At 47.4% G+C, this 71,050-nt stretch overlaps 1 protein-coding gene across 1 annotated transcript; it reads left to right on the top strand.

The window, feature by feature from the left end:
* Window positions 1–24,084: 24,084 nt before the first annotated feature.
* Window positions 24,085–27,965, top strand: BMP4 (bone morphogenetic protein 4). The gene is made up of 3 exons (XM_050336768.1): window positions 24,085–24,208; window positions 24,800–25,176; window positions 26,145–27,965. Exons 2-3 carry the CDS (start codon window positions 24,807–24,809, stop codon window positions 26,984–26,986), a joined length of 1,212 nt encoding a protein of 403 aa, XP_050192725.1. The 5' UTR covers window positions 24,085–24,208; window positions 24,800–24,806; the 3' UTR covers window positions 26,987–27,965.
* The last annotated feature ends 43,085 nt before the right edge of the window (window positions 27,966–71,050 follow it).

Below are 71,050 nucleotides of genomic sequence, written 5' to 3'. Positions count from 1 at the left end.
TGGCTACAGGATAGTTCATCTCTCTGCACGGTAATAATTAGCAGACAGATCCTGCTGACTCGGGAAACTCATCTGAGGGTGTGTTTGTGTGTTTGTTGTTTTTATGAGAAGGCCCATATGCCTTTCAGATTTTGTTATTTTCAGAGAGCTGATGATCTGAGGAGCACAATGAAGAGTTGACATCACTGGTTGTTTTCTTGGCCCGCTGTAAATAGCAGATGTAGGTTGGTAGAAGGGCTACAGCTCGTTACTTTATACTGAGGGAACTTGATGAGTTTTATTGCAAAGGCATTAGGGCAGCTCATGACAGCACTCAACCCAGGGAGAAAAGAGAAGGCTTTGTACCTGGCAGGTACTGATCATCCACCAGTGCACCCCTTCATGAGCTGGACCATATCCAAGAGGCAATATGGGAATTTCTGTATGTAGTTAAAGTTTATGAGCCTGCCTGCCTGGATGTGTGTGTGTGTGTGTGTGTGTGTGTGTGTGCCTGTGTGGAGTGGAACGAGGATCTGCAGCACAATGCTCAGTAAAAACCCAGTTTCACCAGTGGGATAAGAGAGATCAAGCACCAACCGAATATAATCCTCAGGATCTGCCCCTGCAGCTCAGCCGTTGTGTTTATGGCATGAACAGCAACTGCTCACACACCTGGTTTATGATTTACTCTGAAACCCTGAATCTGACCTGGATTTTCCAAATCAGAACCTTGTTTGAAATCTAAAGATAACAATGCCTGGTAATTCATGTGTCTGCTGATCTCTGGGGCAGTTCTAGTTCAACGCTGGCTTTTTTCTAGGGGATGGAAATCCTGTCTAACGTGCACGATGGCTACTCTGAAGTGTGTGCTCACTCAAGGTGTTTAGGAAATGGGCAGAAGAGTCTGAGCCACAACTTTATCAGCTACTTAGCCCTAAGTGCTTGCTAAGTCCATTCCTTCTTCCAGCACTCTCCTCCTCCTGCTGAGTAACCCACATTTAGTGTTGTTTTTATCAGGTTTTTGAGATTAAGTCTCTCTCCCTTTTGCTCACTGAGCTTCCCATATAATGAGAGCAAGCAGCCTCATTTTATATCTGTTTTTAAACTAATGTGGGTGCAGCTTCAGACTTCTGGGGCTTCTCCTGGGGTCCTGTTTGGGAACCCCACTACCATGATCCTTAGAAATCTTCCCCCCTTTTTCCTGGCCGCACTTGCGACCATTGACCTTTCATTTACTCCATCCCGCTATTGTCACGATGTCTCCTGGATCCCGACCAGCCTTTGCACCTGTTTTCCACTCTTATCCCACTTAGAACTAATCTTTTTCAAATACAAACGAGCAGAGAATTCTTCAGGAAGAACCCTCAGTGCCCCACACAGCATCAACATCTGTGATAGGATGTTGCTTTAGTCCCTGACTCATCCTGTGGTTTGTAGATCATTTCCTCAGGTATGATACTCTGATCTCCCTGGTACTGATGATGGCTTTTAACTTTGTGCCTCTGGCAGTTTGGTTAGAAATAATCCCACATTCAGCAGCAGCATGGTGGAGGCAGTGTTAAATGCAGCCATCCCACAGCTGATATTGAGAATTCCTCCAGTAACCTCCCTTCAGTTCACTGGTTCTGTCAGTACAATGTGCTATCATCTCCATTTTAGACAATTTATTATCCTCCTTACATTTGTCTTATCCCAGTCTTCTCCAGTTTCACTAGAAATGTTGTGTGGCAACATATCAAGGGTTTACCCAATATTTGGATAGAGCAGCCTGGTACAAAAGCCTGACTCTGTTATATCCAGACTGAAGTTTGTGTCACAGCCCTCTTTATTCTTTACCCAATGTTTCTTCTGCACCTTTTTATAATACACTGATAATGGTGTTAGGAGTGATTAAGCTGAGTTTTTTCTCATTAAATAAAGGCACTGCATTTGCTTCTCTCTAAGGTATCACTTCTGGTGTAATAAATCTTATCAGCAGATTTCCAGTTCCATGTGCTGCTTCTTCCAGCATTCAGAGCTGGGTTGATGTTGCTCCCTCCCCACTCAAGCACATTCAGTATTTAAGTTTTACTTGGATTAGTGACGTGAATATTCCTCCTTGAGGGACCACTGCAGACTCTTTGTTCTGGGTGTTGGTCTCCTCTCCCAGGTAACAAGCGATAGGACAAGAGGAAATGGACTCTGGTTGCACCAGGGGAGGTTTAGGTTGGATGTTGGGAAAAGTTTCTTCACGGAAAGGGTTGTCCAACCCTGGCACAGCTGCCCAGGGCAGTGGTGGAGTCCCCATCCCTGGAGGGATTTAAAAGCCATGTGGATGTGGCACTTGGGGACATGTGTCAGTAGTGGGCTTGGCAGTGCTGGGGGATGGTTGGACTCGATGATCTTAGAGAGCTTTTCCAGCCTCATTGATTCTATGATTCTGTGCACCAAATGCAGCTAAAAAGATGGGATTTTAACTTTATACACACATTTCAATATTTTCAACATCTCCCTTGACTGTACAGGCTTGTTTTGGATTTGGGGTTTCCACCGTCAGGGAGCATCTCTGAGCTTGTGTGCTGTCACTGAGCTCGTGTGGTGGAGTTTCTGCTGGAACAGGCTAAGGGGTAAACAAAGTGGGCATAGAATCACAGAGTGGTTTGGGTTGGAAGGGACCTTAAAGATCATCTCATTCCATCCCCTGCCATGGGCAGGAACACCTTCCACTAGCCCAGGTTGCTCCAAGCCCCATCCAACCTAGCCTGGGACACTCCCAGGGATGTGGCAGCCACAACTTCTCTGGGCAAGCTGTGCCAGGGCCTCACCACCCTCACAGCCAAGAATTTCTTCTGTACATCTAACCTGAATTTCCCCTGTTGTTGGTTTAGTTCTTTTCAGTAAAGAAAAGCTCAAGGAGCTGGATCTGAAGGAAGCAACCTCAGCTGAAGGGGAGATGATTTTCTAGAAAGGATGACAATTTCCTCAAGTTTTACCCCTTCACTAGCATTTTCCAAGCTGATTTCTCCTGGAAGGGTGGCAGACTCCCCATGTGTCACAGGCACCAGGATTGGAGTCTCACATGATGCCTCAGGGTATTGGCACCACGTGAACCCTTCACCTCTGCCAACACTGACCTGAACTACAAACCCCAAACTTTTTGGGGGTGCTTTCTGTAAGGATTTTTTTTTTTCCTCACTGAATTTTTTTTTCCCAAACAATACTAAAAAAAGGGAAACTCTTTTAGAAATTCTCTTGGAATATAGGTTCAGGTTGGAAGTGAAATTCAAGTTTTACCATCAACTTTTTGAGCTCACTCTTTCTCCATTCAGCTGGTGAATAAGTGCAAACAGTATTTCATAAACATTTGTGTATTTGGGGGCATTTTCACGTGACAAGTGGAAAGGTTTATTCCTTATCCAGAGATCCCCTTGCTAGGAATTTTTAAGCCCTTCCTGCAAGGCATTAGGACAGCAGAACATTTCAAACCGCAGGGATTTTGTCTGAGAACCCCCTCGAGCAGTGTTTGTTCCCCTCTGAAACAGGTGAGTCATTCTGGAAGATATTAAAAATATATTAAAAAATCCTCCCCACACACAAAGCAGCCCTGAGGGCCATGGTCAGCATGAGGTATTTCACCAGCGTGGCTGCAGAAGGGCAACATTTTAAGCAAATAAAACCGTATTCTTGCCATAGGAAGTATTTAATAATCTTTATAATGGACAGTAGTGCTACCTCTACCTTTAACAAAGATTTTGTTCTGTAAAAACTTATTCACAGCCTTCCTTCTGAGAATATATTTAAGTGTTGGCAGGGCCAGTGACCCATGGAACTGTAATGCAGTGGGTTGCTATAAAACAGGGGAGAGAAATCCAAGGTTTTATTCTGGCAGCGGAGGTGAAATCAGGGAGTCTGAGAGCTGGAGCTGTGGGGATTTTGTAGGAAAAAAGCCCCCACTTGTAATTTTCCCTTTAGGAAATTTGCTGTAAAATACCTAATTTTTAAAAGATCATGAGGAAACCCCTGCTTTTCCCCCAGTCTGTTAAGGTTTTCCCTGCTTGATTTAAAAAGAGAAAAATGAGTTATTTCATGTAATTCTTTAAACTTTTTGTCCCCCTGGAAAACATTTAAAAAGTAAAGTATTACTTGTGTTACTTTCTCCGGGAGAGAGTTAAAAAGTGAAAGTTTTATATTTAAACGTGAAAAACAAAAGTTCTAAAAGCATGATTAAAGCAATTTAAAATGTTTAAGGCATTTAAAAAGCAAAGTACTCTCTCATATATGTATCTTTAAACATCACTCACTCTTGGGGAGCAGTCACTTCTTTAAAAAGAGAAAAGGAAACATTTCTAACAATTCTCATATTAAGATGCTTAAAATTTTATTTTTTACTATAAAGCCTTTCATTTTGAATTTAAGAATCCCATTTAGCTGAAAAAATTACTTTCAGATAAAAATTGCCTTCGGTAAATCCCAGATTTTCAATTAAGAAGCTTCAAAGTTTGCTTAGTTTAAGCTTTCAAGGTATAAAATACAGAGCAGTGAAATTTAGGGTGGCGAATTTGACCTCAAAAATTTGCTGGAACCTGTGGGATTTTCCTTCCAGGCTTTTTAAATACATTGCAAAAATATGAAAGCAGAAGGGCTTTTCTCAGAGAAACGTGAGTGAAATGTGAATGGTGACAGGGAGTGATGTTATAGGAGGTGCTGAACCTGCTTAATCATCTTTTGTTCGGATTTTAACAAGTTTCATGAGGCTTTATTTGTGTCTTTACCTGTTGTTTCAAGAGCAAGAGTTGGAGGTGGCCTAAATCAGGAGGGGGCAGATGTTTGCTTATCAGAGGGTTGATTTTGCAGTGCTGTGCTTTTATCTATCCTGATATCTCCCCCATATCTCTCCATCACCAGGGTCCAGATGAATGGGGGTTGCATCCCAGAGCCTCCAAGGAAAAGGTGAATGTCCATTTTGCATATCCCATTTGTGTGCTAAATGGTACCTTAAATACAACTACAGTGGCAATTAAAATAATGAGATATACATAAAGGGGCACCTGCTTTGAATAAATACAGTAATCTGCCCAAAGCTCCCTGAGTGGGCTGGGTGAGAGCCCTGAACCTGCACACAAACCTACCCTTAACAGCATAATCGTTAAAGAACAGAAACCTTCCCTTCTAATCCCCCTCACACAGGACAACATGTGGATGTTAGCATATTTGGACTGCTTTGCATTCCTTCTTGCCTGCTTTTGAGAACATACTACATTTTAAAACTTGTTGGGTTCTTTCATGTTTTATTTGACCCTATGTAATTGCATTCCTGAAGGAATAACAGGCTCCCACAGTGATTTATACCCTGTATTAAATGTCAGTTTTGAAGAGACACAGTTAGCAGTTTGGTTTAACCTCCTGCCTTCCTATGGAAGTTCAAAACTGAAGTGGAGCTCAGGATCCAAGGGGGAAAGTTTAAAAAAAAAAAAAAAAAAAGGATGAAAATGGGCTTTTGGAATGTACCTTTGGAAGCCACCGGAATGAGATTCCATAAAGCCATCTCTATTTTTAACTGTAATTTGTGTACTCCGTGGCTGCCCTTGACCACTCGGGAAGGCTGTAAATTAGCCCTGAGAAACACTCTGCTCTCTCCAGGAGGACAATCTGCAGCCTCTCCAACAACATTTTCCCTGCAAAATCAACCAAATCCGCCACCAAACCAACAACCCCCAGTGGGCCTGGCATGTGTCCCAAAAAGGAGGTCAGGGAAATAAATTGTCCTTGTAATTAAGAGCTGCTCCTTTGTTTTTATGTGTTTAACTGTGCATAAATAGCAAGGCAGGATAGGTATGTTATTACTGTTTTAAATATTTCATTCCCTTTGTAGATTCCCTTACGACACAGTTTAACAACTGCTTCATCAGACGTTATGACCTAATTATGGGGGATTCAGTTAAATAAATCTTGATGTAACAGTATATTCTTGATGCAATGGCTCCATTTATGTGCATGGGGGAATTTCAGTGTAAAAGTAAATGCAGCCCACATTAGGATCTGACACGTGACTTGAATTATCATCATCTTTAGAATCCCTGGTCAAACAAGTTACAAGGAGACTTATTTTAAGCAAGAATACTGCACATAAAACCCTATTTCCCATACCCAGGAACTGAATATCCTGGTGATCACTGTCTTTAACATACAACTGTAATGTTTCATTTCCCCATCAAGGAGATTTAGCTGGAGCTGCTGCACGGAGGGTTCTGTTTTCACACTGAAAGCGAGAGATTTGATCCATCAAACCTTCGCTCAGACTGGTTTTCCCCAAATATCTCTGACAAAGGCACACAGGCAAATGACTGTAGTTTTCAGCTGAAGTAATTCAGGGCATTTCTTTTGCCTTCTCCAGAGCCTCACTTGTCCATCAGATGAGTGATGGGTCCAGATCTGATCTGCTCTTTGCCGGGTGGGAAGGCTGACAGTGATCTTCTATTTTGAAGTGAAAAAAATAACGGAGGTGATGAGGTTTTCCTGGGGTTGGATTTATCTCCCCAAAGACAGGTGTCTTGAAGTCATGGAATAAGTTGCCCTCTGGAAATGCATATCTCTGCTGGGTGTTCAGGGAGCTAATATGACTGCCTGGGACCTGACTCTTCCCTCTCAGGTGGATAGAGTTAGGTAAGACGAATCCTACATGTGATGTATACAAGGTATTGTGTATCAGCTCCCTGCCTTCTAGATGTGCTGCCAGATCACTGTAAATGTTTGTGCCTCGGTGGGAGAGACTCTGGGATAGGTCCCCCACCAGCTGAATCTGGCTGGGAGACAAGAATTTTGTGTTAATCTGAGGGAACAAGCCCATGGGATGCAATTAATACGTGAGGAACGCAGGATGAGATTTGCCTTCCATAGCTTTAGATGGCAGAATGAGAGGTTTCCAACCCTGCAGTTGGAATGCCAGAGTGGTTTGGGTTGGAAGGGACCTTAAAGACTATCCCATTCCACCCCTGCCATGGGCAGGGACACCTTCCACTAGCCCAGGTTGCTCCAAGTCCTGTCCAACCTGGCCTTGGACACTTCCAGGGATTTTGTCATTTGTCACATTTTTAACATCAGTATAGGGAAGCAGTCCTGTTTACTGGGGTTGTTCCTGACAATTTTATCAGTCCAAAGTTAAAGGATCAAGTCTCAAATGTGAATTCCTGTGCTTCATGGTTATTGTGTGACTTTGGGTGGTGATGACATGGAGTTATACCCTGGGCATAAATCTGCTACCCTCCCTGGTGGGTTGATTCAGGCAGGAGGTTAATCAATATCAGAAAAAGAATCTTAAATCAGTGTGAGTAGGGAAAAACCAATTCCTAATCAGCATCAATATCTCAACATGATTGTACTTAATAGCACCCAACCCTACAGGCAACACTTGGTCCCAGCAGTAATAATTAGGAATAAGAGAACTGAGTGAGGAGCATCTCCTGGATTTATCAAATCTTTTTGAAAATATTAGCATTTTTCAGACATTTGAGGCACTAAAAGCTGAAACACCAGCAGATGGAGACAAACCCTGTTATCAGACCAGCCCAGTCGAGCAGGACCTGTAGGATTCCCAGTTTTTTGGTAGGAAGTTGAGCTGGAAACAAAAGGAAGCACACTTTTTGTGGAATGTTGCGTGGCATTGATGTCTGCACAGGTTTTAATAGCAAGAACTTAGGGAGAAAGGAAGTTCTCTTAAAAAAAAAATTAAAAAAGTCTCTTGGTATCATCCTAAATGTTTAATTGACCTGAAATTAAGTTTTGGTGGGTTGCATATACATGGGGATGTGTGTATGCATAAAACACATCAGAAATGCAGTTAGGCTAACAATTTAAAGAATTCATTTCAGATGAAAAATAAGAACATTTTAAAAAGATTCATACAAATATTCTTGCCCTTTTCTGATTTTTTTTTTCATTTTTTATGGAGGGTAAATTGTCATTGGGCTTGACACAAGTAAACCTTTAAGCTTGACCATTCTAAAACTGTGTTCTCTGGTGCCTGGGATAGCTACATGAAGCATTTTTATCAGACTCAATAGTGATGATTGTCCTTAAGTTAAAAAGTTCCACAGGTAAGTTAATTGTAATGTCATTTGAAAAATAAAATAATGAAGAAACTGCATCTCAAAAGCTTTATTAAGGTGTAAATGGCAGAAGATGTTGTGCCTCAGGTTGGCTAATTTTGCTCTGCAGATGACACGAGTGGATCCAGAACCATTTTACTTCTGTAAAGTTTGGTGCCTAAAGAAAATATTTCCTTGCTGTCCATAGCATCAGACCCTGTCTTGGACAGAGTGGGAATGGGGGAAGAGGGAAAGACAGATCTGAAAATTAATTACTGTCTTCTGCTTTGCAGCCTAATGGTTGACCTTTCCATGTTCTGGGACCATCCTGGTTTGCTTGAGGCATTAACATGGAGATTTCCTCCAATACTGAATAATTATATTTCTATTTTTGTCACTGGACAGAGAGGTTGGTTTTTTCACTCCGTTGTCCTTTGCACCGGAGCTGAACTGGAGGGGTTGACACAACCTGTACAAGCAGAGTTGGAGTAGAAAATCCAAACCCAATCCATGCTGTGGGGTTGAGCTTCCCACCTCAGGAGGAGAGGGATCCTGCCTGACAAGGTTACCCATCAGTGCTGGCTCTGTGAGGGTAATTCCATATTTTTCCTGGAAAACACTCATTTTGAGCAGCGTGTGGGGTGGGGTGTGTACAGTTGTGGCTGTACATGAGAACTGAGGAGCTGAGGTGGAGGAACCTCCCTCAGTCAGATGATGTCCTCACTGCTGCGTCCAGATAGGACAGGATTTACTTGTCTGGGAGTCCTGCACCTCTCACCTGGAGGAAAGCTCTTGAGCAGGGTGCTGACATATCATTTTATGGCGTGAACCGTGAGAGAAAACATGTGCAGCAGGGGGTGGATCTGTAAAAATAGTCCTTTAGTTATTTGCTTAATAGAAAGAAATGTGGATGCCTTCAAATGCACTGTAACTATAGATAAAACCAGCAGTAAAAACCTCTGGGGGGAGTTGGTTCAAGAAAGATTTCCTCTTTCCTTTCTATGGAACGAAGATATTTTTGATCGTTTTGACTGGTATAAAAACAGACGAGTAGGAAAACGGGCAGAGAGGACCTTGAGAGATGATCTATCCCTCTACCCCGAGGCAAGATTTGCCAGGTTTGAGCCATTCCTGGTGACAGGAGAGTCTGTAGCTCCTTGACTAATTTACTCCAGTTCTCACCTGTCCTTCCTCTTAGGAAAACGTGTCTAATGTTTGACCTATATCCTCCTTGCTGCAATTTAAACCCATTATTTCTTGTCTTATACCCAGTGGACACGGAGAACAATTTATTACCTTCCTATCTGCAACAACCTTTTACATAGTTGAAGGCTGTTATCATGTCTCCCCCTCAGTCTTTTCTTCTCTAGACTAAACAAACCCAATTCTTTCAATCTTTCCTCATAGGTCATGTTTTCTAGACCCCTGATCATTTTTGTTATGGAAATAAACATCCTTTAAATCAAGTTCTGTGAATCAATCTTGTGTGGAGAGGAAGGGAAACAGAGAGGTTAGAGTTAGCATTGGGAACTGGTGCTGAAAGAAGTGAATTTTCTGTGGTCTACTGAGAGTACAGCCTTCCATTCTTCTTTGGGTTTAGGAAGTATATTGAACACAATTTTCTTTCCCCAACTTTCTTGGGAAACCTTTTTACATATTTACTACCAGAAGGAAGACAGGATTTCATTTCCACAGGCTGTAGGCAAAGTGGTCTCTGGGAAAGCACTGGGAAGGTACCAGAGGGGTAATTCTAAATTGTCCTTCATGCAGGCTTTCTAAAATCAACTTTCCAGCAGTGATATCAACCCTTGTTCTCCAACAGGTGTTGTAGGTGGCCTAAAAGTGGAACATTACTCTTGGACATTTCATGCAATCAGAGACTCAGCACAGAGGATGCTGATGAGCATTTACCTTCTGTTTGGCTTGTAATATTCTCCTTCATGACATGGGCTGCTCAGAGAACATTGGAAATACCAGTGCAACTGTTTCAGCTGGAAAAACCACCCAAGGTTGTAGTCCAGCTGAAAATCCATCTTGCTCTCTCAGACTAAGGATTCACAAAGTGTTGGAGCAGGCCCTAAGCTACAGTAGTTCTGTAATCAGGACACTTTGTTTGTGCAATAGCTGATTCAGGAGGGTGCCTCATAGTTCAGGGCCAATGACTGGAAATGGATTGTTGTTGGATGGACATCCTGGGACATTTTGCTTTGGGTCTACTGTTTTGTGGTGGAGCGAAGGGGGATCTGATGCCTCTTACAAAATTTTGGTCTCTTCTGTAGGAGTCACTGTGAGCTGGGTCTTTGGCACTGAGGAGTCAAGGAGTTAAGGAGATTGCCATGTTAAAAACTGGGGCTGCAGAGGGACCTGAGAAAAGTTCCCTGGGTTTAAACTCCGTTCCATCCTTAAAACATCATGGGCTAGGCTGAAGTTGTTTTAGGTGTTTATCTAGACCCCTGATTATGGAGGACTCCAAGGCAAGCAGAGCCTGCAGTAGCCTTTTGTTCTTGGTGGTTTGGGTGGTTGATGCATTGACTCACAATTCCTCTGTTCCTCAGAGGTAAGTGTGAAGCCGTGGCAAATCGAGTTTCAGATCAAAGGCACTGCAGCCACATGACGTAAAGCATTCAAAAAATATTCCTCTGAAGGCTTTATGCAGGGTTCAGATATCACCTGTCTTTCCACGGCCTGCATAAATAGTAAAGCCAGTGGGAGCACCAGGCTGCGTGCTTTGGCTGAGCTGAGAGATGTGTTGTGTGTTAACATCTGATCCAGATCCCTCACTAATGGACACAGAAACGTGGCCTTGCTGCTCAGCCTGCAGAACAATGAACCTATAAACATGGGACAGCATAAAACTTTATAGAGAGAGCCGGAAGTCCAAGAGAATCTGAAGTTGAGTGCACTGATGCACCTTGAAAAGGAGTTCAGGAAGATGCATTAAAGGAGATGGAGGGTAGGAGCCACAGAAAGACAAGTTCCTGTCCTGGCAGAGGAGATGTTGAAAGGTGAGAGGTTTCCTGTTAGCTGGCATGTGTTTTGTGAAGAAACTTCCCAAATGTCCTCTCACCAGAGACAACACTGATTTGACCTTTCAGACAAATTAAATTCAGGCCTTGTCTGTGATCAGGATAGCTGAGAGTTCTCACGCTTTAGCAGAGGTCCAAAATAATCATGGTGTGTTGAAGAAAAATGCTTTTAGCTCTGTGCAGACTGCTGGGAATGCTCTTCCATTTTCTGTCTGAGCCAAAGGAACAGGCTCACTTATCTTCCAAGAGCCAGACTCTAGAGGATGCATGAGTGCTTCCTCCAAGCAGAGTGAAGGAGGCCAGGGACAATATTTTGGCTAACATGGGCACTTTTGCTCTTGAGGTGCCACTGAGCACATCCATTCCAAAAAGCAGTTCTGCTTTGCTCAGTTGGGTCATCCTGATGGGATGGTGTTGCAGTAATAGCCAAGGAAAGGTTCTGGTTTTAGATAGCCTCATTTTTACAAGCACCTAAGAAAGTCTACTTCCCTCAACTAGTTGTAAATGGTGTTGTAACAGAATCAATCTTAAAGGCATTAAAGACAGGCTTCCAGCTTCAAATACAATACTAAAAAGTTGCACTTCTGAGATGGTCTCCACGTAATTTCTCCCATATGGACCCTAAAATCCCAGATGCTCCAAGATCTGTGTGAGACACAGGGCCATCACTAATTAGCAAAGACCCCAAGCACGTGTTTGACTTTCAGCATGTGCTTTTCTTTCCTGGGACTCCATAGAATTAAGGACTTTGAACTGAATGGGTTTAGGGATATGCTTAAAGCTAAGCACGTGTTTAGTTGCTTTCTTGTGCTCTGGCTTTATTTGTTTTTACAGGAATAAGAGAAATGAAAGATCTTATTACAGATCAAACACAAATAAATGTCCAAACCGCAGCAGGGAGGCTTTACATCTTGGTTCGGAGCCCAGTGAAGTCAATGGAAAAACACCCCAACACCTCAGTGGACTTTGGAGCAAAGTCCTCAGAGAACTGACGATGAACCCACTGCAGAAACCTGTTGAATACCTCATGTTTCTTTGCAAGGTTCCCTTATCTTGTATCCAGATGTTGCTAACAAGGGTTTTTATTAGCTGCTGAGAAGTACGAGAGCAGCAGTTTTTCAGGTCTTAAAATCACGCATGTACAGATGAAGTAGAAGCAGTTTTCTCTGCAGTAACAATTGTGGTCTGTGGAGCTGCGAGTGTATTACAAAAGTTCCCCAGCTCTTACCATAAAATCCCAGAATGGTTTGGGTTGGAAGGGACCATAAAGCCCATCTTGTTCCACCCCCTGCCATGGGCAGGGACACCTTCCACTAGACCAGGTTGTTCCAAGCCTCGTCCAACCTGGCCTTGGACACTTCCAGGGATCCAGGGGCAGCCACGGCTTCTCTGGGCAACCTGTGCCAGGGCCTCACCACCCTCAGAGCCAAGAATTTCTTCCTAATCTCCAATCTAACCTCTCCCTCTGTCAGTTCAAAGCCATTCCCCCTGTCCTGTCACTCCAGGCCCTTGTAAAAAAACATTTCTTGGTCCCAGTGATCTCAAAGTGTTTGCTCTGTCTTTCACACAGTGCAGTGAGGTAAGTGTTGTCACACAGCTCCTCAGGAAAATGTTGCCTCTTTGTAGAGGGAAAGGTTTACACAACAGGAACAGCAGGTTCCTCTGAACAGCATTTATCTTTGCTGCCTTTAGATCTCCAGGTCTCTGCAGCAACACCTGACTTACTCATTTGGATTCTCTTTTTAGGCAGGGAAATGGCCACTGCTTGAGAGCAATCTGATCTATTTTTGATGTTCATTTCAGGATGAGACAATGCTGGAGACTTCTCTATTTGATCAGCTGAATTTCCACCCCTACACCTGGATTTTGATCCTATGGGTCAGGCTGAAGCTTTCCCTGCTTCTCCAGAGACTGCCCTAACCAAGGTCAGCAGAACTGCCTGAGCCATCAGCCGTCACCCAGTAGGGAAAATGATCATGTGGCATCTTGTCAGGCTTGTCGTGAAGGTAGGTGTCATCAAAAGGTGTTTCTGCCTCCTCCTCCTCCTCCTCCTCCTCTTCCTCCTCCTCCTTGGAAGTCATTTGGGTCACAGTACCAGAGCCATGGGACAAGCTTTGTCCCAGCTGGAGAGCAGAGTGCCCACGAGAGTCTCTGGAGAACTGGTAAGCAGTTGAGGCTTGCTAAGCTGATAGTGCTTCCTCTTCTATTATTACTCGTGTTTACCAGGTCAAATTGACATTGGTGTGCAAGGATGTGCTGTGGCCACATCAGAGCACGCATCCAGAGTCCCTGGGACATGGATTAGCTGTCAGTACGTGCTGATGTCACTGCCCTGTCTGTTACTGCTGGGTCAGAGTGACACTGATCTACAGTGATGAGTTATGGTCACACCTTCGTTTTGCTCTGTCACTCCCAGGCCTTACTTTCCCATCAGTGAAAAACTCTTGGTGGCATCCACTGACAGCAGCTCTGGGGTTTGGTACTTTGGGAAAGGGTTCTGTACCAGCTGTACCAGCTGCCAGCACGATGGAGGTGTCCTGCTCTAAGTTCAATAGAGTCACAGAGGATAAAGTGGTATTATTTGCAGTTTGGGTGCTCACGGGGTGAGCCCCACAAAATCTCATTAATGTTTTATTCGTGTTTGGTATCTTGGTCTTTAACTGATTTTAAAACTAGAGAAAAAAAAGAAAAAAAGCCCGTATTCACTAAATTCTAAAATGCAAACCCAAAATGTTGAACCTGGTCTTTCTTTTCCTTCATGGTTCAAAGATTGCAGGTAAAAGGATTTAAAGCATTTTCTTACAATAACACCAAAACAGAGCCTGGCTTTTAAGTATGTATTTCTGTTGAGTGCCAAGACCTGACCTTTTCAGTCATTTCACAGAACTGGAAGACATGAATCAGCAGGTAGATGTGCAGAACTAGTATTCTAATTATTATTTCTACTTTTCTCATGATTATGATCATAGGAAACATTTCTTACTTGTTTCCTGGAAGAATTATTTCTTCTACCTGTCTTAAATTTCTTTTGTAGCCCCCTGAACAGAATCTGCAGTCCTCAGTAGCATTTAAAAAAAACCCCAAAACCTAAACCAACCCATTGACTTGAAAGGAAAATGTTAATTTCTTCAAGGAGGGTAAAAATACTTCTGTTGCTCAAACTTAGGTAATTAGACTGAGGACTTTCTCCAAAGTAAACCCTGACAATCAAACAATCATCTTTGGCTTTTGCACTGCATGGAGTTTCTCTTACATTGTTAAATGCATTCCATGTTTCAGTAAATGACACCAGGCTCACCAGCAGTGACTGAGTGATTAGTTTATCATCCTCTTAGTGCAGCCATCTAGATCTTTAACTCTTTAAGCAGTGGCATTTAAGTCTTGAGAACACCCAGGATCATGCCTGAGGCTTTAGGCATTCTCAATTCAAGCAAATCTTGGATATCAAGTGAAAATGAAGAAAAGAAAGTAGGTGGTTGCATTCTGATAACACTTTAAACAAGTCAGGTAAGTTAAATTGCAAATAAACACCTTTTTTTTTTTTTTTTTTTTTTTTCCCCAGAGGAAACCAGTTCCTCTTTCCTGGGACCATTTAGGTCATTGGGTGTCTGAGCAGCATAAAATTACAGAGGAAATTTAACAGAATACAAAGACACCGAAAGGCAACAAATCTACATTTCCTAAGACCCAGGGATGCAGGGTAGGTTTTTTTGGCTGGATTTACAATTCATGTCTCATGAGCCAGTAAAATGAACAGTTTTGCAAAAGAATTGATTCTAAAAAAATCAGGTGAGCTGAAACAAGCTGAGCCAATGCCCTTGTGCTAAAATCTTGCTCGTGCAGGGATGTGTTAGTACATAAAACTTGGTAGCAACAAAAGTCTTTGGAGAATGAAGAGCCTCTGCTTGCTTTGGAAAAGAAAGGTACAGGAGGATTTTCAGACAGAAGGAAAAGACTTTGACCTGTGAGCTGCTGCTCAGCATCATGGATCTTCATCTATCATCTGATCCTGCTCAGTAACACGAACCAGATCACTCTGTGTGCCCTCTGCCATGGGAGACATGGAGCTGCTCACCCTGTAGAGACAAAGTGCTTTGGGAGCCCTGTTGCTGGGAAGAGTCTGAAATGTAGGAACAGAGCATTTACGTGCCTTGAGCACCAGAACAGAGCCCAGCCTTTGCTTAGTTTTTATTTTAAAAATGCCTTTTGTCCACTGGCTCTGGTTTTTGGTTTTGTTTGGGTTGTGTTGTTTTTTTCGGGCTGGACTTTATGAGTTTTGCTGGTTTGGGTGAAAGGAGTTTTTGCCCAGCAGGGTGGTCCTGTGTGGACAGGGAAGGGATGATGTGAGGTGAGATAAATTCTGTGTTCTGGAAAGGGTGGAGAGTGGATTGGGAGATATGCCCTGGGCAGCAGAGCTGTGCACCTCCTGCAAGTATAGACACATTGGTTAGGTCTCCAAGTTTCTGGAGGCTCTTGTTTAGCTCCCAGATCACAGCCTGTAGATATATTCAGGCACCTGCTTCCAATACATTTCCCCCAGCAGAAAACAAGGTGGAAGTGATGCAGTCGTGCCATTCATTTCAAGGCCCCTCCCCTGTGGTGGTCTCCTCATGGGCTCTTGGTGACTCACCAGCTGGGGAACCCTTGGAGAGGGAATGGTGGCTGTTCTGGTGGCTGCCAGTGCTGCCAAGAGAGGGAAGTGAACCACATGGCAGCTTTGAAAGTCCAAGCTGCCTCATGGAATTCCCAGAATGGTTTGGGTTGGAAGGGACCTTAAAGCCCATGTCATTCCATCCCCTTGCCATGGGCAGGGACACCTTCCATTATCCCAGACTGCTTCAACCTGGCCTTGGACCCTTCCAGGGATGGGGCAGCCACAGCTTCTCTGGGCAACCTGTGCCAGGGCCTGCCCACCCTCACAGGGAAGAATTTCTTCCTAATATCTAATCTAAATTTATCCTCCTTCAGCTTAAAGCCATTGCACCTGTCATGGCACCACACTGGGAGAGGTTCTGTCAAGCTCACCTTTCATGGCTGCAAATTGGTGCTTTGGACCTGGGGTTTGTCTCCACTATCCCTGACCCAGGTCAATACTCATGAACTCCAAGTCCTCTCTGACCTGCTCATTTTATCCCCTGCTCCTCAGACATCTGCCTTAATCCGCTTCATTTTTATCTTGCAGTCCCTTAAGCCCCAACCCCCCTCATCTTCTCTTCTGCTCTTCCCATGCTCAGCGTGGTCTGGAGTGGATGGGCAGCAGGATTTCCTGCCCCACTTTGCCTCTGCACCCGAGTGTTATGTAGGGAAGGAGTGATGGGATATGAGGTGATTTACTGAGGGCTCCTGGAGGCAGGACAGGTGACTTTTTGGCAACCATGGAGTTACCTCAGTGTTGGGTCTTTGTGAGGAACGTTTGTAAGCCGATGCCAGTTTTGTAAATGACGTTGCACATTTGCTTTTTGCAATATTTCTTCGAATTGGGGTGTGGTGGTGCACACAATACCTGGTTCTGAGGCTTGTTGCTCTATCAGGTATGTGTACAGAGGGTGGGAAAAGGCAGCAGAGTCAGCAGGACAGAGGTGGAACAGGCAGGAATGCAGGGTGCAACCAGGGGAACAAACAGGTCCTCAGGGAAATAGCTCTGACTTAGTTCTGCTCTCCCTGACTCAAAGTGTAACATCAGTGTGTGACTCCAGTGTGCCCAGAGGGCTGGGACTGGGAGATACCAGCACTATGCTGAGCCCAGATCCTGCTCAAGTAGGAACTGCTGGTTTAGACCCTCCATCCTGAGACTTTCCTTCAGAAATCTTGATTTGAGGCTGTTTCTCTTCACGTCTGGGGGATGCTGTGCATCCCTGCCGGGTGTGTCATTCTGGGTTGTCACTGCAGACCGGTGCGAGCCTGTCATGACACCTTGGTGCTTCTGGCTTCGGTCCTGTTTTCTAGAATTGCACTTGGCCTTGCCTTGGCCCTTTGCCCAGACCGAATTTGCCTTCTTGGTTTTCACTTCTTTCCCGTATCGATTTTCTCCCCTGCTCTGCCTTCCTGCTGATCCTCCGGGGTCTGTAAACCCTCTGCCCAGGTGGAGCTCTGTGGGGCTGAGCATCCCCTCACTTCTGAGGTCCCCCATATGTAAGAGAGAGTGAGATATGGGATGTCTCCAGACTCGCTCCCTTTTTGCCATTTCAATTTTTTCCCCCTTCAAACTGACTTTTAGATATTCCTTTGCTAAAAGTCCCTCTTTTTTTTTTTTTTTAAATGAGCCAGTCCCTCAGTGTTATCCCTCCATGAGGTATTTGGTGACTGGTATTTTAAGAAATAAAAGAGGTGTAGATCCTTAAAAGCGCCCTTTAATAGAAAGGCTGGTTTGCCTGTGGGGTTAGACACGCACGGAACACACGTACAGCGCTGGTTTGCCCACATCGTTTGGATAAGGTATCAGGGAGGACAGACTGTCTTTGCATTGAAACCTGCAGGTCAAGGGCTGCCAGCCAGTAATGTAAAGCCCTGATGGCTATTTCTGGAAAATGCTGGAAACTACAATGTGTTTAATCCCCAGGTTCCAGGCATGTTCTTCTTCCCTTCTTCTTCTACCACAGATGAGAGATGGATCACCGAGTGCCTCTCTGTGATGGACAGGGTGGTACAACCTCTTTTCCAAGGAGGGATCATATGGAGTCTCCTTGTCATGTTACTCTTCCAATATGTTCCTGGGGCCTGGAGTCCTGCTGAAATGGTTCAAAAGCCTTTTGTTTGTCGGGTTGGAATTTGGGGACCTGTTTAGAACTAATGCTTATTTTTTATTAATTTCGGAGAATGGTGCAAAATGCTCTTGTTCTTCCAGAATGGATGCTCTGACATGCCTTTAATTCTAATTGCCTCCATGTTTTTTAATTACTCTTCACTGTTTAGCATATGCTTGGATAAAGTAGGTTCCTGGTGATTCAGCCACTGCCACAGAAGCACAAAGCTGAACCTAGACCTTCTGAAGTCCAAATTAACTCCTTCATCATTAGGCCAAACTTCCTTTAGGCATCCCAGTACTTGCAGCACTGCACCAAATCTGTGGCCTTTGAACTTCCCAGGTAGCTGAAGTCCCCCTTTGGGCTGCTGAGTCAGTGTCTGTGTATGATGGAAGCAGTGAAGGGGAAAACAAATAATTGTTTATTTAGAAAAGAGACAGAAATTAAATCAGGTTTTGCTGCTGCTGACACAAACTGTGCCCTTGCTCAGGTGCTTCTGGGTCGTAGGTGTTTGAGAGGGGAGATGGGCTTTGATCCTGCTTACAGTGGTTTTTCTTTGTCCCAGAAGGAAGCAGAGCAGGTAACAGTAAGTAAAAATGTCTCTACCTTGAAAATAAACCCAGCTAACACCTCACTCGTTAGCTTGCTTTATCAATTATAGAACAGAGAGCCTTGATGTGCTGTCGTTAAGTAGGTCCTGCTAGAAAGTTTGTCAGGAAGGACTGAAGCTGTGTCAGGGGAGGTTTAGGTTGGATCTCAGGGAAAGGTTCTTCCCCCAGAGGGTGGTTGGGCATGGAACAGGCTCCCCAGGGCAGTGGGCACAGCCCCAGGGCTGCCAGAGCTCCAGGAGGGTTTGGACAACGCTCTGAGGGACAGGGTGGGAGTGTTGGGGTGTCTGTGCAGGGCCAGGAGCTGGACTGGATGATCCTTGTGGGTTGCTTCCAACTTAGGATATTGTATGTATGCTGATTGTATGAGCAGGAGCCTTTCCTTCAGAAACCATCCTTTTTTGTGTCACGTGTCTGTGGAAGGCTCATGCTCTGCTCATCCACACCCACTGTGTAAGTTTAATCAGTGAGCACTTTCTAAGAATGATGATTAATTGTGAGTATGCACCTTGTCACCAGGCAACTGGTACAAACAAGCCCCACCAGTTTATTATTGCTGGAGACGGAGGCCACAGGGCATATCCATGTTTCCCAACAGGGAGCCCATGGCAGAATCCTTCCTCTCTGCTTTGAGGTGAGGATGTTCACATTAACAAATTCAAAATCCGTCCATGTGCTGAGATTTCCCAGCACTTACAATAACACCTGCCTGTAAAGTCCCTTGCTATTGCTGAAAGTCTAATAGCGTGAACTGTTTCTGCAGCAGATGTCCTGCTCTGCTTATTTATACCTTGGAGTAGTGTTTGAGATCGTTGAAGCTTCTACTGATGGCAGATCTCGAGCTGCAATTAAAGGACAAAGACAAATGTCGTCACCCTGCGGTTGTGTGGAAATATCAGAGTCGCAGCAGCACTCAGACAGAGCCACACATCGGTACTAGAGACACACTGGAGTGGTTTGCAAGGCCAGGGAGCTGCCAGCACTTGTGGTATTCTCCAGAAGTATTCATGACTCATCAGATCCAAACCCAATCTGCTTATCTGCCATGGCCATATGGCCGGATGGTGCTCGTCAGAGGAATGAGGGTCTTTGTTAGGACCAGCCACGGTTTCAGAGCAGGAGGAATGTGCTCTTCACCTTCTGGAGGTCCCCCTTGCTTCTCATGGAGTGGGGAGTAATACAGAGAATGTGGGCTAAAGGTAAGGATTCTTTCCAAAAGCTGCATGAGATCAGTGCGTGTTATTCTTGTAACGTCGACTGAGGAAACCAGTGGAAGTGTAGATGATTTTAAATCAGGTGTGTTTCTAACACACTTCAGGAAAACGTTAAAAACAGACCATTAAAATGGCTCTACCTTCATTTCATGAGTTGTGTTGCTGAAGCAATTCCCTAATCACAGAACTATGGAATCATCAAGGCTGGAAAAGAGCTCCAAGATCATCAGGTCCAACCTTTGACCCATCACTACCTTGTCAACCAAGTAATTTCTTGAACACCTCCAGGGATGGTGATGCCATCACCTCCATGGGCAGCCCATTCCAATGCCTAACCACCCTTTCCATGAAGGAATTCTTCCTGGTGTCCAACCTGAAAGAGCCTCCAACCTGAAAGGAACCTCCTAGTTTTGAGGCACTAGCATCTCTAAAGGAACAACATTTATCAGCAGAGACCTCAGAGTCTCATAGCAGAAGACAGACACTGCCTGTGTGAACATTTCTAGCCTTTCTCAGTCTTGGGGATCTTTGAATAGTGACAAAGAAACAGCAATTTAAGATTCTCCCTGGGTGGGACACTGAACCTTTTAATAGCATTCTCAAAACAATAAAAATCATCCTTAAAAACTTAAAAATAGGAAAGAGCAGACAATCCTACTGTTTCGACTGCCATGTATCTGATTACCAAAGACTGCCTTTTTAGAACTGCATGATTTTAATGTTCCCACACAGTGTTTTTGTAGGGATTTGTAAAAAAAAGAAGCAAAAAACCTGTTTGGAATAAAACAGCAATGCTGAACCTGATTCTCCTCTTAGCTCAGGAGTGGTTCTAGACATGGTCCTGACACCTCAGCAGAGACACTTTAATGTAAAGCAGAAATAGAGTCCAAGCCTGGTGCAGTGCTGTGTTTTAGGAGAAGTATGAATTTATTTATTCAAGAGGAGGCAGAAAATGCTGGTAGAACGGGCCAGCTCTGAAGCACTCAGAGAAGTCATGAAAATCTCAGAGTGGTTGTAAAAAATGTTCCTTTCACCATTCAAGCAGCTGCACTTGTTTTTACCAGTTGTAGTCCAGCTCTTTAGTGAAGAGCTACTTTGGAAAATGTAATCCCTTGGAGTTGTTTGCTCAGTTCCCTTTGTTTTAATTGACAAGCTTAGGCAGTTGAAAGGAAAGGGTAGGAGGGAATTGATCTGAGCACACTTACGGGCATCTCCTCCTGTAATTCATGTCATTAAAAGCCTCTGACATATGCCTTTATTTATTTATTTATGGTTTTAGGCTTGTTTCTGCTCAAGCACAAATCTGGTGAGACAAGTTCTTTTATTTTTTTTTTTTCTCAAGGCGGGTTGTTTGCAAACTTTAGAGCCCAAAAAAGGTGCAGCTGCTCTAAAAATAACATAGGATGCAAGAACTGGTTTGGGAAGGTCCGAGACCAGAGGCATCTCCTGAAATGCTGCCATTAGAGGAGAAGTTTTCCTTGTAAACAGAGCTGGCCTAATTTCTAGAGGTGCTGAACATGGACCTGCAGTGCTTGTTGGTAGGTCCTGAGCACGCAAAACCTGGAAACGGGTCAGGTGTGTGCGTGGCTGGGATTTTATCAGGGACTCGTCCGGGCAAATCCACGATTACCAGGCTGAAACAAAGGAGAACAAATAGTTGCCCCTCAGCTGGTGACCTCTGTGAGCAGAGCTGGGCACTGGGGCTCTGGGAGACCTGCTGGTCCCTGGGCTCCTTGCTGCCACCGGCCAAGTCTTCTGTCACAGCCAAGGCCTGCGGGTGATGAATCACCTCTTTGTCTGGCCGTTCTTCGCGGGGTGAGGTCCCCAATGACCCGGTTCTTTGCTTCCAGAGGAGACCAACGGCCTTGCTGTCCAGGTGCAGAGATTCCCAGAAGGTTTTTCACAGAGGACAGAGAGGAAAAACCCGGCAGCAGAACCCCGAGTAGGGCTGGGACTGGGTCACGGGCAAGAACCCCCCTGACCCCCCCTTCACCCCTGTAATCAGAGGGAGGTGAGCCTTGCCCTGAACACAGACACAATGTTTTTATTTTTGATGTCCCGGGTCTTTAAAGTCGCATCTACCGCTGAATTAAGCAGTGTTTGCTTTTCAAACCTTCCACATTTGTATTTTTAGCTCCGTTTTGGCATCCCTTTTTTTTGGTTGGAATATATAACACACTGGGTTGTTTAGTGTGCCTGGACTGAGTTCAGCCGATGTGTAACTCCCCGGGCTGGAGCAGAAGCTCCGTTCAAGGTGAATTACACTCCACGGGGCTGAGGAAATACAGCTTCTGTAGAAAAAGGCAGCTCGGCTCCCTCTCTAAATGCTACACTATTTCCATCCCTGGTTATTCCTTTGTGGTTTGGGTTATGTATTTACATTTTACGGAATAAATACTACAGCTTTCCCCATGACTAACACTTCTTAGTAACCAAGGAGCTACTCAAATACGCTCTTGCCTCCTACGAGAGCCCAAACCACACCGCTCTGCCCTGGCTCTCTGGCCCCAGCTGGCCACCTCCTCGCAGGGCACAGTTAGCCAGGGTTACATAAGCCATTTTTGGGATTGGGGTGGCTTAGGAGAGAGCAGGCACTGGGTGCCGTGGGACTGAATTCCTCAGGGAGAAACGTTTCGAGCACGGCCGCTCTCTGATCCCAACAAAACCCGGGCGAGGTGTTCAGACAAAGAGCGTAACTGCTCCCACAAAGAGGGAGCCCGAAGCTTTTCCCAGTCCAGAGGTCTGTTTTAGAGCTATACAGGCCCTCGTGTAAACTTTGTTTATAGACTGGAGTATTTTCAATGAAAATGTTATTTAACTTTAAAAAGTTGCACAGCAGCTACTCCCAAAATTGTTTTCACTTGTTAAGAATAACACACAGTGTGATACATTTGAAATGGCGATAGCAATATTTCACAAATTTTGATGGATTCATAGTCCAAATACCTTGCTAACAGATGTTTCTTTTAAACTCGGAGTGGTATAGGAATAACTCAGAGATATTACAGTGTCAGCACTGCCTTTTATCTGTGCGTGTCCTTTCGGTGACATCCCTGGGCTTTTCTAATGCATGGGGCAGGTCTGAGCTAAAAAAAAAAAAAAAAAAAAAAAGTGAAATATGGAAAGGAGGCGTCTGTGATGGGATGGTGTGTGAGCTCTGGGGCAGCGCTGGAAGGACGCCGAGGTGCTGGTGTGGGCTCGCTGCACACTTGGGCACGGCAGCCCGGTGGTTTGTGGCCACGTGGCTGGTTCACAGTCATCGTTTCTGAGCTGGTTTTTGGTTGTGGTTAATTGATGAGCTTCGGAGTTCCCATGGCCACTGCACGACCGCATCTTTTGGCCTCGTGAATTAACCAGCTGCTCTTGCCGTGGGTGACAGTTTGCCCAAAACAAAGGGGTACCCCAGCAGGGCAAAGGGGCAATGTTCTGATGCCCTGGTGGAGTTGGCTTCATTTATTGCAGGGTCATTCAGTCTACTCCATGTCCCCAAAGTATGTGGCATCCATCACTTTTCGTTAGGGTGTCCTCCCCTGGAGCTGCCTTCTCCACGCCTTGTTGGTACATCAACCCCAGTGTGCCCAGCTGATGTGCCCTACTGGGAGACCAGTGTGTCCCCAGACTCCACCTGGGAACAGTCTCAAGGCTTGGGATGTCTGGCTCTTAGTCTCAGCCCCAAAGCTGGCCCAGGGCAATGCTGGGATTGAACTGTGGGGCAGGGAGCATCCTTCCTCCAGGAGATCCCTGTCCATACCCCTCTGGAGCAGCCAGCTGTGGCCATACACAACCCTTGGAAAGGTACCTGCTGCACATCCAGGTGGGGGTCTGGGAACCCAGCCTGGTGGGAGAGGGGAGAGAGCTCTGCAGGCAGCCAGGGAGGGAAGGGGCAGGAGAAGGATGAGAAAACCTGGAGGGCAGGTGGGAACCGAGGGCTGGGAGCAGGGATAACCCCCAGGGCCTGGTAGTGGGCTCCCAACCCCGGGGAGGGGACTCTCGGGCGGTGGGGGCACAGGAGGGACCCACTCTCTGCCGCCGTCCCTTTCCCCATGCAGCTTCTCCTCGTTCCCAAGCGCTCCCTCCCTACTCGTCGAGGCAGAGCCGCTTCCCGAGCCCCCCCTTCCCAGACCGGTCCCTCGGGGAGCCCCGCGGTGCCCGGACCTCCCTGGGGACAGCGGGGCCGGGGCGGTGCGGGAGCGTCCCGCGGGGATGCACCTGAGCGGGGCGGGGGATGCGCGGGGGTCGCACCGCGCCCGTCCCGCGGCCCCGCCGGGGGGGTCCCCGCTTCTCTGGCGGGCCGCGGGCGGGGCGGTGCGGGGCCGTCCCCCGCGGGGCCGGGCCGGGCCGGGGGCGGGCCGGGGCGGCGGGCCGGGCCGGGCCGGGCCGGGCTGGCGGCGAGAGCGGCTCCACGTGACTGCGGGGCCGGCAGAAAACCGGGGCCGGCGGCGGCGGCGGCCGCACTGCGCCGGGCGGCGATCGCGGGAGGCGCTCGGCAGCCGCTGCCCCGGGGCTTTCGGCGCGCTGGGTCCGGGCTGGCTCTCCAGAATCATGGACTGTGCTGATATGCCTTGCTTGCTGTCAGTGAGTACAGCCCTCTTCTTCCTCCGCCTTCGCTCCTCGCTTTTGGTTTTCAGCGCGGGGCTTTTATTTTACTTTTTTTTTTTTTAATTTTTATTTTATTTTAAAGAACTTTGTGTTGTTCTTATCCTGTTTTCCCCCCTTCCCCGGGGTCCGGCGGCGGGATTTGAACTCTCATAGCGCCGAGCCGCGCTCCCCTTCTCTCCCCGCCGGGAGCCGCCGCCGCTTCTCCCGGTCCCGTCCCGTCCCGGCGGGGCTGCGGGGCCGGGATGCGCCGGGGACCCGCCTGGGACCCGCCTGCCCGAGGGGGCTGCGGGACCGGGATGCACTGGGGACCGCTTCCCGAGGGAGCTGCGGGACAGCGGGACGGGATGAGCTGGGGACCCGCTTCCCGAGGGGGCTGCGGGCAGCCCGGGTGCGGGGGCTGGTCACTGCCCCGGCAGCCGCTCGAATGGGGGCTGCTCCCCATGTCCTTTTGCCATTTGTTATTCTTATTATTACTTATTAATTTTTTAAAGTTTATTCGGAAGAAGAGGGGGCTTTGCTTCTCATCCTGACTTTTCTTGTTTGTTGTCGCGTTTTTTTGCACCCCAGAGACACCATGATTCCTGGTAACCGAATGCTGATGGTCATCCTACTATGCCAAGTCCTTCTAGGAGGTACTAACCATGCTAGCCTGATCCCCGAGACCGGCAGGAAGAAAGTGGCAGAGCTTCAGGGACAAGCCGGATCCGGACGCCGCTCTGCCCAAAGCCATGAACTCTTGCGGGGTTTCGAAACAACTCTGCTGCAGATGTTTGGGCTGCGAAGGCGGCCTCAGCCCAGCAAGTCAGCCGTCATTCCTAGTTACATGCTGGATCTCTATCGACTCCAGTCCGGAGAAGAGGAGGAAAGCCTCCAGGAAATTAGCCTGCAGTACCCTGAGCGATCGACCAGCCGGGCAAACACCGTGAGGAGTTTCCACCATGAAGGTCAGTGATGGGAGGCTGTAAATTCCCAGCCCCGGTAGCGATCGGGATTTCCTTGCGTTTGGAAGCTCACAAATGCCTTTAGAAGCAGGACGTGCCCGGCCCTAAATTTATGGGAGGAAAACCACCCCCAGCCTGCCGTGTGTGGGTGACAGGCGTGCTGCGCTGTATTTTTTCCAGCATCCTGTGCTTAACCCGAGATTGACCATATTTTGAAGTGCTTTTGCTTCTGTTGACAACAGCGAGTTTCGTTCGGTGCCTCTGCCTCGGGGTCACTCCCTGGGCTCGCGTGGATTTAATGGCTCTGGATCGGATGCGGGAGTAAAGCGAGGGCGGGATCTCGCCCCTGGAGTGTTTCTTTTGAACTATCAAAGCGATTGCTGCCTGCTTTTACTCTTAAAAAAAAAAAAAAATTCCCCCAAACCCCGACTCAAATTTAATACTTACAGCTGTGTGTTTATATGGTTTATTCAATAGACCCTTGTAATCTGATCCAAATGTTTCCTAGCGGATGTTTCTTTTCCAAAGTAAATCTGAATTATTAATCCAGCCGCATCATTACTGCGTTGGAATTTGCTTCTCTTTCTCCCCCTGCCCCCCTGTAACAAGGCACCTCTGTGCTTCCCGGCGCCGCATCTCGCCCGGGGGGGGATGATTTTGGAGCGACTGGGGGGGGTAAAAGGCGAAAGGGGAAAAAACCTCTCTGAAATGGGAAGCGAGATGGGAAGGGATGTCCCGTCCCGGTCGGGGCGCAGGCGGGCGAGCGGTGCCGGGGCAGGAGCTGCTCCGGCTGCAGCCGGGAGGGATGCGCGGGGGAGCGGAGCGGAGCCGGTGGCCCCGGGCAGGTGAATCGCGGGGTGTGGGTGTGCTGTGGCCGCGCCGGGGGCCGCGGCTGGGTGCCCCCCAAACCTGACGTGCTCTTGTTTGCTTGTCTTCCCGCTTGCCTTCCCCCGTCCCTGCTCCCCCTCCAGAGCACCTGGAGACCGTCCCGGGTCCCAGCGAGGCGCCCCGGATCCGCTTCGTCTTCAACCTCAGCAGCGTGCCGGAAAACGAGGTGATCTCCTCGGCGGAGCTGCGGCTGTACCGGGAGCAGGTGGAGGAGCCGAGCGAGGCGTGGGAGGGGGGCTTCCACCGGATAAACATTTACGAAGTGATGAAGCCGCTGTCGGAGCGCGCTCAGGCCATTACGCGCCTGCTGGACACGCGTCTGGTGCACCACAACGTGACGCGCTGGGAGACCTTTGATGTGAGCCCGGCTGTGATCCGGTGGACCAAGGACAAGCAGCCGAACCACGGGCTGGTGATCGAGGTGACCCACCTCCACCACGCACAGACTCATCAGGGCAAACACGTCAGGATTAGCCGATCTTTACCTCAAGGGCGCGGGGACTGGGCTCAGCTCAGGCCGCTCCTGGTCACTTTTGGGCACGACGGGCGAGGCCACGCGCTGACCCGCAGAGCCCGGCGGAGCCCCAAGCACCAGCGTTCCCGCAAGAACAAAAAAAACTGCCGCCGCCATGCCCTCTATGTGGATTTCAGCGACGTGGGCTGGAACGACTGGATCGTGGCGCCCCCGGGGTACCAGGCGTTTTACTGCCACGGGGACTGCCCCTTCCCTCTGGCCGACCACCTCAACTCCACGAACCACGCCATCGTGCAGACGCTGGTGAACTCCGTGAACTCCAGCATTCCCAAGGCCTGCTGCGTGCCCACGGAGCTGAGCGCCATCTCCATGCTCTACCTGGATGAGTATGACAAGGTGGTCCTGAAAAACTACCAGGAGATGGTGGTGGAGGGGTGCGGGTGCCGCTGACCCCATTCCCCGCCGCCCTCTCCTCCCCTTCTCTCTCCCTCCCGTCCCACCCCAGAACTGCTTGCTATAGCTGGACTCTTCTCTAAACTAAACGTTCACCTTGACCTTATTTATGACTTTATGTGCAAATGTTTTTGACAATAATGATCATATATTTTGACAAAATATATTTATAACTACATATTAAAAGAAAAAAATAAAATGAGTCATTATTTTAAAGGTAAACGCATTTTGTGTCTCGCCTCTCAGGGTGCTGCTGAGGCTGTGCTGGCTGGGAGTGCAGCCGGGAATTTATCTTCTCTCCTTGTCTTTTCCACCCTCCACTCCTCCTTTTTTACTCCCCCCCCCCCTCCTCCTTTTCCACTTAAAGGCTTTGCAAATTTTAGTCTTTCTATTTCTCGCCGAGGTTCCGCGGATCCCCCAGTGCCGGGGCTGCGCCACGTGGGAGATGAGGGTCCCTGGAGATTAAGAGCCGCTGGGAAATAGAGCCGACCTTGCTAACCTGGCCCGAGCCTTTGCAAAGCAACCCACCAAAAATGCATTTGAAAAGAAGGTGAAGATTTACCTGAGGGCTTTATGCTAAACCCACTGGGTTTTATACCCTTTCTCCGACTTCAGGATTCCCCAGGTTTTAAAACTATTAACATTTCCCCTCCCCTCCTCCTCCCCACTGGAGATGGGGAAGCTTCAAAGGTTTCCACGGGTCCTTTGAAGATCAAATCACTCCATTACAATGCCAAAAAAAAAAAAAAAAAAAAGATATCTGGAGCAGTTAAATATGTGTTAGCTAATAGCTACCTGTGCTGTGTCCTTTCTAAATTGCTTCCGAGCAGGAAGGTGATCAGAGCCGAGCAGGTACAGTTGGAGGTATCCAGGGCCTTGAAAACTCTGGCTCAAATGCACTAGAAGGGCTGTGTTTGGCTTGGAAAATAGGGAGCTGTGCCTGGGCTGGGTGATGTGGGGTTGGTGTCCTCAGCCATCCTGGGAGTGGGAAGGGGCAGCAGGGCGAGGGTGCAGGATGCTTTTTTAAAAATTATTATTTATTCTTTTTTCTTTTCCTTTAATGATTTGAAGCTTTCCAACCCTCCAAAAGGGGCAGCTCAGTTGAAACCAATAAAAACTGCAGTGGAAAGCTTGCCAAAAGCCTTGGCTCCCTGAAGAGTGCAGGTGGAGAGAGGAGATGGGAGCTGTGGGGGGAGGCGAGCGTAGCCCTGTGTTTCTCTTGGAAGCAAAAAAAAAAACCCAGCCCTCAACCTCCTCTGTGCCAGGGAGGCTTTTCCACCCCTCCATCCCAGCGGTGTGCAGGCCCACAGAGTCCCAGTTTGCTGCTGGAGAGCCTATGGATGTCTCTGGGTGCTGGGGGGGTCCTCAAGTCTTTCCAGGAACCCTCGAAGGAGTGATGGGTGTTGGTCTCCAGGGCCCCCTCGGCCGGGAGCTGACACTCCCATTCCTGCTTTTAGAAGGGAAATGCGTGGCCTGGGGCATCGGCGACCTGCTGCCTCCCCTTTGATGCCTGCATATCAGACATAGCCATGCCAAAGAAAGAATTTCATTTTGAAGTGGCATCAGCTAAAGGCGAGCGCCTTTCAGCTGCCTGACAGGGCAATTACACACATCTCCATCGATAACCCCGGCTGCTGCGGGGTCGCTCCGGGAAAGGGGGTCCCGGGGCCCCCCTCCTGGCAGCCCTGGGCGTGGGGCAGCCGCTGCAGGAGGGTGCCTTGCGGGAAGGGGGTGGGGGGTGGAATTAAACCCGAAAAAATCGCAGTGACTTTATTAAAAGAAAGAGTTTTCTCCCAGGTTCGCTTCCTTCTTTGTTGGTGCATCCCGGGTTGTCCTGGAGGCTGCCAGGGTGTTGTGGAGCTGAGCAGCATCTGCACAAATGCCTCTTGGATTTAGGTCATTCTCGCTGGAGAAGCCTCCAACTGCTTCGCTGCGTCCCCGCTGCTTTATGGAGCTGTTTATTTTGGTGCTTCTTTTTGCATTGAGTTGCAGTGATGAAACCAAAGCCTCGGCCCCGCGGAGGCAGCAGGCACTTGCTTTTCTGTAGGTGCTGCTCTTGTCCTGATGCCTACGTGGCCCCTGGGAGATCTTCCTTTGCTTGGTGAGATCCTACACGGGGGGTTCTGTTCAGAAACTGTAGGAAAAAAGTTTCTTAAAAAAAAAAAAAAAAAAATCAACCAAACCCTGAAGCATTACATTTAATTATGTAAATTTTATGGGAATCTAAACTGTGGCTATAAACCTGCTGATGGTAAAAGTGATCTCTGTGACAAAATACTCATGGATGTATTAAGGAATTGACTCTTAACTTGTGCATCTTACACAGAGCACAGGGGCTGAGGGTTTCCCTCCCTGTGTATGTGTGTGTGTCCCTGTCACGTGTGGGTGTCAAACTGCTGCATGACCTCGTGTGACTGGGGAGGCATTAAGCAAAATTTTCAACCTGCTAAATTGTTTAAAAATAAGAAAATAGAACAAAATTGTAGGGAGACCGGAATTAGCCCATTTCTAGTTTCCAGCTGACAACCAGTGGTGTCTTTTCCCACCATTTAAATTTATTCTGGGTTTTACTGGTGTTGATTCAAACTCTCTTCACTATCCTGGCAAGGAGGAGAGGGGTTGCAGGGAGACCCTGGAATTCCACACAGCACTTCTGGCCGTTGCTTTGTGCATTTCTTGCAGTTGTGGGGTTTAATCCTGTGTGCTGGAATTAATGTGATGACCGATCCTGTTTGCCGAGTGCTCCTTGCCATAGACGTGCCAGTTTGGTTTCAGCAGAGAAGAGTTGGAGTGGTGGTTTAATCTCAGGCAGCCGGTGGTTATCTTTGCTTAAAAATACAACAAATTTATCTGCTTTCTAAGTGCCATCATCCCTCTGGCCGTGGAAGGTATTATTTGCAAGTGTTACTCATTTCAGAGAGAGCACTTTGTGTCAGCTGGTGCAGGATTCCCTGGAAGGTCTGAGATAAGGGATATCAGTTTAATCCCCACCCCCTTACTCAATCCAAGCTGTGAAGGGAAGGGGAACAGGTTGAAGGTGGGTGTGCAGATACTTCCCACCACCTGGTGTCCTCCTGGCAGCTCAAGGACCAGCATCCCAAGAGGGATGAGCTGGATGGGAGATGATGCTCTGTGGCTCACCGTGATGGGAATTCATCTCTGTGCCCTCCCCAGGAAGGCTGTGGCTTCGGATACCTAAAAAATACCACCTGTGTGGCTTATGGATATGGGAAATGGGGAGAAGATCTCAGTAGAGTTTACTAACCCTCCGTGGCTCCAGCTGAATCGATCCCAGTGGTGCTGGTGAGGGCCACTGGCAATGCCATTATTGCTGAGCTCAGGTGAGAGTGTGGGGTCAGGCGGCTGGAAAACGGGGTCCCAGGCTCTGCCGTGTGTCAGGAGCTCCCCCCAGAGACCTCTGCTTACAACAATCCCATCCCCAACCCCTCCTCTCTTGCCCTGTAGGATCCCAAGAGTCTTCTGGCAGGATTTTCTTCTCCCAGGTAAAAATCCCCCCCCTCCCAAGCGGGAGGTCACAGCGTCACGTTGAGAAGAGCCTGGAGGTGCCGTGGCTGAGGAGGCTGCACAGACAGCTGGGCTTTGCTTGCAGCCACAGGGGCCGAGGCTTTGCAAATTAGTTTCTAAAAATTCAGATGGGTTTGGAAGAGAAGCACCGAGGTTTGCACAGTTGCTATTCTGGGAGGAGCACGAGGCTTTGCTCCGGAGCCAGCAGAGGAAGACGGGGGCCCTTCTCTGACTGCAGTGCTTGGACACCTCTGGCAAACTTCTCACTGACCACGATAACAATTAGCACAGTCAGGCTGTGATGACCTGAAAAATGTTTGAATCTTGGCACTGACAGAGGCTTTGTTCTCCTCATCCTGGGGTTTCACAGCATGGTAGCAGGTCTGAAGGTCCTCTACTGTGCACAGTCCCTGTCTGAAGTCACAGGACCTAAACAGGTAAGAGGAGATGCTACTGCCCTCCTGTAGATAAGGATCTTGGGCACAGTCATGGAGAGAGAGCAGGCAGAGCTAGAGGATGTATTTGAGCCCCTCAGTACCTGTCTTGTGGTCTAAACACAAAACTTTGCTCTGGTCTTCAGTCTTACCTTCTGAAGATCCATCTCTTAACCTCAAAGCACTGGTGGACTCCTGCATAACGTAATGAAGAGGGAGCTACAAGGTCCAGGTTGTTTTCTAGGCAGGAGTGATAATGACAGGGAGCATCAGAAATGACCCAGACACTAGTTTTCCCTTCATGGATCCTACATTCAACTTTGGAAGTGTAAAATAGGATTTTCAATATGTTATTTTAACCTGGCTTCTTGAAGAAGTACCTCAAACTTGCTTCTTAGTTGACAGCAGAGCATCCACTGGGACAAAAGCAGTGGAGGGAAAGATCCATCAGTCCCTTGCACCTTAACAGATCCCAAGAAGGAATGAAGCCATGGGGGACTCTGGCTCTCTTGGATCAGCCATGAGTCAGTTATTCCACTCAGCAGTGGAACACGTGTTTTGGGACTTCGGTTCTGAGTGGTCCATTTCAGAATTTAACCCGAGCTGGAGCTGTTTTTCACACTGGCAGCATTTTTCGTGCGCTGCCTCCTGCTGGTGCCTTGATTCTGTATTTCACATGAGAATATCAGGGTCCCATTGGCCCCTTGTGTTCTCCCAGAGCTCTGGCTTGGCTTTGCAAAGAGCTGCCCTGAGCCCATTTGCTGAGCAGTGGCAGTGGAGTTCATGGGAGAGCTCCCAGCATCCGTGCCCATGAGAGGCCTCCTGGAATCACAGAATATTTTGTGATGGAAGGGACTCTTATGGGGCACAAAGTCCAACCCCCCCTGCCATGGGCAGGGACACCTTCCACTATCCCAGGTTGCTCCAACTTGGCCTTGGACACTTCCCGGGATGGGTCATCACTCCCAGCCCCAGGTGTGCTACAGACTACGAGGGCTGCCTGGACCTTTTGCTCAACCAAAAGCCATCACCAGTAGGATTTCATCCTAGAAAGGACCTGTGATGAGCTGTCCCTTCTGTAACATCATGGAGAGCCAAGGAAAGCTTTATCCAAACCTTGTGCTTTGGATCTGTCCAATATGCTGCAGGTGGGTCTGCATGTCGAGATGCTCACCTGCCTTTGGGCCTCTGTAGCTGGCTGGATGTATTTACAACATCAGCATTTCTGCCAGTCTTCTTTTCATTCAGGTGCTGGCACAGGGTGTATTTATAAATGCAGATTTTCCTTTCCACTTTCGGTCTGATTCACCCTTTTCCTGGAGATCACAGATGTGCAAATCTAGGGAGACCACACACTTCCCAGAGGAGAAGTTGGCTCCCAGTTCCAGCAGACTCTGCATGGAAAATGTTGAAGTTAGTCTATATTCACAGAAAAAAAAAATAGGGGGAAAAAAGTCTGTGCTAATTCTCTCCAGAGGTCTGTCTACCTGCTGCTGTAGGAGAAGGCAGGAGCACCCATCAGCCTCCAGCTATTTACAACTCAGAGCTTCCAGAGGCAACATCAGGGTCACAGTATTTAATAGACCAGTGTGGATTTTACTTCCAGAAATTTATAAGATTACTTTATAAATCTTATAATTATTTTTTTTTTCAGATCTGTGTAATCCTGTGCCAGTGATTTCCACGCTTTGCCTATGCCTTCCTTTTGAACTGCTGCCTTTTGCTGGTTTTGAAACCAACACCTAGAAGTTCATCCTGCTGCCCCAGAGCTCTTGTACTCCTGGACTCAGTGAGTCTCTGCTTCCTATCTCCCTCCTCTGCACCAGATATCACATCTCTTCTGCTCTGCCAACTCAGTCATCTTTGGGCCCTAACTGAGCTGAAGGGACCTGCAGGTCTTCCTGTGTGGAAGCTGGTCCTCAGCCAGTTTGGGATGGGCAGGGGGTCCTTTCCTCTCCAGTCAGCTATGGAAGATGGAGGGGATGCTGTTGGGTGGGTTCTGGCAGGAGCAGGACTTTCTGCAATTCCTTTGTGTTGCTCCTATGGCAGGGATTTCAAGCCCTTCTGAGCTCCTGCAACCTGGTCTAGTGGAGGGTGTGCCTGCCCATGGCAGGGGGGTTGGAACCAGATGTTCTTTAAGGCCCCTTCTGACCCAAACTGTTCTGTGACTCTGTGTCTCAGCTCTGCCCATTTCTGATTAGATAATGTCACACCTCCTGAACCTGTTCTGGTGACAGGAATTCATTCCTTCATGCTTGAATGGAGGCTTCTTGTCGCTGCAAACTGAAGGCTTGACTCAGCCTGGAGTCCCACAGGCAAAGAGCAAGTGGTTTTCCTCCCGTTCCACGCCTTTTCCTTCAGTAAAATGAGATTATGTGCTATGAGGTAATCACCCCATATGGACTGTGCTCTTTTGCATGTCAGATTCTACGGAAGACAGTGACAATCTGCATTGCTGTTACTGGGTTTGCTTGTTTTTTCTGTGCTGTAAATGTACTGAAATGGGCAAAATCCTTCATGCCAAGATTGGCTACAGTGATTATACACCTCGCTGGGGGAGCCCTGGGCAGGATGTCCATGCTGAAGAGAGTTTAATAGGGAATTAAATAAATAGAAGCAAACACTCTGCTTGAATGCCATGCTAAGCAGTTATGTCCAAAGCAGGAGGACTGAGGGGCTCAGTGAAGAGCCCCCCATGTCCTTTTTTCCCCATCTTTTGGAGTTTATGCCTTAAAACTCCTTCCATGCTGAATATGTGGCGACACAATAATACTGTATGTGATACATATAATATATATATAATGTAAATATGCTGCTCGAGTGCCAAGTGCTTTGAGTGGTGCAGAGAACTCTTCCTGCTGGTCACTGAGGTGATGGAGCTGGGGCAGAAGCTTGTCCCTTTGGTGTGGGTGTCCTCACAGCTGCTGGGCCCTGCACAGCACAGCTAGGGCAGCCATATAGAACCCACCAACCACAACAGCACTGTCCACAGCAGCTTTGAGCTTGACTGCACTGGTGGAGCTACTGCTTTCAGTCTGAGGGACCTGTGAAGAGACTCTGCAGCCCTCATGATGGGTAAGAAGTAAGCAAAGGTTGCCCAGAGAAGCTGTGGCTGCCCCTGGATCCCTGGAAGTGTCCAAGGCCAGGTTGGATGGGGCTTGGAGCAACCTGGGATAGTGGAAGATGTCCCTGCCCATGGCAGGGGCTTGGAAGCAGGTGTGCTTTAAGGTCCCTTCCAACCCAAAACATTCTGTGACTCTATGAAAATGCTTCCTGGGGCTGGAAAAGCTGTTGGGGCAGTAGGGGGGGACTGGCTGAAGCTGTGGGTGAGGTGTGGTGCTGGTGGAAGCAGCACAGCCCTGTCAGTGCTTCACTGGTTGCTCAGGGAGTTGGGTTTTGGGGGCTGTGCTCTGGAACTGCTTTGAGGGGAACCCATGCTGATGGGTTGACCCTGGAGGAGAGTTTCTTGCTGTTGGTTTGCATCCAAAAGGAAAAACAGGACTGTAGGACATGCCCTTATTCCACTGGTGAGTTGGGAGTCGGCTCCTACTTGGATGTCTGGGTAGAAGGGCTCCAATCCCACCGTGCTCCTGTTCCTCACCACAGAAACCCTTATCCTTCAAGCCATGAACGTGTCTGGAAGAGGCACTGAGCAAGACATCCTGTGGAACATGCTGATCCTTCCTCCTCCTGCACTTGGAGCACCAGAAACAGGTATTTCTAGGTGTCACTTGAAGAGAGTTAATATATACAGCCTGAGTAGCCTCTATTTATTTTGGTGTTTTAAAAGTATTAAAAATAATCACTGCAGTGTTCCTTGAAAGGCAGTTTGTAGAGCTGGACAGCTTCCCAGTAAGAGGCAGTCCCCAAGGATCGTTTGCAAAGATAATATTTTTAATTTGATTAACCAATGGTAGCGCTGAGAGGGACTCACATGTGCCTCAGTAGCAAGACGGAATTTGGGAGCAAGATTTGATGGTACAAGCAGGAAAGTGCAGTGGGAAGGGTTGCACGGAGAGATGAGCAGTTCTTCTCTTGGACATGGAAGACAACAAAGACCTGGGGGCTTTGCTGATCACAAAACAACTGCAGAGAGCCCAAGTTACAACACCTGGGATGGAGGAAGTGAGGATTTTCCCCTAGGGCTGCCAAAGTCAGCTCTAAATACTGAGTGGGTTTCTGATCCCTGCATTCATGGTGAGTCGTTTCAGACCTTACTGGACTGGTATCAGGATTAAACAATCTTAGAGGACAGCCTGGCCTTGTTCTACCAGGAAAATTGGAGGCTGGAGGGGAATTATGTGCGTGTGTTGGGGTAAATCCCAATGAGAGGGAAGGGCTGATTGTCTCTGAGTAGGAAAAAAAGTCCAGTTATCACAAGTGAGATGTCAGACCATTTCAACAGGACTATCCAGGTCAAAAATCTGTCCTTGTTTGAAGGTGACTCCTTTTTACCAATGGGAAAGATCCTCAGGGCAGCAGAGAGCAGCTCTGCTCTCCTGGGGGTCTCTGCAGCGCTGGGTGCGGGATGTCAGGTGAAAAACCATTACCCAGAGTAAGGGAGGACCTACAATCCCAGGTGTTACCATGGATGTCAACACAGAAGCAACCTCAGGCAAAATTATTTCTCGTCATCAGAATAGGGAGAGAAATGTCCTTTTCTGGACTTTGATGGGTAGGGGGTGGGACATGGAAAGGGGCAGTTTCTGTCAGCAGCCAGCCAGAGAGATTTGGAGGTGGCCCATGGAGGGAGACAAAGGGTGGGGTGCCCTGCCACAGCTCCCTTGGGTGCTGGAAATAGCATTATATGGCACTGCTCACAAATTGCTATTCCTGTGGGTTGAATAATGGCTTGTAATGACAACATGGCTTGTGTGGCCTTGGGGCAGCACAGCCGCCGGATGGGAGAGAGGAGGGCTGGATTTTCTTCCCACCTCCATCTGTGTGGTCCAGGGTGGGTCAGTAAATGGCCCCGTGCCTCAGTTTCCCCCCTTGCAGGCCAGCAATGCGCTCATCCTGCTGACAGGTACGGCCGTAAATAATATCTCACAAGCAGCTGCTATTTAAAAGATCTTTTATTGCTTCCCGTTAAGCTGATGACTGTTAATGAGGAGAATTAAATTCACCGCCCTGTTGCCATTAGACAAATATGTGCTCCATCCCCATCCGAAAACCCCATTGTAAATAGCTGTGGGGGAGTGGGATAAACATCGTCCTTCCCGGGGCAGGGCCGGGCAGCGGGAATGAGCAAACACAGGTGTGGAAGATTTGTAAGCTTTAAGGGAGATTGGGGATATTTGGGAACGAAATCTGGTTTTGGTTATAGGAGCATCTTCTGTGGGAAAAAAGTCCCAAACCACCAGCGAAAGACCCCACAGATGGGGCGATGACGGCTGTCTGCAGCTGGGGCCGTGGCAGCATCCCAACATCCTGGTGACAAGCGGGGTGCAGTGGTCCTGACACTGTTCCCACGTCCCCTCCTTCTGCCACTTGGCATCCCCAGGTCCCTGCTGGATCCGAAACCCTGAGCAGAAAGCCCCTTCTGCACCAGGTCAGCTCCTCTCGGGTCGGGGTGTTGGGCGTGTAACTGGGGCTAAGCCGCTTGCTTTATGTGACAGCATTTCCTTTCCGTTTCTCCCCTTCCCCTTCTGAAGGTGAAGGTTTTATGTGGCTGAAATGTGTTAACGCTCCCATAAAAGTGAGGGAAATACAAGCGGACCTTTTCTTTTTCTGGGCGCAGATGTGGTTGGTTTGGGCCTGATCCAGAGGCCACGCGAGTGATGATTAGCAGGGCTGAGGGGAAGGGCTGGGAAGTGTTTTCTGCAGGAAAGTGGAGCACCAAGTGACATCTAGGAGGGCCAACTGCGTTACCTGTGCTTTGGGGGGCCAGTTCCTCCCCTCCCTTATCCCAGCCCTGCTCTGACACCGTGGCAGGAGCGTTGACTCTACTGCAGTTAATTTTTCCTAAGGATCCTTGATACCAAGCTCAGCCCATCCAGCAGTAAAGGCTGCTCAAATGAGATTGCAGGGTAGAGAGTTTTCACATCCTAAAAGAGGTCCCCTGATACAGATGTGGAGATGGGACATCTGCCCAGTGTCCGCCCTGATGAGCTGGGTTTGTCCCTGTTACTTCACAGTTCAGGGGACAACAGGATGTTTTGCACGGAGCCCATGGCATCCTGCACACATCCGCTGCTCATGGTTCCTTATCTTGTCCTGAACAACTCGTTTCAGACTCAGCAAAACCAGGAGCAGGGATGGAATAAGTGTTTCCTGACCTTGTTCTTGCACGGTGACACGGGGCTCCTCCCTTCGCTCCCTGGAAAGGGCACAGCCAGGCAAAGCAGGGCAGGAATCTGATACAAAAATGCTTCTGAACTTTATTCCATCCCCACCTGGAGGAATCAGGACTTGGTGGACAAATTGGCCATGAAAAGCTGGTGGGACCCCGCCGTTCCCCATGTTCCCTGAGGCTGGGTGATGCCAGGACCACATTCCCCATCTGTTTGGAGCTCACGGTGAGAAACATCTCCAGATGTTGGGTCTTCTGCCCAGCTTTACAGTCCACCATCTCTGTGGCAGGCAGAGAAGAGGGAGGCCAAGGAAAGGATGTTCCACAGCGCTGCTGGTGCACAGGACTCCAAGGAGGCTGATGGCTCCTGACAGCACTCAGCACAGCCTTGTCCAGCTGAGCCAAGTGAACCAAGTCCCTTTGGGCAACCAAAATGATGATCACTATTCCTACAAGTTGGTATGAAGCCAGAATTTATGCTGAGATGAGGCAGCATTACCTGACAGTTCCCTGTTGCTGCTCTGGATGTCCTTTGGGGTAGAATAGAATTAACTAATTTCAGTTGGAAGGGACCTCCAGTGATCATCTGGTCCCACTGCCAGACCACTTCAGGGCTGACCAAAAGTTAAAGAACATAATTAAGGGCTTTGCCTGAATGACTTTTAAATACTGACAGGCTTGGAGATGTTTCCCCATCTCTGGGAAGAGCTGAGCAAGCTCTGCAACCCCTGAATTCTTGGTGGTTAGAGCACAGAAGGGATTTCTTCAGCCTGTGGTGGTGTTTTGGAGATTGATTAGGCCTTGAAGCACCATTCCATGGAGTGAATGTGACAGATGTGTGCCTGGCATGCTCTCCAGTATTTTCCACACCCTTCTGAAACATGGGAAAAACATGACAGTGAGATGCAGACTCACTGAATAACCTTTCCCTTGCACTGAATTCATGCAAAGCTCCAGAATTCCCAGCAGCAGATGGTTTAGCTGTTGGGATAATTAGGATTACTCATACAGAAGCCTGTCTTGAAGGCACTGCCATCCTGATCTTCACAAATCTCCTCCAACAGAGGAACTTCATTTGCAGATGCCCCAAATCTGGGATTTAGGATGGCAGAGCAGCGGTTTGGCTTTTGTAGAGGAACTGTCCCATTCAGCTGTTCTGTGTCCATGTGTGTGAGCTGGGCCCTGTCTCCAGGGCTGTGTGTGTGAAACCTGTCCCTTGATATCCCAGCCTCCAAACCACCTGCCCTCCTGACAGGGGAGGTGTTGCCTCATGAGCACGAAAGAAGTGGATGGCCTCGTGTCACCACAGCCTCACAAAGCTCCAGTGGTGCCCAGGGCACCAAGCCAAGCTGCCCTGTTTTCAGCCTGGAGCTGGACACCTCTCCAAAAACATCAGCAAGGGTCTCCATCCACAGCTCCTGCACCTGCAGATGAAAAGGCCGTGTCCCCTCAGAGCTGGAACGGCTTTGAAAATCCCTGCTGTGGCTCCTGGGATCACGTAACGCTTTGGCTCAGGTGACCCAAGGGGAGTGTGTCTGGCTGGGAGGAGATTGCCCAGGTCAGTGGCGGGGCTGCTTCCCGTGGGGAACACCTGCACATCTTGGCAAAACGGGCCCTGCGGCCTGGCAGAACTTCCTGATGAATATTTTGGCTGGATCTGTGAACTTGTGCGGCTTTTGTGGCGTGGAAACTGCCTGTAATTTATGCTGAAAGCAGCCCCGTGTGTTATGTTGACAATCCCAGAACGTTATAACATCATTTGGTCCTCTAGAAAGAATTTCGACCCACAGGGTAATTGTTTAATGATCAGAAGACGAGTCCTGCATTAGGCCCCAAATTAAAGACAAAATATCCAAAAGACACCCCCAACCTGCAGCAACCTGAAACTCAAGACCTGTCTCCTGTTGCACCAGTGGCTTGAAATTCCAGAGGAATCAATGACTCCTGGGGAAGCTGCAGCGTGGGGTCCCAGCATCCCAACCCAGGTGAGTGTGTGGCCAAGGCTGCCCAGCCTGTGATGAAGTTGGGTGCAAGTTGAGGAAGATGCACTTAGAGAAGAGATTTAGGGGTGAAGAGCCTGCATGGGTTCAGCTGCCTCATCCCCTCCCTTCACCCTGTGCTGGGAGGAATACCCATGTGGCATTCCCCCCACCCCTGTGCCCAAAACCACTCTTAAGTGTCTGCAAACGTTGTTAGTGTAGCAGCAGCCTAAGGATGCCCCAGGAACCAACAGAGATCCAGCTTTTTCTCTCTGAGCCCTCTTGAATGGCACTTTTTCCCCAGGGGAGGAAGATCCAGTTCTTCAGTGGTGCAAAATCAGTGGAACACCACTGATGCCAATGGCAGTGCAATGATTTATATCTGCTGAGGGAGTGGTTGAAAATCCTTCCTTTGAATCAGCACTTTGTTAATAGAAGAGACGTAGAAGAGAAGTCTATCTCATGAAGGTCCTCCTGGGGTTTCCATCCTCCAAGATGCTGTGGATGGGGCTCATTTGCATCTTAGCAGAGAAATTAGGCAGTTTCCTAAGCAAATTTCCTATGCATCCAAGCAAGGAGAAGTCCCAGGTGCTTGGATAACCCTAGGGATTTCATGGATATGCACTTATTTGGCAGGGGTAGCTTTATGCTACTTGAGAACTTCTCTTTGAGAGACCTGGTTTCGGTTTTGGGCCTCTCATGACAAGAAGGACATTGAGGGGCTGGAACATGTCCAGAGAAGGGAATGGAGCTGGGAAGGGGCTGGAGCAGCATGGAGTGGCTGAGGGAGCTGGGGGGGCTCAGCCTGGAGAAAAGGAGGCTCAAGGGGGGGACCTTCTGGCTCTGCAATCCCTGACAGGAGGGGGAGCCGGGGGGGTCGGGCTCTGCTCCCTAGGAATAAGTGACAGAACAAGAGGAAATGGCCTCAAGTTACACCAGGGGAAGTTTAGATGGGATATTGTGAAAAATTTCTTCACAGAAAACTTGTCCAACCCTGGAACAGCTGCCCAGGGCAGTGGTGGAGTCCCCATGCCTGGAAGGATTTAAAAGCTGTGTAGATGTGGCACTTGGGGACATGGGTCAGTTGTGACTTTGGCAGTGCTGGGGGAATGGTTGGACTTGATAATCTGAAAGGTCCTTTCCAACATAAATGATTCTGTATCCTCCCCAGAGGGCTGAGCCATGCCTAAACTCTCAGCATCCCAATGGGTGTCATCTCCCCCATGTGCTTTGTTTTCTTGCCCTTCTCGAGGACCAGCTGCAGGTTGTGCTTTTCCTCCCATGTTTTGATCTGTGCTGGTTTTGATCTGTGCTGGTAGCAGCGATCCCCACCCCGCAGGATTTATTTACACTGAAGGGTAAGTGGGAGGCTGTAATTGGGATGGGATTTGGAGAGGTCAGAGGGAGCCTGTGCGGGGAAAACTGTAAATGAGGGAGGGCTGGGAGTTCGCTCAGTCGTTACGCACAGATCATTCCAGCTTCCACTCAGTGCCATTAGCTGGGGGTAAACGTGCTGTCCAGGGACATATGTATATACATTAATGGGGTTTTTTAAACAGACCATCAGTAATGAGCTGTTAATGTTTTCCAAGCGGTCTTTCAGCCCCGTGCTCTGATTTCCTTCGGCTGCACGGCGCGTTGGAGAATTTCGGATCTCTCCCTCCCCGTGCAGGGATGCAGATCCCTTTCCATGCACCGGGTTCCTGCTCATTCTCAGCCTCTCCATGTTCTGTCCATGCCCCATCTCATGGCAAATCCTGGCTCAGCGTGGCAAGCACGTGGGTTTGCCATGCAGTGGGGTTAGTGTGGCCGGTGACAGCTCGGCTGGGAGGAAGGGGTAGGATGAAAGTACGAGGAATTGCCTTTCCAGGAAACCTGGTTAAATCACAGTCTGAAAACCCAGGGCTTGTGGCCTCAGGCGCACTCAGGAAAACAAGAGCTAAGTTCCTACACCCCCTTTCCTCCCACCCCCAGCTCATCTCCGGGGTACCCTGGGGAGGTCACTTGAAGAATCGCACCAGTGATAGAATCAGTAATTGAGGAAACTGATGCAAACGTGATCTCCCAAAAGGTTGTGTGGGAAGCATATTTGGGAGGGATGCTCAGATAAGTGGAATTTTTTGCTTTTGTGCCTTTCTTGAGCAATACCATCAGACCTAAGGGTTTCCTGTTTATTTATCCAGCGCTGAACCCTGTATTACACACAGAGGAAAGCACAAAAACTCATTGTGTTCTGAGGACAGGTGAGGTGGAAATAAAGGCTGCTATTAAGGCTGGGGCACGTTGGCTGGTGCTGAGCATCTTGTCTCGTGACTGTTCTCATGCATCAGCGAAGTGAGCACAAACACACCCTGCAAACATCTGGAAGGAAGGTGCCTCAGCTGTGCCGAACAGGAGCAGCAACAACAATAACACAGAGCAGCCCACAAGCTGCTCTGTCTGCTCCAGGCCAGGTAGCAGAGAGGCCCCCGTGCTGGGCTCTGGGGTGAGCTGTGGCAGAAGGCAGATGCAGAAATGGCTTTATACCACCCCTGGAACGGCTGTAGTAAAGCTTGGGGGCTGGAGTGGACGGTGCTGTGTGAAAACCAACGAGATAGCAACATGTCATCCGCATCTGTTCCCCCCGGGGAGCTTTGCATCCAACTGTTCTCCCAAGCCAGCCCACCACGCAGCCTCCTCTTGCTGCAAAAATGTGCTCAGATGACTTAATGGCTCTGCTGGATTGAACAGTTTCCAGTAGCTCAGTCATGTGTTTGGAGAAGGAAGAGCTTTCAAAAGGAAGCTGCTTGCCCGCCTAACCCAAACAAGTTTCCAGCGCTGGTGGGGAGAGAGGGAAGTCTGAGCGCCCCGTGCAGGGTACCCATGACTTCATTCCTACTGTGCTTGGCAAGGGGAGCACCCATCAGGCAGCAAAATCCTTAAATTCAAGTCTTCCCCACGTTTCTGGGCTATGGGCAACCAGCTGTGGGAATCTGCTGTGAGGCAAGATGGGCTTGCAGTAAGAGGGCTTTGAAGAGCCAGGGGGCTGTTTTTACCCAGCAATACCAACAGGGCTCCCAATATATGGGACTTCTTCCCTTTTTTGGGAGTAACTGGATTCTTCTGCCTCTCCCTGGTGGATCATAAATAGGGATGCTTGGTAGGACAAGGGATAATGGTTTTAAACTAGGATTCAGACTACATATAAGGAAGAAATTTTTTATGATGAGGGTGGCAAGGCCCTGGCACAGGTTGCCCAGGGAAGCTGTGGATGCCCCACTCCTGGAAATGTTCCAGGCCATGTTGGACAGGGCTTGGAGTGACCTGGGATAGTGGAAGGTGTCCCTGACCATGGCAGAGGTTGGAATGAGATGGTCTTTTAGGTCCCTTTTGATACAAACCATCCTATGAGTCTATGGTTTGTTTGAGGAAATAAGGAATAGACTGGTCCAGTATCCTGGCACTGGGGAGGGAGAAATCCTTTAGGATCTAAAAATATGTAACTACAAATGCTGCTTCATCTTCATGTAATTGCTGTGAGCTCCATGGGACTGTGGACAAGGGTACTGTTTCACCTTTGCTCAGGTGGGGCCCAAAATCAGTTTAACAGATTCACTTGCAGTTTTTGTAACTGTATTTTCTGCAGCCAAATATGGGATTTAGTCAGAGATAAAGGGTAAAAAAAAAATAATTCTGCAGTTACAAAAAGTCTGATTTGGTTCCAGTGCAAAATTAGAAGTTTTAGTGTCATTTAACTGAAATTTGTTTTCATTTAATTTTATTATATTAATTTAGTCTTATTAATTTAGTTTCATTTTAGTTGCATTTAACTGTGGTTATAGAAGTTCCCCCAACCTTTTCATTTTACATCCTTTGCGATATTTTATAATTTTCTTTATTTTAACCAAATATTTTAACAGGGGGTATGATATTGAAGTCCTCCAGGTGATTGTGATTCTGACTTGGGATGTTCAACTCCACCTGATCCCTTGAGTCCTTTCAAAAACTCAGCAAGTGGGACAACGTAAAAACAGGTAAAACCAGACATATTAGTTGCTCCTTTTGACCTTTTCTTCAGATCAAAACTTCAAGACCACTTAATACAAAAGAAAAATTTAACATGGGAAGGGTTTTCCGCTTCTTTTTAGTCTTCTTTGTCTTGCCATAGGATCTACTTTGTAAGAACTAATTATAACTAATAATAATAATAATAATAATAATAATATTGACAGCAACAATAGCAATAATAATCGTAAAAGAAAATAAAAATACCCCCCCACAGCTGATGTGTGGAAGAACCAGTTATTTTTACTTTTGGCATAGTCTTGTCTAGAGTATTTTGTTCTGTTTTTTGAGTTGTTTTATCTTATTGCTACGTGGGGCTCCAAGTCCCAGCAGTGGTGCAGGTTCCAATCACTGCAGGGTAGCCAGGCTCCGCTGGAAGGGTCATCCTAGGCAATCCCATCTCTTTCCTCATGGGATGAAGCTCACTGTTGTCTGCCCAGGTACAGGTGAGTTGCTGTGCACCTCCTTTTCAAGCTAAACTTGGCCTTACAGCAGCTCTTTTCATTCCCATGACACTGGGAGTGATGATGCCAGGTCCATACCTGGACCTGGGCACTTTGGAAAGAATAAATGGCACATGCATTTTTGAAATCCATGATCTCTAAGGGCCTTTTCCAACCTAAAAGATTCCACTACTCAGCAGCTCCCTTGTGCCCACAGAGCATCTCATGGTGAGGGCTCAGCAGATGTTCAGCCAGCAACATGATGGGTAATTTCTGCTGGAAAACATTCCCAGCTCGAGCTGGATCTTGGTGTTGCTTCTGAACCCACTGAGCTCAGGAGGAGCCTTTCCCCAGACTTGCATAGGTCTCCCATCTGTCTCTGGGCAAATGGTGAGAAAACCATGGAATGGTTTAGGTTGGAAGGGACATTAAAGACCATCTCATTCCAACCCCCTGAAGGGACACCTTCCACTATCCCAGGTTGCTCCAAGCCCCATCCAACCTGGCCTTGAACACTTCCAGGGATGGAGCATCCACAGCTTCTCTGGGAATACAGGTGCCCAGGTACTGACCTTCCCTGCATCCCAGCCTTGGCATCTCCCCATTTAATATGCTCAAGGATCTCCCTGTCACCAGCAAGGACTGAAATCCTGGAATGCACAGGAAATCCGTGCCCCTGAAATCCTGGAGTGCCCCAGGCACAGCTTCGTGGCAGAAGCACTGCTGACCAGCACATTGCAGTTGTCATCTCACAGGCTTGATGTGCTGGAAAGAAACAGAGAAAGGAAAAAAAAACCAAACAAAAAACCACCATGACACCACGATGCAGCAGTTATTTCATCTCACAGGGGGGTTGAATGAGGCCTCGTAATTGCCAGAAGATTTATGAGACTGGAATTATGCTCGGCAGTTGATCCAGAGCTACACTAGTGCCTGGGAAAGCATCATGGCATCCATTTGGTTCAGAAAATGCATCTTTGCCCTGGAGACCTCACTGCCAGGCTGCAGCGGGCTGTGCATGGATCCCATGGCTCAGGTGCAATCTCATTGTCACTGGATGCATTTACCCCATCAAGGCCTAACGGTGCCCTTTAATATTTTAATGCCAAAAGCAGCCCTGTAAGAGAAAGGATGCTGTGCTGTGCCCTCACCCATATGCTCTATATTGTGTATTTACACCCCATACTTAACCATCTTTACCTGACCACCAGCCTTCAGCACTCACCAGATTTAAGAACTGTGTCTTTTGGTTTTACACTGGGCTTTTCTAAACCCCCTCTTCCATGTTTTTTTCCCCCCTCAGCTTTGTGCAGCTCTACCTAAGAGCCAGTGGAGGCAAGTGACACCTGACCCATGCTGTGCACAGAGAGGGATGCTCATCACTCCTTGCAAACCTTTCCTTGACTCTCCTGTGTTCTCTTCTGCTGCATCCGACTGCTGCCTTCGATTTGGTACTTCACAAGGTTAGAATGTTCTCTTTTTTTTGACAGCAAGGTGAAACCAATGGCTTGTAGGTATTCTAGTAAGTGTTTGTGAAACAGGGTGACTGTTTGAGTACTGGGGTGAGGGAAGTGAGCGAAAGGGTGTGAAGCTGAAAGAGCAGCCTCTGCTAGAGGCGGGTTCAGGTGGAAACCTCACCTGACACAAGGCAGCTCAGCGCTCTGAAATAACCTGCAAACCATTGCATGAGACTGGCGAGTTATACAATCACAAATGTGTTTAGGCCATAGCTGTTTCAAAAACCCGTGGTAAAAAGTCATGCTGAGCCCTCTCTCTAGGCTTGACATCCCTAAGAGCTCTCCCTTGTGCAGGCACGAGGCGCTTCCCCATCACTTACCGCTGTTCTCCTGCGTGGTTGTGGATGACCAGCCTTTGGCAGGTGCACTGTGACCTGCCCACCCCAAAGGGCTGCACGGGTCTGAGTTGGTCTGGCAGTAGCTGGGGCTGTCCTGGGGACCTGCTCGTGGGGATTGCACCCCTGAAGCATCCATCCCTGTGTCCATGGGACATAGGGTGGTTCTGGCTGTGGTTTGGTGAATCTGCCGCTGTAACAAGGACTGGGATGAAGCAAAAGCAAAGCTGATCTCTCCTCTGGTGAGCAGTGACAGGGCCTGAGGAATTGCATGAGTCTGTGTCAGGGGAGGGATGTCAGGAAAAGGTTATTCCCCCAGAGGGTGGTTGGGCACTGCACAGGCTCCCCAGGGAAGTGGTCATGGCACCGAGGCTGTTGGAGTTCAAGGAACATTTGGACAATAGTCTCAGGCACCAGGTGTGATTAATGGGTTCCTGTTCAGGGCCAGAAGTTGGACTCGATAATCATTGTGAATCCCTTCCAACTCAGGATATTCTATGATTCTGTGACAAAAGCTGAGACTCTGCACCACTGTGAGGAATATGCTGTGTTTGTTGTGTTTTTATAAATGCTTTAAAGAGCTATAGGATTTTGTTGAAGCACAGCACTCTGCAGTCCCTGGAACCCCGCTTGCAGCTAACTGAGAGTCACTGAAGTGTTTTCACATCATTCAGATGAGCTGTTCCCAGGGGAGGCAGTGCCAAGCAAGCACCTTGCTCAAGGGCAATGACATTTCAGTTCCCAGTGGCCTCTTCTTCCTTCAAACACCTACAGACCTCCCCAACCATCATCCTACCATTCCTAAATTCTCCATCAATGGACCCTTTCAAGCAAGTAATTCCCAAGCACTCCCCTGTAAGCCAAGGCAATTATAGCTGTAAATATAATATGTGTCAGGTTTGGCACCTCTGAGAAATCCAGAGGTGCAGGGGTTTTTTTCCTTTCTTTTTTTCTTTTTTTTTTTTTTTTAAGTTTTTAAAGGATTTAGCTCAAGATGTTTCAGCATGTTGACTTGACTGAGCTTCAGTGAGTAGAGAAGTGCAAGGAAGGGAGCAGGTTTCTGGTTTGGCTGGTTACCCCACAGCTTCACACCTTGTCTGGGAGATGCAGCTGCAGGCGTTTGGTTTAGGGCTGGGTGAGGATGTCAGGAATGCCTGAAATACATATTTGAGTAGATGCATAGCCTGGAGGAGGAGATGAGATAAGTTATATGGTTTTGCATAATACAGGTGGAATCTTTGTTTCCTGGAAGATGGGAGTATCCCTGCGAACCTGGGGAGATAGAGGACAACAAAACCTCGCAGCCGACCTCTCTGTATTTCTGTCTTACGAACTTTGAATTGAACTTCTGCGCCGGATCCGATCTGGATGAAATATCATATCGGGGGCTGATCCTTATCATTTAAACCTTTCCTTTGTCTCTTTGATTCTTTGGGCTTTGCCCCCTTGTTTTATTGTGAGTGGCCCAACGCTTTGATCTCGCGGTGAGCCCTGGCGGGCGGCACAAACCTTTGCTTTGGTGTGAGACACACGGGGGGACGTTGGGGTCTAAACAGACAAGAGGTTACTTCTTCTGTGGCGAAGTCCGAAGGCAAAAGGGGGTAACTTCAGAATTTATTGTCTCCCCTTACAGGATGGGAAACTGGAAATTCACACGGGTATTTCCCCAGCGGTGAAAACGCACCTGTGGGAACTCGGTTGTTGTATATCTGTTTCCAATTTTATTTACAATCCCTTTTATTTTTATAAAGAGTCTGAGCAATTTAATCTTACCTATCCTTTAATATAAAATAATTGAAACCAAAGCTCTTAAATGCTCTATAATGTCTTTTTTTTTTTCCTCTGCTTTTTACAGTCACGAGCAGAGGTTTTTATTCTTCCCAAAGTATCTAGGCTGCTAAGCTTGAATTATATTTTACCTTTTTGGGAAATTCCTTTACTAGAAACCAACAGCTGGTCTTAATCTAATCCGATGATACCTGCTGATCTATACAGTAAGAGCAAAGTGAGGCCAACCATGTTGGAAAGCATCAGGGGCTAATCTGCAAATATTCATTCATTGTTTTGGACTTTTTTTTTTTTTAAAGGAATGATGTAGAGAGGCACTTCAGACCTGCTCCCCACGTTTTCCATTAGTGGTAATTTAAAACTTTGAAAAATGTACAGTAACTTGCCTAGGTCAGCTGAGTATCAGCATGTAGCTTTTCATTCACATTTTTCATTTAATCCGGTGGCTTTGAATTCCTTGCCTTGTAAGTTCCTATATATGAAGATTAGAAACTGCTTCTGGCTACGGAGAATTACATGCTTTTAGATGAAATTTAATCCCTTGTAAAGGGTTTTGTTCGTGGTGATCTTTCCTGTTTGCAGCAATGGGCTGCCTGGCTGAGAGCAGGTGACACAGGTGAAAATATCAGCAGACAACAGGCAAAAAAAAAAAACAAAATAGAAATCAAATAATCACAGCCTGCCTTTAGGATTAAATCTTTATCAGAGGTTTTGGCGATCTGGCAGCTTAAAGACTTCTGCCTTTGATTCCAGGAAAGCAGCCCAGCAAAACGAGAGTCTGCAAAACCTATTGAGAATAAATTGGATGCATCCACACTGTCTGTGTTTTGACAGGGTTTAAAGTGGGAAGTCTTGGCTCTGGGAGGGTTTGGTGCGTGATCCAAGCACTCCACATCCCACGGTCCGGCTGGGGCTTCTGCCTCCTTCCTAGCAGGATGGAGATCCTTCCCCCAAATTCGCCCCCCAAGAATTCTCCTGGGGGAGAAGAGCCAGGGCTCACCTCCTGCCCAGGGGCAGCTGAAATGAGAGTTTCTTCTCCAAGCAACTGGTCATTTACACACCTCATGATGCAGAACTCTCCTGCCAGGTCCAGGGCTGAAGGAGGCATCACCTCTGTATTTTTTTTGCCAGTGACTCCTCAGGATGTCCAGAAAAACAAGGCAGAGGCACAGTATCTGGACTTCTGTGTCCAGCTCTGGGGCTCTCAGCATCAGAAGGACATGGAAATGCTGGAGCAAGTCCAGAGGAGGCCACAGAGATGCTCCAAGGTCTGGAGCCCCTCTGCTCTGAAGGCAGGCTGGGACAGCTGAGGGTGTTCACCTGGAGGTGAGAAGGCTCCAGGGAGACCTGAGAGTCCCTTGCAGGGCCTAAAGGGGCTCCCAGAGAGCTGGAGAGGGACTTTGGACAAGGACATGGAGTGACAAGAAAAAAAAATTTTCTATCTATCTATCTATCTATCTATCTATCTATCTGTCTATCTATCTATCTATCATCTCTCTTATGGCTGATGGATTCAGAATGGAGTTTTGATTTAGGTTTTCATGAGGGTATCACTGGGGCATGTTGAATCCTCCAGAGGAGGAAAAGAGAAAAGAGAAAAAAAAGGCAGATGACTTAGGAGATAAATTATATAAGTCAAATCATAAATGTTGCAATGAGTGCTGGTTGATGGTGAACGGCAGTCTCCTGGCTGGGATGTGCATATAACCTTTATGAAGAAGAACTGGTAAAAAAAGCCCCACTGTTTTCAGTTAATTTTTAGAAGAAGAGGGAGGAAACTCAGAGTTCTTTTAGCGACTGAGCTGTTCATTGCAAGCTGCTCACCCGGCTCCAGCAGAGTTAAGTGGCTGGCTGAAGCCAAACAAAATTCGGAAATTTCACTTCTGAATAAAGCATGTGAGCCTGGCCCAGAAGTGGGCTGCTCTCTTCCTTTTATGAATCAGTCTCCAAGATATGCTCGCATTCCTGAGGAACAAGCCTGGAATAACACGGCTGGTTTTTGGGTGTAATGCACTGATTGTGAGGAAGCAACAGTCTCCCGTGTATGAATAGCTTTTATGTTGCAATAGGTCAGCGCTATAGCATTCGGTGAAAAATGGCTTTTTAATGTGCTTTACGGGCTGTCAGGGCAGAGTGAATGTAAACCACAGACCTGGCTTCGTCAGGATGATATTTTATTTTTTTGCTTTATCGCCCAGACGCAATGAATCTCAGATCAATTAGTCTCGCTTTGAAGTTTGCTCTTGATCCAGATCTTCAATAAAAAGGAAGTTTCCAAATCACTGGTCTGTGAACACTGTTTGTGATTAATTACCCTCTTATAATCTGAGGAATTCTGGTCGTCGCTGTATTTTGAATACCTCAGACTGCATGGGGAGTTTTATTTTGGCTGGTATATTTGGAAACTGCTAATAAACACCTACTTCCTGTTTTTCTTGCTACTGTGTATAACAAATTGTTAAAAAACTTGCTTTCCCATTTCAGCCTCTTGCCTGTTCGGCCAGAACCTGAACCGTGTTATTGGTTCATCAACATCGTGTGTCTTTTGCCAGAGAATTTTCTCAGCTGTGAAAAGCAGGACGTTGACTCTGGCTGTAACAAAACAAAAAAAAAAGTGGGTGACTTGCAGAGACCTTAAATGAAGCCTCTTCTAAGGGACAAATAACGACTGATCCGGTTTTAAATTCAAAACCGAGCTTTATGCAAATCTTCCTGAAATAACAGCGTGTTTTCCTGCCCATGCCTGCATTAATTGGAGTGCGGGGATGGTCGTGGACGTGGAGGCTTTTGCCTCGTCCTGGGAAACGGTGCCGAGCCGTGCCCGCAGCGCGAACATCTGCTCGTGGCGAAGATTTTTTAAGGTTAATATTGTCTGGGGGGATGTTTGTTTAGACAGGATGAATGCTTTTGTGAAATCTAATATTAGGCTCTATCTAGGTATGTCCGGTTGGCACCGGCTCCCGCATTTTGTGCGCGAACAAATGTTAATTAGCGGGGGGGAGTGTTTGTGTGTGTGTATGTGGGGGGGGGAATAAAAAGTTCCCCACTTTGTCTCTGAAGTAATGCAGCGTAACAACAGTGGGAATAGATTAGTTCTGGCTGCTGAAAGGCCCCGTGGTTGTTGCCCTGCACAAGTGTTATCAGTGTTTGTGTGGAGATCAGGGTGTTTGTTTGCTGGCGGCCGTGGGCTGGTGCCCGCTCGGAGCGGGTGACTCACGGCTGTTTTCAGCACGTCGGCTCTATAAGTTCCTTAAATCCATCGCTTTCACGGTAATAAATGCTTCCAGAAATTTCCCCGAAATTGTGTGTTCAGGTTGTTTTGAAGTTCAAGCCTTTGTTTTTAGAGTGTGTGCTGCTTTTAGCCTTTTGTGTTTTTGAGTGTTCAGGTGTGCGCTGTTCCTTCACCTCCTTCGCCCTCTCTCTGGAGCAGCTGGCTCTGGGTGAGCAGCTTGCAGAGTCTGGGGCAGGTTGGGTGTTGGAAGGGTGGAGGGAAGGGGCATGACTTTTGTAAAGAGATGGTGGCTTCAGTGTGTGTCACCTGCGTGTTGTCAGGTCCTGCATTCCCACCACTGTGTGTGAACCACCTGGTGAGGACACCCACTCTCCAGCCTTTGGGATCTCCCTCCTGGTTCCTGCTGATGGGGCCTGGCAGCATCCCAACTGGCTGCTGGTGGGCACAGACCTACAGGGTTTTTGTCTCCTAAGTTCTCATTGCTGCAGGAGGAAATGTCTCCCCAAGCAAACTGTGGTTTGGTCATCTCTGCCCTTCGTGTGTCCCTGTGGTGGTTACAGACCTTTAAGCTCACCAAACTATCAAAGCAAAGCACAGCCCTGGGGGTGCAGGTTGATGTTTCAAACTGTATGTCTTGGTTTCTGGTGGATTTGGGTCCTTGATGCTCAAGATCACCACAGCCCCAGGCTGTTGCTGCTGTGGTGACTTTGGGGTGTCGAGGCAGCTTCAGAGGTACCAACTGACTGGCCATGCATGTCCTGGTGGGGTACCTGGTTGTGTGTGCCAGCCATCCTTGTTCTTCCAGTTCCTCATTTTCAAAAATCTTGTGTCTTTTCCATGTCAGCCTGTTTCTGTCAGCCCTCCTGCTTGTTCCCTGATTAGTTGTGTTTTTTTGAAACACCTTTAATGACATAATTTGGAAATGATGGAGCCTGAAGAGTCAGGGTGGAGTGAAAAAGTTCCAGGTGTAAGGGAGGGGAAGGCTCTCAGGTTCTCTCTGCTCCCTCACAGGTTGGAACACCTTATGGCTGCTTCACAGTCAAATATAAATGATCTGCTTTTGCCCAGGGACAGTGCCAGTTTGTTGCCACTTTGCTTTCTGACACTTCTCCTCCCAGCAATATTTCCTGCACAACATCTTAGTTGTCTGCAGCCACTGAGCCTTTAAAAAAAAACTAAAAAGAGAGGGAAGGGGGAGGAGGTGGAAATCTTCATGAGTGAGGGCTGGAAGATCCACCTGTAGTTTTGGGCCATCTCAGTGTGATCGTTTGGTTTAAACACCTTCAAACATGACTCAAACATCACTGTTTGAGTCACCTTGAAATGGGGCAGGATGTGGGAACTAAAACCAGCAGAGACCATGGAAACCTCTGAGTCAAACATGTCTCTGGAAGTGCTGGGTGGGAGTTTGGGATAGAGGAGGACTCCAGGGTGCATAACCTCTCTGAGGGAAATGGACTGGAGGGGCTGTGGATGCTCCAGGGAAATGGAGCACCCCTCCCTTGGCTCAGGTGGCCAACAGGTACCCAGTGGCCCCAGCAGCATCAGAAGTGCTGAGCTTTGCCAAAACATCCTTTGGGCTGTGCTGCTGACAGTGTTTTATTCTTGACTCATGGAATATTCAGCGGATCAGGGCAGGCTGCAGCTGTGCTGCCACCTCTCCCACGTAACCTCCCGATCTGCAGCACACCTTAACAGTCACTGTTTGCTTTCCTTCCACCTCCCATGTTTTTGTTATATTTAGAGCTTATTTTTTGGCTGAGCTTCCCCCAGTGCTGGGCCTGGCTGATGCTCTCTAGTTGGGCTTGGCTCGGGGTTTTACGCCCTGCCCTCAAACAGCAGGTCCTGCCCAGGTGGATGGAAGCAGGCCAGCTGTGTGAGCCTGGATTTTGGCACTGGGGAGGGAGAGGACAGTGGGTGGAAGTGCCTGTCCTTGCCAGCTCCCCTGTGGCAGCCTGGTGAGCTCAGATCACCCTGGGGCTGTAGAAAAAGCTGGTTTGCCCTGAAGTGTTTGAGATATACTCCCACTGGATGGAAATTAAATCCCCCGCGGAAGGAGACTTTTCAGCTTGTTCTGTTGACCCAGTGAATGGGGAGGTTAAATGAGCTACCCACAGTCAAACAAGGCTCTGGACCAGGCATTTTGCTGCTGGCCCCAGATTTCTGTATCACAGCCCCATTCCCATCTCTTTTGGCACTGTAAAATTCCATGGGAGCAGCGACAGGCTGTTGCCACAGCACTGAGCATCACGGAGGGCTTTGCAGGCATCAGAGTCCATTCCCACCCCTTTGGGGGTTTCTTTGTGCTTCTCCAGAAGGTTGTGATTAACTCCTCACTGGAGGAACAAAGCACCTCACTTGAATATGCTAAACTTTATTAATGCCCATGAAATCATAAAGGGGAAAAAAAAAAAAAAAAAAAAAAGAGAGGAGGTAATGTGAAGAATGTTTGACCACGAGCCCATTTGTGTTTTGAAATGACACAATGTGTGTGTTTTATGATAGCTGCAACCACTCTGTGTGAAGATAAGAGATTTAACATAATGTTTTTTTTTCTTTGCCGTCATTTAGGAAAAAAAGGAGCCAACATACCACTGCTGAAAAACATAAACAAAGTGGCCTTTTATATCTCTTTCTTAAAATTTAGGTGGTTCCAAATGTGTTTTTACTGAATGGCTGGTGGGCTCGTGGTTTTTTTGTGGTTTTTGTTTTTTTTTTTTTAAGTAGCAGAAACCTTGGTCAATTTTAAAACAGTTCCTTACAGCTTCCCAGGTAAATAAATTAGAAGTTAGAGCTGGTTTAGTGGCCACTTCCTGCCATGAAGGCCAAACAGGATTCATTCCCTGTTTTCTCTGTCACGCAAGGACCGGGCAGGGAGCACACAGGTTATGACTAGGAGAGTGTTTCAACCTCCTCTCTATTTAATTAGTCATATAATTAACACTTACTAAAAGGAGGTAATTTTTTCCGAACCCTTGTAAACTCCTAACCACTTCACTGAGCTGTTACTACTTTCAAAAAGGCTGCTGCAGAAAATGCTGGTGTTTTCCAGCCTCGGATACTTCTCTCCCAACCAGCACACAGGGATCACAGAGTTGTAGACAAAATCTGTACAAAAAAAAAAACCCAGTTTGTTCACTCTGTCTCTCCTGAGGCTGGGGTTGCCTTACAACAGGTGAAAGGCATTTAGTTTCATTAATAAATAGAAAAAATAGCTGGGTAAAACTGATCTAAAGGTAGCAGGGAGGAAAATATGAGTATTCTGGAAAACTTGATGTGAAACATGACTATTTGTAAGGCTTCTTATTGGCACATAAGCAGGGGATGTCCCTGCAGCTGTAACTCCATCCCCTTCCCTCCTCCAGTGCTCATACCCCAGGAGCTGGGTGTTTGCCAGGATCAGTCCAAGCCCTGCAGATCCCATGGGATGATGGAGCAGCACCAGCTGGGTGGGATGTAAGGAGAGGTGTGACCCTTGCTGGGTGAGAAACCACCTGCAGACTGGCACATGAACCACATCCCTGGGGTGAAGCAGACCTGTAAAAAGCTCTGCACTCTCCCAGTTGCTATTTTTTTTAACCTGGACCATTTCACCAAGGTGGGTGAAGTGTTCTGGGGGGAAGGGGGTCAGCCACGAGCAGCTCAGCTGATGGGAAGATCCTACCCCATCTCCCCGGCTTTGCTGGTGGACAAAAACCATTACTGGGCTACATTTGTGCTCAAACCCCACCAAAAAGTCCCTAAACTCAAGGCACCATTTTTCCCTGTCTCAGGACAGAAAGCAGGGAGCAATTTTCCCCCAGCCTACCACTAAGCAGCTCCTGCAATAACCCGAATGATTTCTCCCGGTCCCAAAATCGCTGGTGTGAGACGCAGAGCCGTGTGAGCTTCCTTCCCCTCCCAGCAGAAGGCCGGGGCAGGGGAGCAGGGACGATGGCCCTGTGGAGAGGCCGGACATGCAGCTGGATTTGATCAAAGCCTGGCAGCACTCGCTGCACCCGACAGCCCTGTTTACATTATCCGGCGGGAACGGGCTCGCATGGACTTTGCTAACCTGGTTGTTGGTTCCATCTGCCTGGGAAGCATTGCTGCCTCCAGGGAGTGGGGGGAAGGAGGGGGGACGGGAAAGGGCAGGCAGCCCCCTCCCGGAGCTGCTGGATGGAGCGGAGGGATGGGCTCCTTACATGGGTCCAGCCCCTGTGGAGTGATGGTCACTGCGTGGAGCAGATGTGCTGTCCTGGCAAAGGGGAATGCTCCCTTCACAGGGATGGGAAACTCCCTCCCTGTTGAGATTTTGGCTGTGCTGCTGTTCCTGACTCCTTCAGAGCATTCTGGTGGTGGAGTCACAGTATGAGTGTTCCTGTTCACAAGGTTTTTCCCTTTTTTGTTTCATGAAATCACAGAACCACAGAATGGTTAAGGGAAGAGACCTTTAGGATCGTCTTGTTCCTGCCATGGCCAGGGACAGCTTTCACTATCCCAGGTTGCTCCAAGCCCCTGGCCTGGAACACTTTCAGGGATCCAGGGGTAGCCACAGCTTCTCTGGGCAACCTGTGCCAGGGCCCCATCACCCTCAGCAGCCAAGAATTCCTTCCCAATATTTCATCTAACCCTGCCTTCTGTCAGTGTGAAGCCATTCTCCCTTGTCCTGTCTCTCTGGGCCCTTGTCCAAAGTCCCTGTGCAGCTCTCTTGGAGCCCCTTCAGGTACTGAAAGGCCACAGGAAGGTCATCCTGGAGCTTTCTCTTGTCCAGGCTGAACAATCTCAATTCTCTCAGCCTTTCCTCACAGGAGAAGTGCTCCATTCCTCTAATCAATTTGGTTGCCTCCTCTGGACTCATTTCTTTACTGTGTACAAGAGGTTTCAGTGTGGCACTGGGACTACCAGGGGCTTGGACCATGCATATTTGCTGAGCTTTTGGCCACCACTGGCTAACAGCAGCCTGTGGGACATAAATTCCAGCAGCACTGTCCCAAAAAAACCCACAAGCCTTTAGGACAAGGAATAAGCTGCAGTGTTTTGTTCTCTGGGCAAGAGTTTTGGGGAGATGCAGCAAGGCAGTGAGCACAGGCTGGATCTGCTGATGGAGGGGAGATCTGGTCTCTTGGAGGTGACAGAAAAATATGGGTGATGTGGGGATCCAGGTAATGGTGTGGGATTTGTGTGAGCTTTGAGGTGGTGGGGGAAGAGGTACAAGAGGGGTCTTGGGGCTGCTGTGGTGCAGCATGAGGGTGTCCAGCAGGTGTTTTGCAGGCAGACAGGAGCACACCTTTGCCTATGGTTGATGCTTTTTGGCACTTCTTTTACTTTTGCTGTAAGTTGTTAATGTTATTCTGGTTGAAAAAGGACTCCAAGGCTCTGTCAAAGCCCAAGGCCAGTTTGAAAACTCACAATGTGAAATGGCCCCTTGGTCACTCATCTTAGGGTGAAAATTATATAATGTGATGGGGATAAATTCTCTTCATTTTTAAGGAGGAAAAACTACTGCCTGTAGTTGTGGCTGGTTGGTCCTGTGTTCTGCTGGGGAGGGTCTTGAATTTGCCACGTTTAGTAAGAACCCACTCACTAGTGGGTGACAAACTGCACGTTTCCAGGGCAGGGCTGGGTGTCCCTGCACATCTCCAGCGGGGTACCTGCCATTACTCATCACTCCTGAAAACTGTCACCTCCACTTTGCAGAACGTCATCCATCGCGTTTCCTCGCACTCCTTGGAATGCACTAAGTAATCAAAGGGAGCAGCTGACAAAATAAATGAGGAAAGTGTGCTTTTTATGGGGACGTCGCCCAAAGGCCGTGACGGGCCCTCGGGATGTGCCGCTTCTGCCCTCGTGAGTGTCGGTGTTCCCGCTCGTGGGGCAGCTGGCAGAAAGGGTCACTCCCACCCTTCGTGCCCGTGGACACGATCCCTCTGTCCTTGGCTTTGCTTGGTGCTATCTGCCTGCTTTCCTAATTAGCCATAGTCCTGCTACCTCTCCTACCAGACGTGACGCAAAATAAATGACCTAAGAATTCCCCCCAGAACATGGCTCATTAGTGATGGACCAAACACGAGGAAACCCAAGAGAAGGGCTGGTCAGAGCCCGGCGTGAGGTGAGCTAAATGATCTACCAGCTTCTTTTCCTTCACAGGGTGCAGGGGCTCTGATTTGGGTCACACACCAAAGGTTCCCTGGCTCATACCCTGCATCCATGCAGCTCCGAGTGTGGTCGGGCTCTCTCTGAGTCCACACACCCTTCCCAGTTATCCCACAATCCCCATGAACATATGGCTATGTCAGTTGTCAAAAAATGTTGGACAGAGGCTTTGTGGTCAGCTTGATCTGTCCCATCTGGTCATCTGATGCCTTTGTTCTCTGGACTCCCATCCCTCCACTCGCTGTGGAGATAATTTGAGTAATGCTTCCCTTGTTTTCTTCGTTTTGCTGCGTCGTTATTTTCCCTGCTAGGAAGTGCAATCTTCTCCTTCTTGGCTTCGGGGATAAAAATGGTATGGCTTGACCCTGGCTGCCTGGAGAGATTTGTTTAGTCTTTCCTGTGTTGTGGAGCACACAGTGTGTGCAGAGCAGCAAACCTGTCCAAGTTCAGCAGGACGGTTTGCAAGGGGGAAGAGATGAGAAATGTCAGGGTCCAATCTGAAGATTTTGATTTCCATCAAGGTGAGCTGTGGCAGGAGCTCTGTACCTTGTTTTCTTCAGTCCACTCTGAGCTGTGGGTTTGTTGGAGCTTGTCTCTTCATTTCCAATGTGTCCAGCACCTTGCAGCGACTGGAGAAGGGATGAGGAATTCCTGGGGGTCATGTCCATCGCAATTCCTCTCTCTGCTTTATCAGACCTCTGTTCTTCCCGACCCAGCTTTGGCTGAGCCCCAGTGAACTTCCCCTCCATCCCCGTGCTCTTCCCCCTTCCCCGCCGGCGCGTTTGCAGCCGTGAACTTCCCGTGCCCGACCCCGGAGTGTCTCCGAGAGGTGTGATCCAAGTCGTGGCAGGAATGGCTGCAGCCGCAGGAAGGAGATCGCTGACCCACCCCTGGCTCCCTCTCAGCCTTCCTAATCAGGGCAGGAATGTCTGTGGATGCGAGTGCTCCTGGCTAAAGGCGCTGTGGCCACTTGGCTCCCCTCGGCGCGCACTGCCCTTGCGAGCCATCTGTGCGGGTCACGCCGGGCAGAGCACGCCCTGAGCCCTGATGGATCAGCGTGTTCTGCTGCACTGACGGTGTGGGAGAGGGCTGGGAGGAAGAGCAGGATGATACACAGACCGAGGAAGGCCTGCAGGCTGAGCCAGTACCACTGCTTCTCCTACCTTCGTGAGTGGAGATGGGCTTCTTCTGGTAAAGGCAATTCCTCTCTCCATGTCGAGAGTGTTCTGGGATGGTCCATCACGGCATCCAGTGCTTGTTTCTTGGTGTGAATTTGGATATTTTTGGTCGAATGGTAGCTGTTTTCCACTGGTCATTGTTGCATGATTGATCAATAAGGAGGCAAGACCAGACCTTGCAAACAGGGGTGTCCCCTGTGCACGTGAAGACACCCAGGACAAGGGGGAATGGCTTTTTGACTGGGAGGGTGCCGGTTGCCCAGAGAACCTGTGGCTTTCCGGTCTCTGAAGGTGTCCAAGGCCAGGTTGGACAGGGCTTGGAGCAAACTGGTCTAGTGAAAAGTGTCCTGGCCCATGGCAGGGGGCTGGGACAAGATGATCTTTAAAGTCCCCTCCAACCCAAACCATTCTGTGATTCTGTGATCGTCTTTCTCACTGAGATCCCCACCAAGGCCACAGCTGCTCCCAGCAAGCGAGATGCAGCCCCACAGGAGAAGGTTCAAGTGGATGTGCCCGAGTGGTGTGGCAGCAGATCCTGCCCTCGATGGCCACAAACCCAGCCTGGCTGGGGTTCATCCCCTCATCGTGGTGAGTCTTGCTGCTGTGCGTGGAGGCTCAGGTGGCTCAGGAATCCTGTAAAACCGGGGGGCAGGTCCTGGTGTCAAAGCCTGTCACCCTCCCAAAGCCACCGGTGGAGTCGACGGGGCTCCGCACTGGAATAAGGCAAACAGGATTTAACCTTTGCTACGGCGTGTCCCGGCCAAGAGCTATTGTTAACAAACTTGGACCCCGTCCACTTGGCCGGGGTGGTTGTAAGAGCGGAGAGTAAATAATCTGACATTAGAAATAAGTTAATATTTACAAACTCGGGGCCTGCTCCTCCTTCCATCGCTGTGGAGGGAAAGGGTTTTTGCCGTGGGCTTCACCCTCGGAGGAGCAGTGCCCTGCAACGGAGTGGGTTGCGAAGTGTGGCAGCACAGCTAAAACCCCTGTAAGCAGATTTTAACACCCTGCCCTGCAAATACAATGGCAGGTACTGTTTTAGAGCAGGGCCTCAAAAAAAAAGCCCCCACTGAAAAGATCCCCTTTACACCTCCACGCAGGTCTGTGGAATGTGATTTCTTTATTTGCCTTAGTATTTTCCCTAATAATTTAAGCTGACACGTCTATGGTAGCATTTTTTTTATGTTAGAAAAGGTGGCATTTTTCAAATACTAGGAAAAAAAAAGTTTTAAAAATTGGCCCCCATATTTTTCCTCCTCCTTAGAAGATTTTTACCCCCCCCTTTTATATACCCTCATCTTTCCAGTGCTTCCACTCCCACAAAGACAGGGGCACGTGCTTGACTGTAAGTATCCAGTAATCCTATTCACTCCATGGATGTTTGAATGCTTCCAGTTCAATATGGATGTAGGCTTGCCAGCCCTGGGGCCTGGGCTCTCAATAACTAACTTCATTGATGGATCAAGCCAATGCCTAGGGATAACTCCGAGCTATCACGGAAGTCGGAGCTGGAAAAGACCAGTAGGTTCTTCCAGCCTGTCTCGTTGCCAGTGCAGTGCTCTCCATTATTTCTCATCAGAAAGGAGATCCAGTTCCCTGGGTATTTGGTTTAGCTTGGACACATCTGCTAAGGTCTGCAGATTTCAGTCCAAAAAAAGAGTTATTTATTCAGTTATATTTTTCAAGTATTTTTGGGGAACTTTTTGCCAGAGTGTCCTTTATTTTTTTTTCCCCCGTGCTTCCAAGATGCCTATTTAAGCAATTTTTCATGCACCTGTAATGCAGGTCCCTGCATATTTATTTTAGGGAAAAAGGTGCAGGAGATGAATGTCTCATTAGCGCTGCTTTAATCACTTAATTTTAGAGGGAAGCTGCCAAACTCTGAGCTGGAGCATTGTGAGCAAAGTTTTCAGGGGATTTTATTTCTCCTGGAGTTTTCTTGGCAGGGACAGGTTGCAGAGAATTGGTAGCTGAGCGGGTAGTGGAATTATAATCCAAAAATTATCCACTGGAATTGCCAGGTAACCACATGCACAGATAGCAGAGCTGTTTCCACATGCAGACACAGCAAATTTCAGCTCCTCCTGCTGGGACCTGCTCCTTGCTCCTGTGGTTTGTGTGCTGGGTGCAGGTGCTGGTTTCCTCTGTGCTGCTTCTTGTGGGGTCTGAGATCCCATAAATCGGATGCAGAGGGAGAGAGAACAGCTCAGCGTAGCACGGAGAATGAGCTGTGGGGCAGCAGAGCCTCTGCTAAAACCTGGGGGATTTGGGAAAGGGCTGGGTGCTTCCTGTGCAAAGCTTTCTCCTCCTCCTCAAGAGCCTTGGAGGGGAAGTTTGGGGCAGAGTTTTCCCTCTGCAGTGGGAAAGGGTCTTTGCACCACACAGGGGGTGGAGAGGACAGAGCACAAGGAGAGGGGGGAAACCCTAAAACATTCCCAGAGAACAGCAAATAGTTCAGCTGAATGAGGAAGACCAGGTGGTGACTCCTGGGGTTCCTGGGAATGCCACATGAAAAGCATCCATGCTGAATTCCAGAGTGGTTTTGCACACATGAAGGAGGTTGGCTCAAGGGAAACCCAGGACAGGAGTTGGTGGTGTCAAAAATCGTGCCCCCAAGCCAAGACCTATAATATATTATATATAATATAATTATATATAATATAATTATATATAATATATACTTATATTTAATATATTATATACTTATATATTCTGTATATTTAATATTATATATTAATATAATATATTATATAACTTATAGTAGATAGGAAAAACCACAACATATAATTGATAACACATTCTAGATATAATTATATATCTCTAATTACATATATAAACATGGCTTAGAAATCTTTTTTAAAATTTTTAATTGGTGTTTTATAGAGTTCCAGATAATACTAAATTAATATTGCTACTCGGCCTCTTGGGTGGTGTTAGCAGGGTTAATGGATGAACTATAATCTTTAAATTAAGTACAGGTGCAAAAGCAGATTTGATAAACACCACCCAGGAGGCAGAAGATAAAGGTGAAAAACAAAAATACCTTGAATATGTTGCTTTGCCTCTGTCCAAACAAGCAGAGCAGAGGAGCAAAACACTTGAGTAGTTAAAAAGTTACAGATAAAAATTCAGATTTTATATTGTTTTGATATTTGGTCACCATGACCAATGAAGAATCATCTGGTAGTTTTAGGATGATAATTGGGTTGCCCAGAAAAACTGTGGATGCCCCATCCCTGGAAGTGTTGGAGCTGGAGCAACCTGGTCTAGTGGAAAGTGCCCCTGCCCATGGCAGGGGGTTGGAATGAGATGGTTTTTAAGGTCTCTTCCAACCCAAACCATCCTGGGATTTTGTGATTTTTTTCCAGCCTCAGATAAATTGGAGACTAATTTCAGTGGCTGATACTTCAATATGGATAAACAGAAAATTTTCCATGTTTTTAACAAAGATAAGTATAACCTGAGCTGACCACCAAGCCATTTGTATCCCAAAGTTGCTCCAAAAAAATGAAGCCTGAGGAAGGAATTAGCAGTTGGAGACATCCAAGCAGTTCAGTCCTGATTCACCAAGTGGCAATGGAGTCTCATAGGTGTGGGAAGTATTTAGGGCTAGGTCTTGTTTCCAAAAGTTTTGAAGGCACCCAGCTGCCTGCAACCAAGCCACTGGTTGTTTTTTGTGGGAGAATATAGCTGATATTTTATGTAGGAACAAAAATAGGAGGGAGAAAGTGGAGCTGCACACACTCGACCAGAAGATGTGACATCGCAGTCCACGGGAAAAGAAACAGCCAGAAGAAATGTAGGAAAGCACTCACTGAGGGAGCCTGTGCTACATCCAAGTTATGTAATGGGTGTCTCCTAAAATTAAAAATAGTGGTTGACCCAAGAGCCAGGAAACACTTTTCCAAGTTTCGGTCATTTTTCCGTATATGTGGTTTTGTGTGACCATTTCAGAGTGTGGTGTTCCAGCTCTCCTCGATGCTTTATCACAGTCCCTTCTCTTTTCTGCTGGACTCAAGCCACAAGTCCTTTGCAGAGCGGATGTTCCCCAAAAATGCTGTGTGGAAGGGTATGATGAGGGGAGAAGTTTCTTATTCTACCCCATGGCCAGGACCTGCAAGAAGTCATGCCTGGGCTTGGAGGCACATTGATCATCAGCACTTGATGTTTTTACAGTAATCAGTCAATGCCCCTGTTGCTATGGCATTGCTCCCATGGCCAGGGAAAAGCACTAATTAGTATTTTTCCTTTCTCAGGAGAGGAAAACAGAGGGGACAGAAAGATCCGTTCATGTCCCATAACTTCCCTACCTGCTACCAACTTCCTTGTCATGGATGTGAAAAGACCATCACTAGAAGATAGTTGAGATGTTCATTGTGAGAGTTGATATCTCCCCTTGCCAGGTCCTTTCTGAAAACCCCTCCAAGGTAATTTTTTTTAATTATTATTTTATTTTATTTTTTAAAATTTTTATAGCTACAGAGGCAAAGACTGAGGAAGCAGCACCAAGAGAATTAGCATCTCCATCAGCCCTAGGAACGGGACTGTAGCTCTGATGACCTGTAGATCAAAAAGAAGCAAAGCCGGAGGAAGAGGTGCTACATAAAAAAAATATTATTATTCTTTTCAAATAGTTGTAAAAAACCAGCTGAGCCTTGAGAAGACAAACCTTTCCTTGTAATCTCTCAAGTGTGATTATGAGCTTTGTCGTCTAAATGTGCAAACACCATAACGCTTTTAAATTTAACCAAAATAATTCTAAGCCTCATCTGAGATGACTGCATTTGAAAGCAGTGAAAATGTTAATGCTAACAAAGTTTTTCTTTTTTTTTTTTTGTTCTCTGAATTCCTATCTTTAATTTAATATAATACACTGCTGTTTTAAAGGGATATTAATATTCTTTTCAAAGTGTTTGGGACTTTTACATAATTTAAAAAATATTTGCAGCTGTTTTGAATGTATCTGCAAGTACTGATAGACAAAAGGCATGGATATCCATAAGAACGTTGTCATAATACATTCCATATTAACGTAAGCAAAAAAGAATGTTTGCTCAGGAATACCAAAAAAGGTGATTGGAAGACCCACTTCTGTGGCCTTAACATCTTCCTGCTAAACAAGTTACACTCCTTATTTACTTATTTACTTATTTATTTATTTATTTTTGCTGCATTCTTAATTGGTTACTTGCATCTGCCTTTTAGAATTAGCAGCTTTTTTTGCATTTGGATCATCCATAGAGCTGAGCTTGGGCCATTTGTTTTAGATTTCCAGGAATGATTTATTTGTACTGTAATGGGATGGAATCATACAGTGTTTCCCCATTTGTTTTCAGACTTAGTTCAGGCTATGGTTTAAGCTCTCACAGTATATCTGGGAGTGCTGATTCCAATCCTGTGTCCAAGGCCCACAAATCTTTTCTTCCCCACTGTTTGCACCTTCCTCTCACTGCGTAAAACTTGGGGTCCCAAAGTCAATGTTACATTAGGGGGGGAAAGGGGAGAGATTATCACAGATGCTGAAGAATTTTGCTCCTGGTTTAATCACTAAAGGATGGAGTGTGTGTATCCAAATAACACGGTAATGAGCAGGGCAAAACCCTGTTCAAATAAATTTGTTTCCCCCTCCATGCTCTGTGCTATTTTAGAAGTCCTGGCAGAGGGTGGGATCTTACTTAGCCTTTGTGCTGGACATAGACACAGTAGGAGAACCTCTTTGGGAGGGGATATCCACTGAAGTTACTTTATTTTCCTTCCTTTCCAGTCACTGGGATGCTGTATGGATCTAGAAGACAGCAGTCTTTTCCTCTAATAACTGACAACTGTGGAAACCTAGAAAAATATGGTGTATGGGATCTCATGGAGCTGCCTTGTCAACTCCTCTTCCCACAGCAGGACTGGCTATAAAAAGAGACTTCTGTTCCTTTTCATCTTCTGTTCTTCCAGCCTTCATGTTAGAAAAAAAAAAAAACAACCAAAAAACCCAGAGCAGCAAACCAACAACAAATAATATTGGGGGGGGGGGAAAAAAAAAGGGAAGCAACAATTTTTATGGCATACTCAGAGCTGCTAATGGCTGTGTTTGAGGGCAATTCTGTGTGCACGGTGCTTTATGGCAATTTTGTTGAGTTGCTGCACAGATCTGGGCTTGTAATGAATGGACTGTCGCTCTCGCCGTGATAATAGAACATGAGAGTATAAAAACTTTGAAGTGCAGGAGGCAGCTGAAAAGAAAACAATAAACTATGTATATGAGACTAGCTTGTTGCTTGGTGATTAAGAGATGAGGACCCCGTAGGTCAGCTCCCTATAGGTACAAACAGATGTTTGCACTGTTTCACAGCTGCTAAATATGATATAAATCCAAAGAATTTCTCATGTTTTTATAAAGCTAAAAAAAAAAAAAAAAAATACCCAGACAGCAAATTTTTGGTCATTCAGATACTCTTACCAAATGACATCTGGTTTCTGTACTGCTTATTTAAGCAATCCTTAAAAAAATGTTTGCCAAGGGGAATAACTCAAACCTTTTAGTTCTTCACCATATATAACTGTACAGTTTAGATTACAATGTAGCATGCAGAGTTTATTATAAGCAATGCAGTTCTTCATTTCTTAGCTAGCAAGTATTACTTTAAAGAAAATAGGATAAATATTATGTAATTAGTTCAGGGAAATTCATGTATAGTTACATTTCAGAGTACCCGAGTTTCAGATCCAAACGATGACAAAGAAAATGAATTGTTTCCATATGTTAGGAGATAGCCCGACAGTTATGAGTTAAGGCACAAAAATGCAATGGGGCTCCCATGAAATGGGAAGAAACAACTGCAGTAAGTGGAGGATTGGGGTGGGAAGGTGCTCTGAAGGCACTCACTGATGTTGAGACGAAAGGAGAAGGAGAAATGGCTGGTTTCACCAGCAGGAGATCAACAAGTCTTGTGTTTTGGTGTGAATTTCGGTTCCAGCTGTTTGAGCACTCGTGAGGTCTTTCTGGATTCTCTGAGGTCTGAGAAAGGGCTGTGTCCACACTGGTGACATTCCTTCAAGGCCTGTGCTGATGAGCCTGCCACTCCTACCTGGCCACCTACTGTCACGGAGCACGTGGGAACTAAATACCCTCAAGCCCTTTATCCCTGTGCCAAAACTGGTTGAAATTGGCCAATGGGCTCCAAAGTTATTTTCTTTGGGACTGAGAGGGGACAGACGGACTCGCTCTGAGGGAGCGTAATTGCCTGCATCTCGTGTCTGTTGGAAGCCAAGCTAAAAATCTCGGTATTAAGCTTATCGTATAAATTATATATGCATGTATTTTACAGAGGAAGATTTATTGCCTTCAATATCGAGGCATTTCATGCTTTTGAAGTAATGCATGTTTTGATCCAACAAATACTTACACTTTCAAGTCTCCCAGTGTACTGAGGGTCCAACAAGGCTGCTTTTTTTTTTTTCTTTTTTTTTTCTGGAGAAAGATAAATCCCAAAGAGCTGAAGAACCAAAACTAGCCCATGATCTATGTGTTTTCTTTATGGCCTCTTCTGCCATTACTATTTCAAAGGATTAAGGCTACAAAGGGTGTATTGCCCATAAGGACCTTTGAGTGCTGGTGATGGACCCACTCAACCGTCTCAGCTGCTGTGACTCAGTGGCTTCCACCCTTTTTGAACTGGTGGATGCGCAGCTTTTTCCAGTTGTTTTGGATCTAATGAGTATGCTTTCCTTCATTTCTTTTCACAGGCCTGTCTGTTCGTCTGCAGACGGGAATTTGCACGTCCACAGTGACCGTGACATTAAATTTATCTGCATCTGTGGTCTTTCTCGAGGTGCCTGGTAATCAACAGCTTTCTTCTCTCTCTTTGTCAAGCAATTCCAGTGCAACAATTATCATGAATCATCCATTTTTGTATATATCTCAGTGACTGGTTGGGCTTATTTTCACATGAATACACACATCCCATAGCACTGCTTGGTAGCTTGAAGCAAAATGTGGTCATATGTTGTGCAGCAATGGCATGATTGCATTTTTGTCTGCACTTTTTTGCTCTTCTTGATTTGGTCTGCTGCCACCATTGTGAGATGCACTGGACTAATTGCCCATCAGATGACAGGAGAACGTGCAAGTCCTTGAAAGTGGAAGCTTGGTTTATACAGATGAGAACTGAACAAGCAAGTGAGTTTGTTCTCCTTTGCAAGCTATATTTTAAACCATCTTTTTGGGTTGGGGCTGTTAATTTTGTTCCATGTTTGAGCAACACACTGGTATCCTCCCCCAGGGCAGAAGAGTTAAACCCTGCTGAAGTGCAAATATTGCTGCAGTTGTAATTAGTGGTAATAACAACTGTTGTGGTAGCAATCTTAAGAAATATTAATAGTGGGACTGGTTTAATTACAATGGTCCTCATGCCTGTGATGGCTTTACCCTTCCCTTTTGTGAAGCTCCTGCAGCCTGCTTTCATTTTATTGCCAGTCTTATCAGACTGGACATTGCCCAAACTGGTACATTAGAAGGGTATTTTCCTGACAAACAAACAAAATTCCCCAGTGGTAAATTTGTATTATTCCTCTCCGCTCTCTCTCTAGCCAAAACACAGATTTACTCCTCCTGCCACAGGCCCACTGTTTAGTAGGAAACTTGATTAACTTGTTGGCTCTGTCAGTCTTGAAGGTCTTGCTTTTATTAGGGAGAAAATTGTTTGTTCTGCTTGCACAAGATTTCACTGAGAAGAATTGTTCACAGTCAGGTGTTTCAGGCACAGCTTTTAACTCGAGTTAAATAGGAGCAAACTACCACGGGGACAATTCCTGGAGAAGACACGGTGCTTCAGCACTCCTTGGGTGTTACTAAGCTGAGATAAAACTCAATTTACAACTAGATGTGTTCACCTGGGGGGCACCAGGCTTGCTCTAGTTTTTATAAAGGTGTGAGCATGTTTTAATACGTGAACATTGTGTTTTGCTGGTTTTTCTTTTTTGGTCTGATTTAAATAAACAGATTAATTCTTGCAGGTGGAGAGAAATTAATCTTCTAGTTGTGTCTTGGCCTCTGCTGACCCTGTGAAACTCCAGCCAAGGGCCCAGTGGGATTTTTTTCACTCCTGCTTTTCTTTCCTGCCTGGTGTGCAGCGATGTGCTCTGGCAAGGGGCAGGGGGTACTGGCAGTGTTTGGCACAGAGGAGGAAATCAAGGGCTTCACACCTCCTGAGAGCAGGTCTGGTTCCCCAGGCTTCAGACCAGAGACCTGCATTTGATGGAGGAATTATTTTTAAGTTTTGTAGTTTTTGGGAACACTTTATCCTAAAGTCACAGTGCCATCATATAGGAAAAAGTTGGTTTTTATGTAATTCCTGGAAGGTTCTGTTCAAGGTTTTTTTTTTTTTAATCTTTTGATGTTGGTGTAAGTTCAGCTTCTGCTACAGGAAAACACAAAAGTGGGAAAGAGGACTTTTGAGGTGAGGATTATGCCCATATGTAATAAGAGACCCAGTAAGAACTTCATAAATCCTTAAAATATTATTCTTCCTGCAAGAAATGCAGTGCATTTGTGATGGTGCAACATGCTACCATGCATTCAGCTGCGTGGTCCTTGTAACTGCTGGACATCCATAGGTAAGTACCATTTCTGTGTACATTACAGGATGGCCTAAAGCTTTTTAAACAAAATCAGACAGAGGTATTAGCTTAGCAGAAAGCTTTTACATTGATTTAATGATGTTTGCAAATATTTCTGTAAGGATAAGCATCCCTGAAGAAGTCAGCTCTAAATAAATAAATGGTGCAGCAAATGAGGAATACCCTGACTGGGAGCACTCCAGCTCTTGGGGTTCACTGGGTGAAGACTAAGTGATGACAGGCATTACATAGAAAATATCTTTTCTTAATCATCATCACAGTAATCTGAAAAGGTGGAGAGGGGAACATCACAGGCTCTTCTGGGTCTAAACACAAATTAGCACGAACAGCATCAACGCTTCTCGAGAAGCGTGCGCTCACCAACGCTCCACAGCCAGGCTACCGTGCCGTGTAAACATGTAATCTGATGCAATTTGTCTGCTGGTTGCAGACTGAGTTTGACATTTTTGCTTAATTCACCATAGCCATGTGAGGGGAGCGCACGCTTCACACAAATTCCGCTGTTGTTACTGCTCTGCACTGCTGCAGAGGCAACGCTTCTAATTGGAGACCATCTCCACATTTGGCTTGGCAGCCAAAATAAACTTCTAGGAGTTGCATGCTGCATGGCTTTTATCTCCACTCTGGTGGTGGGCTCTTTCCAGCAGTGCAATTGCAAACACATATGGAGACCAAGGGCAAAAACATTTTTTGAGGGGGGAGGTGTTCAGTTACCGTCTCTCAGCATCGCTTTGGAGAGCCCCATCCAGCGAGGTTTCTCTCACACATGGCTCTCCACTAACATTGAGAGGGAAAAGGTTCCAGCCTGAGGAAAGATTGGGAGCTGGGGTGTGTAAGAGCACAAGGAAAAGGAGCATATTGGTGAGAAGCTGTGGAGAAGTGACATAGATCATATACAGATCATATATAGATCATATATAGATCTTGGGGTCTGCATCCCAAAGCGAAAGACCAGCTTGTTTCAGGACATCTCACCTCCCCTTGACCAAAATGACACCCAGCAGAGGCAGGGAGGATGCCCACATCGTTGGCCATGTCACATACCACCCATCTTCAGCCAAAGGTGGTGTTTGTACCGTGACCTGCAGGGGACAGCTGCATCTGGGATGGCTTTTCAGGCTAACTTTAAATGCAGCACTGAAATCAGGTACCAGAGTTCACCCTCTGCACCTGCCTTTATGTCGGTAACCCCTTGAGTTAGACATCAAGGGTAACACGAGTCTTCTCCAGGTGGAAAAATACGGAGTGGTAACAGAGGAAAATGTAGCTTTGGATGATAAAACCCAAGACCAACATGGTTCCCGGGCCTCCTGACTCCCTTTGGGAAGAAACAAAATCCCGAAGCAGCCCAGCATAAACAGGAATGTGCTCCTTGTGCTCTTTTTGTGCAGGGCTTCGTTGTTTCTCGGCCACCAGAACCGATTGCAGTGACACCTCTGGAGCTGGGCAGACCTCACCCCGTGCCGAATTCCTTTCCGCTGAGGCGTGCCAGCAGCCCACCCCGCGCTCCAGATGTTGCTGCTCTCTGAGAAACAAGAGCTTAATAAACCAGGCTCACCCTTCCTCCTGGGGTGAACCCAAAGACAGTCAGAGATGGAAAACTGCTGCTCAGTACCATGAACAATGTACTTGGTCAAAGAGCAGTGCCAGCACTTTGTCTTAATAGAAGGGAAAGCTGAGACGGGCAGTGCAAAAATCCGAACTGGCAGCAGCCAGGGACTTTAACATACATTGAAAACTATCCATGAAAGAGCATACTTAAACCAAGAGAAAAAGCCTGGAGGTGTATTTAGATAAACTGGAAAAGAGCAAGAACTGGGAGGGGGGGTGGTGGAGAAAGCAAAAAGATTGTGTGGCTTTAATAGGTTACATTTTTCCCAGTCTGTATTTCACTTGTGTTTCTTTTATTGGCTCTCGTAATTTGCACACACAGGACCCAGTCTTGCAGTGGCCCAGAGGTGTTGGAGCTCTGATTCTATAGAATTTTGGTCATCACTGAGGGTTTGTGCAGAGGTGGATGTTGAACAGACCCTGAATATTTATGTGCTCAACGCTGTGTGCTCACAACATCACTGCTTTGGCCGAGCTAAGTGACTCTGCCGCTGGCTTGTTGTCTTGTTCCCTGCTTTGTTTTCCTGCCTCCTCCTCCTCCCACACTTCACAAATCAGGAGGCTTTCTTCCTTGCTAGAGCCTGAAACACAACAGTCAAGAGCCAGGAAACACAACATCCTCCTTTTGCTGGGGCAAGGTGACTCAGGACTGATGTGGTAACTTACCAAAAATCACACTGGGAAAGTGCCTAGGCCAAGATGTTCACCTGGGATCTCACGTCCTGCTCTTGTACAGTCATCTTCCCAAAATTGTGAGCCCTCTCCCCACTGGGCTCCACTCTGATCAGTCCCACTTCAGGTCCCAGCAGAGCTCCAGGCACTAAAATGCTGCTCCTGGCCAGGCTGGCAAGTGCTGTTGCAACACTTCACCGTAGGGAAGTCATCTGACAGTGAAATAAATGGGCTCCTCACTGCTGGGATGGTGACCAAGACCGGAAGGGAGCGCAGGGGACATCGGTCCGGATCCAGGCATTGTGTCCTCGGGTGCGATACCCCGCAGACACGGAGTGACAACATTTCCCCATGAAGAGTCCCATCAGCTACCAGGGCTCGATCTTTCGGTGAGCTGTCGCTCGGTGGAAGGCGCTGGAATCTGGCCCGGAATAACCTTCCTCCAGTTCCTTCCTCCCTGAAGCTGCAGGAGCCTTTCTGCACCCCCGTTCTGCGTGGCCAAGCCCGGGCCCCAGGAGACCTGTCCTGTGCACATCCCCAGCTCAGCACCAGCCCATAAATCTTGCTGCTGGACCCAGACAGTGAAATATGAACAAAGGAAACCACCATGCAGAGGGGGGGTGGGTAGGGTGGGGAATCGCTCTGGCACCCTCCTTGCTCGGAAAGAAGTGAGAAAACACGGCTTTGTGTTGCTGTTGTTGTAGTTGTTGTTTTATGGTTTCTACAGATGCTTCCAATAAAAGAATTGTGAAACTATTCCCATTGGTGGCCTGTCCTCTACCCGCAGTAGTGACGGAGGAGGTTGTTGGATTTCCGTCAGCAGAACAATTTGAGTGTGGACTCCACTGCTACAAATATAAGAGAGCTCTCCATTTGCTGCCTGCCAAAGAAACAGGTGACTTTTTAAAATTTTTTTTTTTTTGGATGCTGGCAAGTGATGATGATAATCAACTGCAACTCAAATGCATGTGTCTTAATACTTCTGTTAACATGACTTTCCTTCCTGGTTTATGGTCTGCTGATTATATTTAATAATGGGTGTTAATAATTAGTGTTCTGGGGGCTTAAACCATGATCTCTGCCTGCACTAATATTTGTAGCTTCCTGGTGTGCTCCAGGAAAACAGATGAGACCATTGCAGACCAGTCACTGGAGAAGGTGTTGAGCATGAATGTCGAGGTGCTGCACTGTTGTTCAACCCTTTCTTTGGAATGAAGCAACAGGGCTGTGGTTTAAAGACAGA

Source organism: Myiozetetes cayanensis, unplaced genomic scaffold (assembly GCF_022539395.1).
Source record: "Myiozetetes cayanensis isolate MyiCay16 unplaced genomic scaffold, myiCay2020 scf6-25, whole genome shotgun sequence".
NCBI lineage: Eukaryota > Metazoa > Chordata > Aves > Passeriformes > Tyrannidae > Myiozetetes > Myiozetetes cayanensis.
The sequence above is the reverse complement of the archived record's forward strand: the minus strand, read 5'-3'. Positions and strand labels throughout refer to the sequence as shown.

Coding starts and splice junctions, on each gene's coding strand:
- BMP4 (XM_050336768.1), top strand. CDS start 24,807: ATGATTCCTGGTAACCGAATGCTGATGGTCATCCTACTATGCCAAGTC. Junction 25,177..26,144: donor GAGGAGTTTCCACCATGAAG/GTCAGTGATGGG, acceptor CTCCCCCTCCAG/AGCACCTGGAGACCGTCCCG.